This window comes from Pristiophorus japonicus, unplaced genomic scaffold, assembly GCF_044704955.1.
Source record: "Pristiophorus japonicus isolate sPriJap1 unplaced genomic scaffold, sPriJap1.hap1 HAP1_SCAFFOLD_265, whole genome shotgun sequence".
Lineage (NCBI taxonomy): Eukaryota > Metazoa > Chordata > Chondrichthyes > Pristiophoridae > Pristiophorus > Pristiophorus japonicus.
Genome location: NW_027252395.1, coordinates 480,112 through 551,797, shown reverse-complemented (window position 1 = coordinate 551,797; position 71,686 = coordinate 480,112). Strand labels below are relative to the sequence as shown.

The following is a 71,686-nucleotide window of genomic DNA, read 5'->3' as shown; positions in this document are numbered from 1 at the left end:
ACAGACTGTTTATAGAGACAGGACCAGTTGCACAGATTGTTTATAGAGAGAGGACCAGTTATACTGACTGTTTATAGAGATGGGACCAGTCACACAGACGGTCTATAGAGGCAGGACCAGTTACACATACTGTTTATAGAGACAGGACCCGTCACACAAACCTTTTATAGAGACGGGACCAGTTACACAGACTGTTTACAGAGACAGGACCCATCACACCGGCTGTTAATAGAGACAGGACCAGTTAGACAGGCTGTTTATCGACACAGGTCCCGTCACACAGACTGTTTATAGGGACAGGACCAGTTATGCAGGCTGTTTATAGAGACAGGACCAGTTACACAGACTGTTTATATAGACAGGACCCATCACACAGGCTGTTTATAGAGACAGAACCCGTTACGTAGGCTGTTTTCGTGACAGGACCAGTTACACAGACTGTTTATATGGACTTGAGCCATCACACAGGCTGTTTATAGAGACAGGATCCGTTACACAGACTGTTTATGGAGGCAGGACCAGTTACACAGACTGTTTATAGAGACAGGACCAGTCACACAGACAGTTTATAGAGACAGGACCCGTCACACAGATGGTTTATAGAGGCAGGACCAGTTACACAGACTATTTTCGAGACAGGACCAGTCACACAGACAGTTTATAGAGACAGGACCAGGTACACAGTCTGTTTATAGAGACAGGACGAGTTACACAGGCTGTTTATAGAGACAGGACCAGTTAGACAGACTGTTTATAGACACAGGTCCCGTCACACAGAGTGTTTATAGAGACAGGACCAGTTATGCAGGCTGTTTTTAGAGACAGGACCAGTTACACAGACTGGTTACAGAGACAGGACCCATCACACAGGCTGTTTGTAGAGACAGGACCAGTTACACAGACTTTTTGTAGAGACAGGTCCAGATACACAGACTGTTTATAGAGACAGTACCAGTCACACAGACAGTTTATAGAGACAGGACCCGTCACACAGATGGTTTATAGAGGCAGGACCAGTTACACAGACTATTTTCGAGACAGGACCAGTCACACAGACAGTTTATAGAGACAGGACCATGTACACAGTCTGTTTATAGAGACAGGACGAGTTACACAGGCTGTTTATAGAGACAGGACCAGTTAGACAGACTGTTTATAGACACAGGTCCCGTCACACAGACTGTTTATAGAGACAGGACCAGTTATGCAGGCTGTTTATAGAGACACGACCAGTTACACAGACTGGTTATAGAGACAGGACCCATCACACAGGCTGTTTGTAGAGACAGGACCAGTTACACAGACTTTTTATAGAGACAGGTCCAGTTACACAGACTGTTTATATGGACTTGACCCATCACACAGGCTGTATATAGAGACAGGACCCGTTACACAGACTGTTTTCGAGACAGGACCAGTTACACAGGCTGTTTATAGAGATATGACCAGATACACAGACTGTTTATAGAGACAGGACCAGTTACACAGGCTGTTAATAGAGACCGGACCAGTTACACAGTCTATTTATAGATACAGGACCAGATTCACAGACTATTTATAGAGGCAGGACCAGTTACACAGACTGTTTATAGACACAGTACCCGTCACACAGACTGTTTATAGAGACAGGACCAGTTACACAGACTTTTTATAGAGACAGGACCAGTTACACAGCCTGTTTATAAAGACAGGACCAGTTACACAGACTGTTTATAGAGACACGACCCGTCACACAGGCTGTTTATAGAGACAGGACCAGTCACACAGACTGTTTATAGAGACAGGACAAGTCACACAGGCTGTTTATAGAGACAGGACCAGTTACACAGACTTTTTATAGAGACAGGACCAGTTACACAGACTGTTTATAGAGACAGGACCAGTTACACAGACTGTATGTATGGACTTGACCCATCACACAGGCTGTATATAGAGACAGGACCCGTTACACAGACTGTTTTCGAGACAGGACCAGTTACACAGGCTGTTTATACATACATGACCAGTTACACAGACTGTTTATAGGGACAGGACCAGTTAGACAGGCTTTTATAGAGACAGGACCAGTTACACAGTCTATTTATAGATACAGGACCAGATTCACAGACTGTTTATAGAGACAGGACCAGTTACACAGACTGTTTATAGACACAGTACCCGTCACACAGACTGTTTATAGAGACAGGACCAGTCACACAGAGTGTTTATAGAGATAGGACCAGTTCCACAGTCTGTTTATAGAGACAGGACCAGTTACACAGACTGTTTGTAGAGACAGGACCAGTTACACAGACAGTTTATAGAGATAGGACCAGTTACACAGTCTGTTTATAGAGACAGGACCAGTTACACAGACTGTTTGTAGAGACAGGACCAGTTACAGAAACTGTTTATAGTGACAGGACCACTTACACAGATTGTTTTCGAGACAGGACCCGTCAAACGGGCTGTTAATAGAGACAGGCCCAGTTACACAGACTGTTTATAGAGACAGGACCAGTTACACAGATTGTTTATAGAGACAGGACCCGTCACACAGACTGTTTATAGAAACAGGACCCGTCACACAGACTGTTTATGGAGACAGGACAAGTTACACAAGCTGTTTTCGAGACAGGACCAGTTACACAGACAGTTTATCGAGACAGGACCAGTTACACAGACTGTTTATAGAGACACGACGAGTTACACAGGCTGTTTATAGAGACAGGACCAGTTAGACAGACTGTTTATAGACACAGGTCCCGTCACACAGACTGTTTATAGAGACAGGACCAGTTATGCAGGCTGTTTATAGAGACAGGACCAGTTACACAGACTGGTTATAGAGACAGGACCCATCACACAGGCTGTTTGTAGAGACAGGACCAGTTACACAGACTTTTTATAGAGACAGGTCCAGATACACAGACTGTTTATAGAGACAGGACCAGTCACACAGACAGTTTATAGAGACAGGACCCGTCACACAGATGGTTTATAGAGGCAGGACCAGTTACACAGACTATTTTCGAGACAGGACCAGTCACATAGACAGTTTATAGAGACAGGACCAGGTACACAGTCTGTTTATAGAGACAGGACGAGTTACACAGGCTGTTTGTAAAGACAGGACCAGTTACACAGACTTTTTATAGAGACAGGTCCAGTTACACAGACTGTTTATAGAGACAGGACCAGTTACACAGACTGTTTATATGGACTTGACCCATCACACAGGCTGTATATAGAGACAGGACCCGTTACAGAGACTGTTTTCGAGACAGGACCAGTTACACAGGCTGTTTATAGAGACATGACCAGTTACACAGACTGTTTATAGAGACAGGACCAGTTACACAGGCTGTTAATAGAGACCGGACCAGTTACACAGTCTATTTATAAATACAGGACCAGATTCACAGACTATTTATAGAGACAGGACCAGTTACACAGACTGTTTATAGACACAGTACCCGTCACACAGACTGTTTATAGAGACAGGACCAGTTACACAGACTTTTTATAGAGACAGGACCAGTTACACAGCCTGTTTATAAAGACAGGACCAGTTACACAGACTGTTTATAGAGACACGACCCCTCACACAGGCTGTTTATAGAGACAGGACCAGTCACACAGACTGTTTATAGAGACAGGACAAGTCACACAGGCTGTTTATAGAGACAGGACCAGTTACACAGACTTTTTATAGAGACAGGACCAGTTACACAGACTGTTTATAGAGACAGGACCAGTTACACAGACTGTTTATATGGACTTGACCCATCACACAGGCTGTATATTGAGACAGGACCCGTTACACAGACTGTTTTCGAGACAGGACCAGTTACACAGGCTGTTTATACATACATGACCAGTTACACAGACTGTTTATAGGGACAGGACCAGTTAGACAGGCTTTTATAGAGACAGGACCAGTTACACAGTCTATTTATAGATACAGGACCAGATTCACAGACTGTTTATAGAGACAGGACCAGTTACACAGACTGTTTATAGACACAGTACCGTCACACAGACTGTTTATAGAGACAGGACAAGTCACACAGGCTGTTTATAGAGACAGGACCAGTTACACAGACTTTTTATAGAGACAGGACCAGTTACACAGACTGTTTATAGAGACAGGACCAGTTACACAGACTGTTTATATGGACTTGACCCATCACACAGGCTGTATATTGAGACAGGACCCGTTACACAGACTGTTTTCGAGACAGGACCAGTTACACAGGCTGTTTATACATACATGACCAGTTACACAGACTGTTTATAGGGACAGGACCAGTTAGACAGGCTTTTATAGAGACAGGACCAGTTACACAGTCTATTTATAGATACAGGACCAGATTCACAGACTGTTTATAGAGACAGGACCAGTTACACAGACTGTTTATAGACACAGTACCGTCACACAGACTGTTTATAGAGACAGGACCAGTCACACAGAGTGTTTATAGAGATAGGACCAGTTCCACAGTCTGTTTATATAGACAGGACCAGTTACACAGACTGTTTGTCGAGACAGGACCAGTTACACAGACTGTTTATAGAGATAGGACCAGTTACACAGTCTGTTTATAGAGACAGGACCAGTTACACAGACTGTTTATAGAGACAGGACCAGTTACACAGATTGTTTATAGAGACAGGACCCGTCACACAGACTGTTTATAGAAACAGGACCCGTCACACAGACTGTTTATAGAGACAGGACAAGTTACACAATCTGTTTTCGAGACAGGACCAGTTACACAGACAGTTTATCGAGACAGGACCAGTTACACAGACTGTTTATAGAGACACGACCAGTTACACAGACTGTTTATAGAGACAGGACCAGTTACACAGATTGTTTATAGACAGAGGACCAGTTATACTGACTGTTTATAGAGATGGGACCAGTCACACAGACGGTCTATAGAGGCAGGACCAGTTACACAGACTGTTTATAGAGACAGGACCCGTCACACAAACCTTTTATAGAGACGGGACCAGTTACACAGACTGTTTACAGAGACAGGACCAGTTAGACAGACTGTTTAGAGAGAGAGGACACATCACACAGGCTGTTTATAGAGAGAGGACACGTTACACAGACTGTTTCTAGAGACTGGACCAGTTACACAGTCTGTTTATAGAGACAGGACCATCACACAGACTGTTTATAGAGACAGGGCCCGTCACACAGACTGTTTATAGAGACAGGACCCGTCACACTGACTGTTTATAGAGACAGGACCCGTCACACAGACTGTTTATAGACACAGGACCCGTCACACAGACTGATTATAGAGACAGGACTTGTTACACAGTATGTTTATATAGACAGGACCAGTTACACAGACTGTTTCTGGAGACAGGACCCGTCACACAGACTGTATATAGAGACAGGACCAGTCACACAGACTGTTTATAGAGAAAGGCCATTTACACAGTCTGTTTATAGAGACAGGAACCGTCACACAGAACATTTATATAGACAGGACCAGTTACACAGTCTGTTTATAGAGACAGGACCCATCACACAGACCGTTTATCGAGACAGGACGCATCACACAAGCTGTTTACAGAGACAGGACCCGTCACACAGAGCGTTTATAGGGACAGGACCCGTTACACAGAGCGTTTATGGAGATAGGACCAGTTACGCAGACTGTTTATACAGACAGGTCCCGTTACAAAACTGCTTATGGAGACAGGACCCGTCACACAGCCTGTGTATACAGAGAAAGCCTGTCACACAGGCTGTTTATAGCGACATGACCGGGCACATAGGCTGTGTTTTGAGGACCAGTTTCACAGCCTGTTTGTAGAGACAGATCCAGACTCAGGTTTCAAAGAGACCAGACCAGTCCCATATCTTTTAAAAAATAGAACCCGTCAATCACAGGTTTCAGATTGACTGGACATGTCATAACTACGTGTTACAGAGATAGATCCTGTCACACAGGCTGTTTGAGCAGGAAAACGCTTAAATCAGGAGGGCTAGAAATTCCTCTCTATCGGTGGCACAGAACAGATGGCTTCAGAAAGGAAAAATGGGTCCGAAATTCTAAGACCTGATATCTGTCCTACAGGTTCATTTCCATTAATGTTCATTCACAGTTTCTAACCTTGTCCTATTATGACCACTTAGAGCTTGTTTATTTTGCAATGACTTAGTTTTAACATGTGTAATTCCTTAATATTGAAAAATATTTAATCAAGTTATTATAATTATAGGTTATTTCCCACATGTCCTATCTCAGTTTACAGATAGTGTACCATAACACACTTGACTTGTGCTTGTAGGCGTTGGAGCTGTTGTGCCGTGTGAGAAGGTGAGTGTAATGTTTTAAGAACAAAAGAAGATAAGGGATATGAGCAGAGCCTGCTCCACCTTTCAAATAAGATCATAACTTTAATTCAGGTGCTCCTTTTTATGAGGGCACAGAAATCTGCCAATTAAATAATAAACATTAAAGGGAACCTTGACAAATCAAACGAAATTCAAATTTTGTTCCCTGTTAAAATGATGCACTCCAGTCTATCCAGTGCTCAGCTCTCGTGGAAGGCCAGGAAAGGACCGGCATCAAAAGCTCCACAAATTTTGCAGTCGAGTATCCCACATTTGGGGACATCGCAGGAGTCAGCACACCCCAAGTGCAATGGGCTAGCAAGCCTGTGAGCATACTCACAGATTCATACATCACAGTGGGTTATTCACTGCAGAATACCCTGCCTCTGATGATAATGACACCAGAGCTGTGGAATTTCAGCTGTGTATGGAGACGAGATTAGCTGGGATAGTTCTCCTTATAGCAGAGAGGTTTCGGGGGTATGAGTGTCTTCGTACTCTTAGGATCATATTGGGATCTGGAATGCACTGTTTGAATGGACGGTGGAGTCAGAGTCAATTGTGGCTTTTAATGGGAATTAGATAAGTAAAGGAAGTGAAACAAATGCAGAGCTACGGGGAAAGGGCGGGGGAGGGGGGCGGTGTGACTTGCTGAAGTGCTCTTGTAGAGAGTCGGCCTGGGATCGACGGGCCAAATGTCGTCCTTCGATACTTCAAAATTTCTATGATGTACAAAATATTTACTATCCCCTCCTTGGTGTTGCTGCTGCAAGTATCTATGTCCAGTTATTAGTTCTATAAACGATGTTGCACTGTAATAGTATTGTTGCTATTTATCAGATACACAGGTATTAATGGTATTCTATGGTGCAAGTTGTGTCTTTGTTAATGCATGGTTTGTTGTTTACAAATACTGGAGCATGCTCTCTGTTCTTGGTGTCCATGATAAGTCTCTGTATCCAGCTATTCATTCTATAAGTAATGTTTAATTGTGATTCTCACCATATCCCTCCCCATTGCATCTGCCGTGCTGAAGGCTATTGATTCTGAACTTGACACATTGTCACCAAGATTTACATGTTCCATGTTCAACTGAGGAAACGATATTATACGACCCTCTTTATTTAATACATTTCAATCGACTGAATGTTTGTAACACAGCAGAAGAATATTGTCTTGGTTTAGGAGTCTTTTCATCTAATGGCGACAGGTCATCGACCTGAAATGTTAAATCTCTTTCTTGCTCCACAGAAGCTGCCTGACCTGCTGAGAATATCCATTTTCACTTTACATTTCTGATTTCCAGCACCTGCATTATTTTGCTGTTGTATTCCCCTTAGGCTCGGAATGGTTCCTGACAGAGTCACAGGAACAAACCCTGCCAGTTCACATACACAACTTTAAAAGTCTGAAATATTCGCAAATTATTCAGTTACAGTCAGTGTCCCGTTTTGCACCATCTCTATTTCTGCATTAGGGCCACTGCTTCTTATGGTTGGAAAAGGATGATAAGATAATTTATATTCTTACAAAATGTTCATTCAGTCGGCTTTCACTTCATTTATTTCCAATCTATGTCTTTAATTTACAATTGGATCCCATGCCCGTGTTTCACAGTTCAGTGGATCTCTCAGGAACTCCCAGTGTGATTCCCTATCACCTCCTCTTGTATTTCATGATAAACAATCCCAGCTGATTGTAACTGAATTACCAAGGATAAGGAAATCATTTCATATTTTCTCATCTAATGTTCTCTGCGAAGTGGAAACCAACAGGTGAAAAAGTACAAAGATAAACCTCTTCCATTTGTGCTCAAAAATACTTTACAAAAACATTAGGCGGCTCTTTGCCTTTGGGATCAGTCTTCTGATTTTGATGCGAATGAATGCATTTATTGGGACATTCCCTGGTCAATTATAACTATTTATTTTAATTCAGTGGGGTCTATTCTTTGCAATGTTATTCATAATATCTTCCTTTCAATGAGATACAAGATGGGTATTTATACAAAAACACAGACACCTCAATCTATAACACACTTCTTACGGCCCAGTTATCCTTATAACCGCAGTCCATTCTATTTATTATCTGAGCATTGTGATATTACATCCATACATTTTAAATAGATTTACCTGAACTCATTGCATGCCAAGGTTGCAATTTCTGTATTTTGCTGTTAGGTTCAGTTTCAGTTGTAAATATAATGGATATTCTAACCAGGAGCAGGAATCCAAGTGGGATTTCCCGTTCCAACCACAGGGGTGCAGAAGCGAATTGCAACGCTCCAAATGCTGACTGATTCCGGGATAGAAGGCTTCCTGAGAATTTCTGGTCCTTTGCGTCCCTGGTACCTCGGGCAGAGCTTTTATCTGCTGGGATAAAGGTAGATCTATTATTTAATCTCTCACTGATCATACATCTGTTACTGTCCTGTTGCATTTATCCACATTTCATTTGCCGATTCAACAATGTTTTCCCAATTATTCTTTCAATAAGCCATGTATTCAGCTCCACGGGTGATCAAATCATTTAATGACGGTGATAAGTTGCAGATTTCATCCCGAATTCCATCAAGTTGCTTCTCTTGCTCCCAGCATGATGTATAATTTCCCTGTTTATTTTCCTTCCTCACAGTGAACTTAGTGACGATTGTGATCCTGTCCCGCGGCAATTGCGGTCTCTCCAAATGTGTGACTCGCTACCTGATCGCCATGGCAGCAGCGGATCTCCTGGTCGTTATCCTGGACGTGATATTGAAGCAGCTTCCGATTTGTTACAGGAAAGCATTTGACTTTCTTCAGTCCATGTGCATGTGTAATATCCACGCTGGCCTGCTTCATGCAGCCACAGACTGTTCTGTCTGGTTCACTGTCACTTTCACATTTGATCGATTTGTGGCCATTTGTTGCCAGAAGCTGAAAACCAAATATTGCACCGAGAGAACCGCAGCTGTGGTCCTGGGAACAGTGACTGCGTTGACTGGCTTAAAGAACATGTTCTGGTGTTTTATGTTCAGAGGTTATTATACATTCTCGAACTTCCACTGGTTTTGTATGAGACGCTATTACCGTGATACAGCAGTCTTTACAGTACTGGAGATCCTTCATTTTATTTTCACCCCGTGTATCGCATTTGTTCTGATCCTGCTGCTCAATACGCTCACCGTCAGACACATTTTGGTGGCCAGCAAATCCCGCAGGAGACTCCGGGGTCCCAGCACTGCGGAGAGTCCCAGAGACCCCGAGATGGATAGCCGCAGGAAATGTATCATTTCAATGTTCGTTATCTCGGGGAATTTCATCCTGTTATGGGCGTTGTATATGGTGCATTCCGTATATCTACGAGTGTTTTATTCCATTGGAGATGTATCTGTATATCTACATAAATACGTCACGGTACTGGCTGCAATGCTGCAGCTCCTGAGTTGCTGCACAAACACGGGTATTTATGCTGTGACGCAGACTAAGTTCAGAGGGCAGTTGCAGGATGCGGGGAACTATACATTTACCCAGTTTGTGAAATTCATTAAACCATGAGAAAAAGCAAAGACTTTGCAGCCTCAGACTCCTTACATTAAGATGGCGAAGCTGGATCCCTGCACAAACATGCAGGCCCAGGGTCACTGCACTAAGATGAAGGCTCTGCATCCCTGCACAAAGATGGTGGCGTGGGGATAACGCAGTCTTTTATTAGTACACTAGCAGTGATGGGGGTGTGGGTTATATCAGTTTTACATTGAGGGGTGTGGGATATATTAGTGTTACAGTGAGGGGTGTGGGGTATATCAGTGCTACATTGAGGGGTGTGGGGTATATCAGCGTTAAAGTGAGGGGTGTGGGCCATATCAGTGTAACAGTGAAGGGTGTGAGGTATATCAGTTTTACAGTGAGGGGTGTGGGGTATATCAGTGTTACAGTGAGGGGTGTGGGGTATATTAGTGTTACAGTGAGGGGCGTGGGGTTTATCAGTGTTCCAGTGAGGTGTGTGGGGTTTATCAGTGTTACAGTGAGGGGTGTGGGGTATATCATTGTGTTACAGTGAGGGGTGTGGTGTATATCAGTGTGACACTGAGGTGTGTCGGGTATATCAGTGTTACAGTGAGGTGTGTGGGGTATATAAATGTTATTGTGAGGGCTGTGGGGTATATCAGTGTTACAGTGAGGGGTGTGGGGTTTATCGGTGTTACAGTGAGGGGTGTGGGGGATATCAGTGTTACAGTGAGGGGTGTGGGTTTATCAGTGTTACAGTGAGGGGTGTGGGGTATGTCAGTGCGATAAGGTGAGGTTTGTGGGGTAGATCAGTGTTACAGTGAGTGGTGCGGGGTATATCAGTGTTACAGTGAGGGTTGTGGAGTATATCAGTGTTACAGTGAGGGGTGTGATGTATATCTGTGTTACAGTGAGGTGTGTGGGTTATATCAGTATCGCCTTGCGGATTGTGGGGTATATCAGTGTTACAGTGAGCCGTGTGGGGTATATCAGTGTTACAGTGAGAGCTGCGGGGTATCTCAGTGTTACAGTAAGGTTTGGGCGGTATATCAGTGTTACAGTGAGAGGTGCGGGGAATATCAGTGTTACAGTGAGGGGTGTGTGGTATGTTAGTGTTACAGTGAGGGTTGTGGGGTATATCGGTGTTACAGTGAGTCGTGTGGGGAATATCAGTGTTACTGTGAGGGGTGGGGGATATATCAATGTTACAGTGAGGGGTGTGGGGTATATAAATGTGTTACAGTGAGGGGTGTGGGGTATATCAGGGTTACAATGAGGGGTGTGTGGTATATCAGTGTTAAAGAAAGTTGTGCGGGGTTTATCAGTGTTACAGTGAGGTTTGTGGTGTATATCAGTGTTACAGTGAGGGGTGTGGGGTATATCAATATTGCCTTGTGGGGGGTGGGGTATATCAGTGTTACAGTGAGGGCTGTGGGGTTTATCAGTGTTAAAGTGAAGGGTGATGGGTATATCAGTGTTACAGTGAGGGGTGTGGGGTATATCAGTGTTACAGTGAGCCGTGTGGGGTATATCAGTGTTACAGTGAGCCATGTGGGGTATATCAGTGTTACAGTGAGGGGTGCGGGGTATATCAGTGATACATTGAGGGTTGCGGTGTATATCAGTGTTAAAGTGAGGGGTGCGCGGTAAATCAGTGTTACAGTGAGGGATTTGGGGCATATCGTTGTTACAGTGAGGGGGGCGGGGCATATCAGTGTTACAGTGAGGGGTGTGGGGTATATCAGTGTGTTACAGTGAGGGGTGCGGGGCATATTAGTGTTACAGTGAGGGGTGTGGGATATAGCGGTGTTACATGAAGGGTGTGAGGTATATCATTGTTACTGTGAGGTGTGTGGGGTATATCAATGTTACAGTGAGGGGTGTGGGTTGCATCAGTGTTACAGTGAGGGATGTGGTATATATCAGTGTTACTTAGAGAGGTGTGGGGTATATCAGTGTTACAGTGAGGGGTGTGGGGTATATCAGTGTTACAGTGAGGGGTGAGGGCTATATCAGTGTTACAGTGAGGGCTGTGTGGTATATCAGCGTTACAGATAGGTGTGTGGGGTATATCAGTATTACACTGAGGGGTGTGGGGTATATCAGTGCAACAGTGAGGGGTATGGGGTATATCATTGTTACGGTGAGGGGTGTGGGGTGTATCAGCGTGTTACAGTGAGGGTTGTGGTGTATATCAGTATTACAGTGAGGGGTGTGGGGTATATCAGTGATACAGTGAGTGGTGTGGGGTATATCAGTGTTGCAGTGAGGAGTGTGGCGTATATCAGTGTTACATTAAGGGGTGTGGTGTATATCTGTGTTACATTGAGGGGTTTGGAGTAGATAAGTGTTACTGTGAGGGGTGTGGGGTATATCAGTGTGTTACAGTGAGGGGTGCGGGGTATATCAGTTTTACAGTGAGGGGTGTGGGATATATCAGTGTTACAGTGAGGGATGTGAATTATATCAGTGTTACTATGAGAGGGTGGGGTATATCAATGTTTCATTGCCGGGTGTAGGGTATATCAGTGTTACAGTGAGTGGTATGGGGTATATCAGTTTTACAATGATGGGTGTTGGGTATATCAGTGTTACAGTGAGGGGTATATTCGTGTTACAGTGAGGGGTGTGGGGTATATCGGTGTTACAGTGAAGGGTGTGAGGTATATCAGGGTTACTGTGAGGTGTGTGGGGTATATCAGTGTTGCAGTGAGGGGTGTGAGGTATATCAGTGTTACAGTGAAGGGTGTGAGGTACATCAGTGTTACAGTGAGGGGTGTGGGGTGCATCAGTGTTACAGTGAGAGGTGTGCGATATATCAGTATTACAGTGAGGTGTGTGGGATATATTAGTGTTACAGATAGAGTTGTGGTGTATATCGGTGTTAAACTGAGGGGTGTGTGGTATATCAGTGTTACAGTGAGGGTTGTAGGGCATATCGGTGTTACAGAGAGGGATGTGGGGAATATCAGTTTTACAGTGAAGGGTGCGGGTTTATCAGTGTTACAGTGAGGGGTGTGGGGTATATCATTGTGTTACAGTGAGGGGTGTGGTGTATATCAGTGTGACACTGAGGTGTGTCGGGTATATCAGTGTTACAGTGAGGGGTGTGGGGTATATCAATGTTATTGTGAGGGCTGTGGGGTATATCAGTGTTACAGTGAGGGGTGTGGGGTTTATCGGTGTTACAGTGAGGGGTGTGGGGATTATCAGTGTTACAGTGAGGGGTGCGGGTTTATCAGTGTTACAGTGAGGGGTGTGGGGTATGTCAGTGCGATAAGGTGAGGTTTGTGGGGTATATCAGTGTTACAGTGAGTGGTGCGTGGTATATCAGTGCTACAGTGAGGGATGTGAATTATATCAGTGTTACTATGAGAGGGTGGGGTATAACAGTGTTACAGTGAGTGGTATGGGGTATATCAGTTTTACAATGATGGGTGTGGGGTATATCAGTGTTAAAGTGAGGGGTGTGGGGTATATCGGTGTTACAGTGAGGGGTGTGGGGTATATCGGTGTTACAGTGAAGGGTGTGAGGTATATCAGGGTTACTGTGAGGTGTGTGGGGTATATCAGTGTTGCAGTGAGGGGTGTGAGGTATATCAGTGTTACAGTGAAGGGTGTGAGGTACATCAGTGTTACAGTGAGGGGTGTGGGGTGCATCAGTGTTACAGTGAGAGGTGTGCGATATATCAGTATTACAGTGAGGGGTGTGGGATATATTAGTGTTCAATGAGAGGTGTGAGGTATATTAGTGTTGCAGAGATGGGTGTGGGATATATCAGTTTTACATTGAGAGGTGCAGGGTATATCAGTGTTACAGAGAGTGGTGTCGGGTATATCTGTGTTAAATTGAAGTGAGTGGGGTACATCAGTGTTACCGTGAGGGGTGTGGGATATATCAGTGTTACATTGAGAGGCGTCGGGTATATCAGTGTTACAGTGAGGGGTGTGGGGTATATCAGTATTACTATGACAGGGTAGAGTATAACAGTGTTACAGTGAGGGGTGTGGGGTGTATCAGTGTTACTATGAGAGGGTGTAGTATAACAGTGTTACTGTGAGGTTTGTGGGGAAAATCAGTGTTCAAGTGAGGGGTGTGAGGTATATCGGTGTTACAGTGAGAGGTGTGAGGTATATCAGTGTTACAGTGAGACGTGTGAGGTATATCAGTGTTACAGTGAGAGGTGTGGGGTATATCAGTGTTACTATGAGAGGCTGGAGTATAACAGTGTTACAGTGAGGGGTGTGGGGTATATCAGTGTTACTATGAGAGGGTGGAGTATAACAGTGTTACTGTGAGGTTTGTGGGGAAAATCAGTGTTCAAGTGAGGGGTGTGAGGTATATCGGTGTTAAGGTGAGAGGTGTGAGGTATATCAGTATTACAGTGAGAGGTGTGAGGTATATCAGTGTTACAGTGAGAGGTGTGGGGTATATCAGTGTTACTATGAGAGGGTGGATTATAACAGTGTTACAGTGAGGGGTGTGGGGTATATCAGTGTTACAGTGAGGAGTATGGGGTATATCAGTTTTACAATGAGAGGTGTGGGGTATATCAGTGTTACATCAGGGGTGTGGGTGTATCAATGTTACAGTGAAGGGATGGGGTATATCGGTGTTACAGTGAAAGGTGTGAGGTATATCAGTGTTACAGTGAGGGGTGTGAGGTATATCATGTGTTACGTTTAGGGGTGTGGGGTGCATCAGTGTTGCAGTGAGAGGTGTCGAATATATCAGTGTTACAGTGAGAGGTGTTGGGTATATCAGTGTTATAGTCAGTGTTGTGGGGTATATCCGTGTTAAAGTGAGATGAGTAGGGTATATCAGTGTTACCGTGAGGGGTGTGGCGTATATCAGTGTTACAGTTAGAGGCGTGGGGTATATCAGTGTTACAGTGAGGGATGTGTGGTCTATCAGTGTTACAGTGAGGGGTGTGGGGTAAATCAGTGTTAAAGTGAGGGGTGTGGGGTATATCAGTGTTACAGTGAGGGTTGTGGTGTATATCAGCTTTACAGAGAAGGGTTTGGGCTATATCAGTATTACAGTGAGGGCTGTGAGGTATATCTGTGTGTTACATTGAGAGGTGTGGGGTATATCAGTATTACAGTGAGGGGTGTGGAGTATAGCAGTTTCACAATGAGGCGTGTGGGGTATATCAGTGTTACAGTGAGGGGTGTGGGGTATATCAGTGTTGCAGTGACGGGTGTGGGATATATCGGTGTTACAGTGAAGGGTGTGAGTTATATCAGTGTTACTGTGAGGTGTGTGGGGAAAATCAGTGTTGCAGTGAGGGGTGGGCGGTGTATCGGTGTTACAGTGAGAGGTGTGAGGTATATCAGTGTTACAATGAGAGGTGTGGGTTATATCAGTGTTACAGTGAGGGGTATGGGGTATAACAGTTTAACAATGAGAGGTGTGGGGTATATCAGTGTTCCATCAGGGGTGTGGGTTATATCGGTGTTACAGTGAATTATGTGAGGTATATCAGTGTTATAGTGAGGGGTGTGAGGTATATCAGTGTTACAGTGAGGGGTGTGGGGTGATTCAGTGTTACAGTGAGAGGTGTGGGATATATCAGTGTTAGAGTGAGAGGTGTAGGGTACATCAGTGCTACAGTGAGTGTTGGGGGGTATATCGGTGTTAAAGTGAGAGATGTGGGGTACATCAGTGCTACAGTGAGTGTTGGGGGGTATATCGGTGTTAAAGTGAGAGATGTGGGGTTAATCGGTATTACCCTGAAGGGTTGAGTTATATCAGTGTTACAGTGAGGGGTGTGGGGTATATCAGTGTTACTATGAGAGGGTGAAGTATAACAGTGTTACTGTGAGGTGTGTGGGGAAAATCAGTGTTGCAGTGAGGGGTGTGAGGTATATCGGTGTTACAGTGAGAGGTGTGAGGTATATCAGTGTTACAGTGAGAGGTGTGGCGTATATCAGTGTTACAGTGAGAGTTATGGGGTATATCAGTGTTACATTGAGGGGTGTGCGGTATATCAGTGTTACAGTGAGAGGTGTGAGGAAAATCAGTGTTACACTGAGAGGTGTGGGGTATATCACTCTTAAAGTGAGTGGTGTGGGGTATATCAGTGTTACAGTGGGGGGTGAGTGGTATATCAGTGTTACAGTGAGAGGTGTGGGGTATATCAGTGTTACAGTGAGGTGTGTGTGGTCTATCATTGTTAAAGTGAGTGGTGTGCGATATATCAGTGTTACAGTGAGGGGTGTGAGGTGGATCAGTATTATAGTGAGGGGTGTGGGGTATATCAGTGTTATAGTGAGGGGTGTGGGGTATATCAGTGTTAAAGTGAGGGCTGTGGGTTGTACCAGTGTTATAGTGACGGTGTGGGATATATCATTGTTTAAGTGAGGTGTGTGAGCTATATCAGTGTTGCAGTGAGGGGTGTGGGGTATATCAGTATTACAGTAAGTGGTGTGGGGTATATCAGTGTTACAGTTTGCGGTGTGGGGTATATCAGTATTACAGTGAGGTGTGTGGGTTATATCAGTGTAAAATTGATAGGTGTGGGGGTTAATCGATGTAACCCTGAAGGGTGTGAGTTATATCCGTGTTACAGTGAGGGGTGTGGGGTATATCAGTGTTACTATGAGAGGATGGAGTATAACAGTGTTACTGTGAGGTGTGTGGGGAAAATCAGTGTTGCAGTGAGGGGTGGGCGGTGTATCGGTGTTCCAGTGAAAGGTGTGAGGTATATCAGTGTTACAATGAGAGGTGTGGGGTATATCAGTGTTATTATGAGAGGGTGGAGCATAACAGTGTTACAGTGAGGGGTGTGGGGTATATCAGTGTTACAGTGATGGGTATGGGGTATAACAGTTTACAATGAGAGGTGTGGGATATCTCAGTGTTACATCAGGGGTGTGGGTTATATCGGTGTTACAGTGAATTATGTGAGGTATATTAGTGTTAGAGTGAGGGGTGTGAGGTGATTCAGTGTTACAGTGAGAGGTGTAGGGTATATCAGTGTTACAGTGAGTGTTATGGGGTATATCCGTGTTAAAGTGAGAGGAGTGGTGTATATCAGTGTTACCATGATGGGTGTGGCGTATATCAGTGTTACAGTGAGAGGTGTGGGGTATATCAGTGTTACAGTGAGGGATGTGTAGTATATCATTGTTACAGTGAGGGGTGTGGGATGTATCAGTGTTAAAGTGGGTGTGTGGTGTATATCAGTTTTACAGTGAGGGTTGTGTGTGTATATCAGTTTTACAGAGAGGGGTGTGGGGCATATCAGTATTACAGTGAGGGGTGTGAGGTATATCTGTGTGTTACAGTGAGCGGTGTGGGGTATATCAGTATTACAGTAAGGGGTGTGGGGTATATCAGTGTTACATTGAGCGGTGTGGGTTATATCAGTATTATAGTGAGGGGTGTAGGGTATAGCAGTGTTACAATGTGGGGTGTGGGGTATATCAGTGTTACAGTGAGGGGTTTGCGGTATATCAGTGTTACAGTGACGGGTGTGGGATATATCGGTGTTACAGTGAGGGATGTGCGGTATATCGGTGTTACAGTGAGAGGTGTGAGGAAAATCAGTGTTACACTGAGAGGTGTGGGGTATATCACTCTTAAAGTGAGTGGTGTGGGGTATATCAGTGTTACAGTGAGGGGTGAGTGGTATATCAGTGTTACAGTGAGAGGTGTGGGGTATATCAGTGTTACAGTGAATTGTGTGTGGTCTATCATTGTTAAAGTGAGTGGTGTGCGATATATCAGTGTTACAGTGAGGGGTGTGAGGTGGATCAGTATTATAGTGAGGGGTGTGGGGTATATCAGTGTTATAGTGAGGGGTGTGGGGTATATCAGTGTTAAAGTGAGGGCTGTGGGTTGTACCAGTGTTATAGTGACGGTGTGAGATATATCAGTGTTTAAGTGAGGTGTGTGAGCTATATCAGTGTTGCAGTGAGGGGTGTGGGGTATATCAGTATTACAGTAAGGGGTGTGGGGTATATCAGTGTTACAGTTTGCGGTGTGGGGTATATCAGTATTACAGTGAGGTGTGTGGGTTATATCAGTGTAAAATTGATAGGTGTGGGGGTTAATCGGTGTAACCCTGAAGGGTGTGAGTTATATCTGTGTTACAGTGAGGGGTGTGGGGTATATCAGTGTTACTATGAGAGGATGGAGTATAACAGTGTTACTGTGAGGTGTGTGGGGAAAATCAGTGTTGCAGTGAGGGGTGGGTGGTGTATCGGTGTTACAGTGAAAGGTGTGAGGTATATCAGTGTTACAATGAGAGGTGTGGGGTATATCTGTGTTATTATGAGAGGGTGGAGCATAACAGTGTTACAGTGAGGGGTGTGGGGTATATCAGTGTTACAGTGATGGGTATGGGGTATAACAGTTTTACAATGAGAGGTGTGGGGTATCTCAGTGTTACATCAGGGGTGTGGGTTATATCGGTGTTACAGTGAATTATGTGAGGTATATCAGTGTTAGAGTGAGGGGTGTGAGGTGATTCAGTGTTACAGTGAGAGGTGTAGGGTATATCAGTGTTACAGTGAGTGTTATGGGGTATATCCGTGTTAAAGTGAGAGGAGTGGTGTATATCAGTGTTACCATGATGGGTGTGGCGTATATCAGTGTTACAGTGAGAGGTGTGGGGTATATCAGTGTTACAGTGAGGGATGTGTAGTATATCATTGTTACAGTGAGGGGTGTGGGATGTATCAGTGTTAAAGTGGGTGTGTGGTGTATATCAGTTTTACAGTGAGGGTTGTGTGTGTATATCAGTTTTACAGAGAGGGGTGTGGGGCATATCAGTATTACAGTGAGGGGTGTGAGGTATATCTGTGTGTTACAGTGAGCGGTGTGGGGTATATCAGTATTACAGTAAGGAGTGTGGGGTATATCAGTGTTACATTGAGCGGTGTGGGTTATATCAGTATTATAGTGAGGGGTGTAGGGTATAGCAGTGTTACAATGTGGGGTGTGGGGTATATCAGTGTTACAGTGAGGGGTTTGCGGTATATCAGTGTTACAGTGACGGGTGTGGGATATATCGGTGTTACAGTGAGGGGTGTGCGGTATATCGGTGTTACAGTGAGGGGTGTGAGGTATATCAGTGTTACATAGAGGGGTGTGGGGTATTTCAGTGTTACTTTGAGAGGCTGGAGTATAACAGTGTTACATTGCGGGGTGTGGGTTATATCAGTGTTACAGTGAGGGGTGTGGGTTATATCAGTTTTACAATGAGGGGTGTGGGGTATATCAGTGTTACAGTGAGGGTTGTGGGGTATATCAGTGTTACAGTGAGACGTGTGGTGTATATCGGTGTTACAGTGAAGGGTGTGATGTATATCATTGTTACTGTGAGGTGTGTGGGGTATATCAATGTTACAGTTAGGGGTGTGAGGTATATCAGTGTTACAGTGAGGGGTGTGAGGTATATCAGTGTTACAGTGAGGGGTGTGGGTTGCATCAGTGTTACAGTGAGTGGTGTGGCGTTTATCAGTGTTACAGTGAGAGGTGTGGGGTATATCAGTGTTACAGTGAGGGGTGTGTGGCATATCAGTGTTACATTGATGTGTATGGGGTACATCAGTGTTACAGTGAGAGTTGTGGGGTATATCACTGTTACAGTGAGGGGTGAGTGGTATATCAGTGTTACAGTGAGAAGTGTGGGGTATATCAGTGTTACATCAGGAGTGTGGGTATATCAGTATTACAGTGAGGGGTGTGGGGTATATCGGTGTTAAAGTGAAAGGTGTGAGGTATATCAGTGTTACAGTTAGAGGTGTGAGTTATATCAGTGTTACAGAGGGGTGTGGCGTGCATCAGTGTAACAGTGAGAGGTGTGGGTTATATCAGTGTTACAGTGAGAGGTGTAGGGTACATCAGTGTTACAGTGAGTGTTGTGTGGTATATCCGTGTTAAAGTGAGAGGTGTGGGGTTAATCGTTGTTACCCTGAAGGGTGTGAGTTATATTAGTGTTACAGTGAGGGGTGTGGGGTATATCAGTGTTACAATGAGGGGTGTGGCGTATATCAGTGTTACAGTGAGAGGTGTGGGGTATATCATTGTTACAGTGAAGGATGTGTAGTATATCAGTGTTACAGTGAGGGGTGTGGGTTGTATCAGTGTTAAAGTGGGGGGCTGGTGTATATCAGTTTTACAGTGAGGGTTGTGGTGTATATCAGTTTTACAGAGAGGGGTGTGGGGTATATCAGTATTACAGTGAGGGGTGTGAGGTATATCTGTGTGTTACAGTGAACGGTGTGGGGTATATCAGTATTATAGTGAGGGGTGTGGGGTATAGCAGTGTTACAATGTGGGGTGTGGGATATATCAGTGTTACAGTGAGGGGTATGCGGTATACCAGTGTTACAGTGACGGGTGTGGGATATATCGGTGTTACAGTGAGGGGAGTGCGGTATATCGGTGTTACAGTGACGGGTGTGAGGTATATCAGTGTTACAGAGAGGGGTGTGGGGTATTTCAGTGTTACTTTGAGAGGCTGGAGTATAACAGTGTTACATTGCGGGGTGTGGGGTATATCAGTGTTACAGTGAGGGGTGTGAGGTATATCAGTGTTACAGTGAGGGGTGTGGGTTGCATCAGTGTTACAGTGAGGGGTGTGGCGGATATCAGTGTTAAAGTGAGAGGTGTGGGGTATATCAGTGTTACAGTGAGGGGTGTGTAGCATATCAGTGTTACATTGATGTGTATGGGGTACATCAGTGTTACAGTGAGAGTTGTGGGGTATATCACTGTTACAGTGAGGGGTGAGTGGTATATCAGTGTTACAGTGAGAGGTGTGGGGTATATCAGTGTTACATCAGGAGTGTGGGTATATCAGTATTACAGTGAGGGGTGTGGGGTATATCGGTGTTAAAGTGAAAGTGTGAGGTGTATCAGTGTTACAATTAGAGGTGTGAGTTATATCAGTGTTACAGTGAGGGGTGTGGGGTGCATCAGTGTAACAGTGAGAGGTGTGGGATATATCAGTGTTACAGTGAGAGGTGTAGGGTACATCTGTGTTACAGTGAGTGTTGTGGGGTATATCCGTGTTAAAGTGAGAGGTGTGGGGTTAATCGTTGTTACCCTGAAGGGTGTGAGTTATATTAGTGTTACAGTGAGGGGTGTGGGGTATATCAGTGTTACCTTGATGGGTGTGGCGTATATCAGTGTTCCAGTGAGGGGTGTGGGGTGTATCAGTGTTAAAGTGGGGGTGTGGTGTATATCAGTTTTACAGTGAGGGTTGTGGTGTATATCAGTTTTACAGAGAGGGGTGTGGGGTATATCAGTATTACAGTGAGGGGTGTGAGGTATATCTGTGTGTTACAGTGAGCGGTGTGGGGTATATCAGTATTACAGTAAGGGGTGTGGGATATATCAGTGTTACATTGAGCGGTGTGGGGTATATCAGTATTATAGTGAGGGGTGTGGGGTATAGCAGTGTAACAATGTGGGGTGTGGGGTATATCAGTGTTATAGTGAGGGGTGTGCGGTATATCAGTGTTACAGTGATGGGTGTGGGATATATCGGTGTTACAGTGAGGGGTGTGCGGTATATCGGTGTTACAGTGAGGGGTGTGAGGTATATCAGTGTTACAGAGAGGGGTGTGGGGTACTTCAGTGTTACTTTGAGAGGCTGGAGTATAACAGTGTTACATTGCGGGGTGTGGGGTATATCAGTGTTACAGTGAGGGGTGTGGGTCATATCAGTTTTACAATGAGGGGTCTGGGGTATATCAGTGTTACAGTGAGTGGTGTGCGGTATATCAGTGGTACAGTGAGTGGTGTCGTGTATATCGGTGTTACAGTGAAGGGTGTGATGTATATCATTGTTACTGTGAGGTGTGTGGGGTATATCAATGTTACAGTTAGGGGTGTGAGGTATATCAGTGTTACAATGAGGGGTGTGAGGTATATCAGTGTTACATTGAGGGGTGTGGGTTGCGTCAGTGTTTCAGTGAGGGGTGTGGCGTATATCAGTGTTACCGTGAGGTTGTGGGGTATATCAGTGTTACAGTGAGGGGTGTGTGGCATATCAATGTCACATTGATGTGTATGGGGTACATCAATGTTACAGTGAGAGTTGTGGGGTATATCACTGTTACAGTGAGGGGTGAGTGTTATATCAGTGTTACAGTGAGAGGTGTGGGGTATATCAGTGTTACATCAGGAGTGTGGGTATATCAGTATTACAGTGAGGGGTGTGGGGTATATCGGTGTTAAAGTGAAAGGTGTAAGGTATATCAGTGTTACAGTTAGAGGTGTGAGTTATATCAGTGTTACAGTGAGGGGTGTGGGGTGCATCAGTGTAACAGTGAGAGGTGTGGGATATAACAGTGTTACAGTGAGAGGTGTAGAGTACATCAGTGTTGCAGTGAGTGTTGTGGGGTATATCCGTGTTAAAGTGAGAGGTGTGGGGTTAATCGTTGTTACCCTGAAGGGTGTGAGTTATTTTAGTGTTACAGTGAGGGGTGTGGGGTATATCAGTGTTACCATGATGGGTGTGGCGTATATCAGTGTTACAGTGAGAGGTGTGGGGTATATCATTGTTACAGTGAAGGATGTGTAGTATATCAGTGTTACAGTGAGGGGTGTGGGTTGTATCAGTGTTAAAGTGGGGGGTGTGAGGTATATCTGTGTGTTACAGTGAACGGTGTGGGGTATATCAGTATTATAGTGAGGGGTGTGGGGTATAGCAGTGTTACAATGTGGGGTGTGGGGTATATCAGTGTTACAGTGAGGGGTGTGCGGTATATCAGTGTTACAGTGACGGGTGTGGGATATATCGGTGTTACAGTGAGGGGAGTGCGGTATGTCGGTGTTACAGTGACGGGTGTGAGGTATATCAGTGTTACAGAGAGGGCTGTGGGGTATTTCAGTGTTACTTTGAGAGGCTGGAGTATAACAGTGTTACATTGCGGGGTGTGGGGTATATCAGTGTTACAGTGAGGGGTGTGAGGTATATCAGTGTGACAGTGAGGGGTGTGGGTTGCATCAGTGTTACAGTGAGGGGTGTGGCGTATATCAGTGTTAAAGTGAGAGGTGTGGGGTATATCAGTGTTACAGTGAGGGGTGTGTAGCATATCAGTGTTACATTGATGTGTATGGGGTACATCAGTGTTACAGTGAGAGTTGTGGGGTATATCACTGTTACAGTGAGGGGTGAGTGGTATATCAGTGTTACAGTGAGCGGTGTGGGGTATATCAGTGTTACATCAGGAGTGTGGGTATATCAGTATTACAGTGAGGGGTGTGGGGTATATCGGTGTTAAAGTGAAAGTGTGAGGTGTATCAGTGTTACAATTAGAGGTGTGAGTTATATCAGTGTTACAGTGAGGGGTGTGGGGTGCATCAGTGTAACAGTGAGAGGTGTGGGATATATCAGTGTTACAGTGAGAGGTGTAGGGTACATCTGTGTTACAGTGAGTGTTGTGGGGTATATCCGTGTTAAAGTGAGAGGTGTGGGGTTAATCGTTGTTACCCTGAAGGGTGTGAGTTATATTAGTGTTACAGTGAGGGGTGTGGGGTATATCAGTGTTACCTTGATGGGTGTGGCGTATATCAGTGTTACAGTGAGAGGTGTGGGGTATATCAGTGTTACAGTGAGGCATGTGTAGTATATCAGTGTTACAGTGAGGGGTGTGGGGCGTATCAGTGTTAAAGTGGGGGTGTGGTGTATATCAGTTTTACAGTGAGGGTTGTGGTGTATATCAGTTTTACAGAGAGGGGTGTGGGGTATATCAGTATTACAGTGAGGGGTGTGAGGTATATCTGTGTGATACAGTGAGCGGTGTGGGGTATATCAGTATTACAGTAAGGGGTGTGGGGTATATCAGTGTTACATTGAGCGGTGTGGGGTATATCAGTATTATAGTGAGGGGTGTGGGGTATAGCAGTGTAACAATGTGGGGTGTGGGGTATATCAGTGTTACAGTGAGGGGTGTGCGGTATATCAGTGTTACAGTGATGGGTGTGGGATATATCGGTGTTACAGTGAGGGGTGTGCGGTATATCGGTGTTACAGTGAGGGGTGTGAGGTATATCAGTGTTACAGAGAGGGGTGTGGGGTATTTCAGTGTTACTTTGAGAGGCTGGAGTATAACAGTGTTACATTGCGGGGTGTGGGGTATATCAGTGTTACAGTGAGGGGTGTGGGTCATATCAGTTTTACAATGAGGGGTGTGGGGTATATCAGTGTTACAGTGAGGGGTGTGCGGTATATCAGTGGTACAGTGAGTGGTGTGGTGTATATCGGTGTTACTGTGAAGGGTGTGATGTATATCATTGTTACTGTGAGGTGTGTGGGGTATATCAATATTACAGTTAGGGGTGTGAGGTATATCAGTGTTACAGTGAGGGGTGTGAGGTATATCAGTTTTGCAGTGAGGGGTGTGGGTTGCCTCAGTGTTACAGTGAGGGGTGTGGCGTATATCAGTGTTACAGTGAGAGGTGTGGGTTATATCAGTGTTACAGTGAGGGGTGTGTGGCATATCAATGTCACATTGATGTGTATGGGGTACATCAATGTTACAGTGAGAGTTGTGGGGTATATCACTGTTACAGTGAGGGTTGAGTGTTATATCAGTGTTACAGTGAGAGGTGTGGGGTATATCAGTGTTACATCAGGAGTGTGGGTATATCAGTATTACAGTGAGGGGTGTGGGGTATATCGGTGTTAAAGTGAAAGGTGTGAGGTATATCAGTGTTACAGTTAGAGGTGTGAGTTATATCAGTGTTAAAGTGAGGGGTGTGGGGTGCATCAGTGTAACAGTGAGAGGTGTGGCTATACCAGTGTTCGAGTGAGGCGTGTGGGATATATCAGTGTTACAGTGAGGGGTGTGAACTATATCAGTGTTACAGTGAGGGATGTGGGGTATATCAGTATTACAGTAAGGGGTGTGGGGTATATCAGTGTTACAGTGAGGGTGTGGGGTATATCAGTATTACAGTGAGGTGTGTGGGGTTAATCGGTGTTACCCTGAAGGGTGTGAGTTATAACAGTGTTACAGTGAGGGGTGTGCGGTATATCAGTGTTACTATCAGAGGGTGGAGTATAACAGTGTTACAGTGAGGGGTGTGGGGTATATCAGTGTTACTATGAGAGGGTGGAGTATAAGATTGTTACTGTGAGGTGTGTGGGGAAAATCAGTGTTACAGTGAGGGGTGTGAGGTATATCGGTGTTGCAGTTAGAGGTGTGAGGTAAATCAGTGTTACAGTGAGAGGTGTGGGGTATATCAGTGTTACTATGAGAGGGTGGAGTATAACAGTGTTAAAGTGATGGCTGTGGAGTATATCAGTGTTACATCAGGGGTGTGGGGTATATCAGTGTTACAGTGAGGGATGTGTGTTATATCAGTGTTACAGTGAGGGGTGTGGGGTGTTTCAGTGTTAAAGTGAGAGATGTGGTGTATATCAGTGTTACAGTGAGGGTTGTGGTGTATATCAGTTTTACAGAAAGGGGTGTGGATTATATCAGCATTACAGTGAGAGGTGTGAGGTATATCTGTGTGTTACAGTGAGGGGTGTGGGGAATATCAGTATTACAGTAAGGGGTGGTGGGTATTTCAGTGTTACATTGAGGGGTGTGGGGTATATCAGTATTATAGTGAGTGGTGTGGGGTATAGCAGTGTTACAATGTGGGGTGTGGGGTATATCAGTGTTACAGTGAGGGGTGTGGGGTATATCAGTGTTACAGTGAGGGGTGTGGGGTATATCAGTGTTACAATGACGGGTGTGGGATATATCAGTGTTAAAGTGAGAGGTGTAGGGTACATCAGTGTTACAGTGAGTGTTGTGGGGTATATCCGTGTTAAAGTGAGAGGTGTGGGGTTAATCGGTGTTACCCTTAAGGGTGTGAGTTATATCAGTGTTACAGTGAGGGGTGTGGGGTATATCAGTGTTACTATGAGAGGGTGGAGTATAACAGTGTTACTGTGAGGTGTGTGGGGAAAATCTGTGTTGCACTGAGGGGTGTGCGGTATATCGGTGTTCCAGTGAGAGGTGTGAGGTCTATCAGTGTTAAAGTGAGAGGTGTGGGATATATCAGTGTTACTATGAGAGGTTGGAGCATAACAGTGTTACAGTGAGGGGTGTGTGGTATATCAGTGTGTTATAGTGAGGGGTGTGGGGTATATCAGTGTTATAGTGAGGGGTGTGGGGTATATCACTGTTAAAGTGAGGGCTGTGGGCTGTACCATTGTTACAGTGATGGTGTGGGATATATCAGTGTTACAGTAAGGGTTGTGGGCAATATCAGTGTTACAGTGAGCTGTGTGTGGTATCTCAGTGTTACAGTGAGGGGTGTGGCTATACCAGTCTAACAGTGAGGGATGTGGGGTATATCAGTATTCCAGTAAGGGATGTGGGGTATATCAGTGTTGCAGTGAGGGGTGTGGGGTATATCAGTATTACAGTGAGGTGTGTGGGGTTAATCGGTGTTACCCTGAAGGGTGTGAGTTATATCAGTGTTACAGTGAGGGGTGTGGGGTATATCAGTGTTACTATCAGAGGGTGGAGTATAACAGTGTTACAGTGAGGGGTGTGGGGTATTTCAGTGTTACTATGAGAGGGTGGAGTATAAGAGTGTTACTGTGAGGTGTGTGGGGTGATTCAGTGTTACAGTGAGAGGTGTGGCATATATAACTGTTACAGTGAGAGGTGTAGGGTATGTCAGTGTTACAGTGAGGGGTGTGGCGTATATCAGACAGTGAGAGCTGTGGGGTATATCAGTGTTACAGTGAGGAGTGTGGAGTGTATCAGTGTTGCAGTGAGGGGTTTGGGGTATATCAGTGTTACAGTGAGGGATGTGTGGTATATCAGTGTTACAGTGAGGAGTGTGTGGTGTATCAGTGTTAAAGTGAGGGGTGTGTGTATATCAGTGTTACATTGAGGGGTGTGGGGTATATCAGTGTTATAATGAGTGGTGTCGGGTATAGCATAGTTAAAATGACGGGTGTGGGGTATATCGGTGTTACAGTGAGGGGTTTGGGGTATAACAGTGTTACAGTGAGGGGTGTGGGTATATCAGTGTTGAAGTGAGGGGTGCGGGTGTTATCATTGTTACAGTGAGGGGAGTGGGGTATATCAGTGTTTCAGTGAGGGGTGTGGGGTATATCAGTGTTATAGTGAGGGGTGTGGGGTATATCAGTGTTACAGTGAGGGTTGTGGGATATGTCAGTATTACAGTGAGGGATGTGAGGTATATCAGTGTTACGGTGAGGGGTGTGGGGTATATCAGTGTTATAATGAGTGGTGTCGGGTAGTTAATTGTTACAATGAGGGGTGTGGATTATAGCAGTGTTACAGTGAGTGGTGTGTTGTATATCAGTCTTATCGTGAGGGGTGTGGGGTATATCAGACTTAATGTGTGGGGTGTGGGGTGTATCAGTGTTACAGTGAGGGGTATCAGGTATATCAGTGGTGTATGAGTTGTGTGGGGTATCTCAGTGTTAAAGTGAGATGTGTGGGGTATATCGATGTTACAGTGAGGGGTGTGGGGTATATCAGTGTTACAGTGATGGGTGTGGGGTATATCAGTGTTACAGTAAGGGGTGCGAGGTATATCAGTATTACAGTGAGGGGTGCGGGGTATATCATTGTTAAAGAGATGGGTGCGGGGACAATCAGTGTTACAGTGAGGGGTGTGGGGTATATCATTGTTACAGTGAGGGGTGTGGTGTATATCAGTGTTCCAGTGAGGGGTGTGGGTTATATCACTGTTTCAGTGAGGAGTGTGGTGTACATCAGTGTTACAGTGAGGGGTGTGGGGTATAACGGCGTTACAGTGAGGGGTGTGGGGATAATCAGTGTTACAGTGAGGGGTGTGGGGTATATCAGTGTTACAGTGAGGGGTGCGGGGTATTTCAGTGTCACAGTGAGGGGTGTGAGGTATATAAGTGTTTCAGTGAGGGGTGTGGGGTATATCAGTGTTAATATGAGGGGTGTGTGGTATATCAGTGTTAATGTGAGGGGTGTGGGGTAGATCAGTGTTACAGTGAAGGGTGTGGGGGAGATCAGTGTTACAGTGAGGGGTATCGGGTATATCAGTGTTATATGAGTTGTTTGGGGTATATCAGTGTTACAGTGAGGGGTGTGGGGTCTATCAGTGTTACAGTGAGGGGTGTGGGGTATGTCAGTGTTACAGTGAGGGGTGTGAGGTATATAAGTGTTACAGTGAGTGGTGTGGTGTATATCAGTATTACAGTGAGGGATGTGAGGCATATCTGTGTGAGGGGCTGGTCCCTCACACACTGAGCCTCACATTCATACACACTTCAGCTGGGTCTGGATCACTGGACCCTGAGACTGGTCCCTCACACACTGAGCCTCACATTCACGCACACTTCAGCTCGGTCTGGATCACTGGACCCTGAGACTGGTCCCTCACACACTGATCCTCACATTCACACACTCTTCAACTGGGTCCGGATCACTAGACCCTGATGCTGGTCCCTCACTCACTGAACCCTTACATTCACACACACTTCAGCTGGGTCTGGATCACTGGACCCTGAGGCTGCTGGTCCCTCACACACTGAGCCCTTACATTCACACACACTTCAGCTGGGTCTGGATCACTGGACCCTGAGACTGGTCCCTCACACACTGATCCTCACATTCACACACTCTTCAACTGGGTCTGGATCACTGGACCCTGAGGCTGGTCCCTCACACACTGAACCCTTACATTCACACACACTTCAGCTGGGTCTGGATCACTGGACCCTGAGACTGGTCCCTCACACACTGAGCCTCACATTCACACACACTTCAACTGGGTCTGGATCACTGGACCCTGACGCTGGTCCCTCACACACTGAGCATCACATTCACACACACTTCAGCTGGGTCTGGATCACTGGACCCTGAGGCTGGTCCCTCACACACTGAGCCCTTACATTCACACACACACTTCAGCTGGGTCTGGATCACTGGACCCTGAGGCTGGTCCCTCAAACACTGAGCCTCACATTCACACACTCTTCAGCTGGGTCTGGATCACTGGACCCTGAGGCTGGTCCCTCACACAGTGAGCCTTACATTCACACACACTTCAGCTGGGTCTGGATCACTGGACCCTGATACCGGATATGCAGTGCATGAGTTAGGACAATGGCGGGGTTTTCCTGCAGAAAGTGAGCCTCAGTATGTTTTCGGTGAAGGAGAGCTCGATGAAAGCGACACTATTTTACTGTTCACAAGGTTAGAATCACATTGCTGTCACGGTGCCCAATCTGACTTGTGGTCACAGATGTCTGACAGCAGGTAATGGCCACCTGGGTCATTTCTTCCTGAGAAGAGTCTGCAGCTGTTCACACACCGTGCTACTGGTTCTCATTGCCAGTGGTGTTGCTACTCTGCAAACACCATTGTACATAGACAGTGGGAAAGGGGACTCACTGCTGGAAACACCACCGTTCACAGACACCAGGACAATGGAATCAGGTCCACAATGAACATCACTTCAGTTCCAATAAATTCCACAGAGCCGCAGGTGATGGAGAAGCTGTTCGTGAACTGGAGAATGTAAACTTTCAAAGACAATTCATGCTGATTGATATAATGATCTGTTTATTATTCTCCAGGTATTTCCACACACAAAAACCAACACAGTTATCATTCACTTCCTGATATTCTTCAGCTATTAAATCGAAAGGTGTATTCTCCTTTTACACTACCCTGGGATAACCCACGTGTTCTGATGTTCATCCGGCAATAAACATTCCATGGTCACAACATCCGAAACCTCAATGCTGGGACTTGTATCTCTTTGTGTCCAGGAGCATGATTTAATCCAATTAAACTGCTACTGCTATTATAAACCACTGTCTACATAATGGTCTTCTACCTTGTTCACAGACACTTACATAGGAAACCGTAGGCCTTGTCAGATATTGCCCAGTGTTATGTCTGAAGAAGCCTGGGCCTGAGTTGTAGCCTGCTGAGGTTCAGGTAAAATATAACTCAGGATACGATATGTGATGTAATGCAGATCTAATGTTGGGAATTGCTCTGAACTTTTCTTTCCTGAACTAAATTAAATATTATTCTCAGAGGATACTTCAACCCATTTTTCAGCTCATCTCTGAATTTACTCTGGGTTACTGCATAAATACACGTGTTTGTACAGCAGCTCAAAAGCAGCAGCATATAGCTGGTATAGTCTGCAATAAGCATCGGATCATTGTAACCTGTATAATAATACTGGTTTGTAATTCGCATTAATAAGAAAAATATCACATAGGTTGCCCAGAGCAGTATGAAGTTACCGGATATAGTGAAGAGTAAGATGATGGATTTCCTTCGGTTCTCCATCTCCGGATCATTGTGATTCTCATCTTTCTTGCTGCCCCTCAGCCTCCTGCGGACTCTGTTGGCCGCCAAAATGTATTCTACAGTCAGAGCATTGAGCAGCAATATCAGGAATATTGGGAGCAGTGGGGTTAAACAACGGTTAATCCAGCCAAATGTTACCCAAGCAGTTACAGTGTAATACTCGGGTTTTACATTACACAACCAGGGTACATTGTCGATTGTATAGTTGGGTTCAAAAGTAAAGAACCAGGGGATGTTTTTTATACAGAACAGCAGGCACACGGTTCCTATAACCAGGGATGCAGTTTTTTCGATGCAATATTTAGTCCTCAGCTTCTGGCAACAAATGGTAACAAAACGATCGAAAGTGAAAGCGATTGTGAACCAGACAGAAATATCGGTGACTGCACGAATCAGCGCTATGAGGAAAGAACACACAGGTGTGATGTACAGGAAGGTAGTCGGGAAATAATAATCATTAATCCGAACCAGTATCACATCAGTGATAATGATCAGTAGATCCGCCGCTGACATGGCCACCAGGTAGCGAGTGATACATCTGGAGAGACCGCACTTTCCCCGGGACAGGATCACAATCGTCACCACATTAGCTGTAAAAGTGAAACAAACAGAACCAGGGAATCAGGCGTCAGGTTACAGCAAGGGAGCCAGTTACACAGGATTTGGTGTGAAATGTACTTTACTGCAGGATCTGGGGACTGGAACTGAACTCTTTACCGCTGCTAGAATTGTCTAGCAGAACAGGATTTTAACATACAATTGCAATGTTAAATATCTATGAGTGTGCGTTAAATACCCGAAAATAAACGATTCACAAAGAGTATAGAATAGACATATAGACTCTGGAAATTTCCTCGGAGCTGTTACCCTTCTGCCACTGCAACTTCGTAGAAAGTGGTGTAGAAATCCACCGGAGATCCGAGTAAACTACTGGCCATTTAAATGTATAAATAAATGGACAGTGTGAGAAGGAGTTATGGATAATTGCGAAAAGTAGCAGTTCAGTGACGGAAGAAGAAATTAACAGAAAACTAATTGAAAATAAGTCGTGAATGGTCAATTCTCAATTGGGAGATGTTTGGGCAGAGCTGAGAATGCCCCCAGACCGAAATGCAGTGAATGCTAAAGGGGAACAACCGAGGGTGAGACAAAGTGCGGGATTTGGTTCCGTGGGCAGGAAAGGGGAGCGGATACAAGGTGTGGGCACGAAATGGCTCAGAGTTCTCATGTTGTATTCGCAGACTGTTTCTTGGATTAAAGACCTTTGGACAAACTACTGTCAAACACCACGATAATAGGGGAGTTGATATGTTTCAACTCAACCAAGTTACAACAGTTACGTTTATAATCCACCAGATAAACATTTAATCTGATCAACTGACTTCTTGGCCGGAAGTCGCAGGTCTTTGCATTGGTGCCTTGAACAGTGCAACCCCCATCTGGACAAATTCTAACAATAACCACAAGGGGGAGAAGTTCAGATGTGATCATGAACAAACAACCTTATCTTGCACCTTCTTCTGTAATCCTAGGAAAAATATACATTCCAAAGTACACAATGGCACAAGGGGCATAATCTTCTCCTCGCTTTTGACGCCTCTAATAATGGAGCAAACTTCAGAGGGAGCTGTGGGTGGCGATCTCCAGACCGAAGCAAAGATACAGTACAAGTGACAATAGAGGCTGTAGTCCAGCCCAGGAGATACCTGCCGAGATTGAGCTTCAGAAAAGCTCCGTGGTGAAGTCTAAACTCTGAATTGGCAGAATCCATCTTTAATATTAATCCGGCACATAGCAATATGGAGAATCTGTCTCTGGTGAGAAAGACTGGCGGAAAATACATCCCAGCGGATGTGGGACATTATATATACCTGAGCTTCCAGCGCAATCTATCAACAATGTAAGATATGCTCAGAAGTGTTTGTTTCGGATTCCTTTGCTGTGCAGGATAGTGTGATACAAAGCAGTTGTTCCAACTTGATATAGGTAAAGAGCTCCATGTGTTCATTTGTAAAAAAATAGAGACAGACAGAGAGCGAGAGAAAGACTACATATACAAAAGAAACATCGGCACTGAAAAGATGTCCTGAAAAAGATAACGCGGCTGGAGTAGAAATAATTAACTGCATTCCCGTTCAACTGTGTTTAGACAATACAGTCTTAGCTGGAAATTAAATCACATGGGTATATAATATTAATATAGTTAAGTATGAGTGTGTGGTATGTGGGGTGGGGGGGTGTGGTTACCATGGATACAGAAGTATAATAGAAATCTACAGAGAAAAATGGACACAGTAACTCTGAATCAAACACAAGAAATGGGCCGTCCTGTGCTGTTTACAAGACGGAGGTGGGCCTTCTTGAACCGCTGCAGTCCGTGTGGTGACGGTGCTCCACAGAGTTGTTAGCTGGTGAGCTGCATGAAATAATGGCGAAGATATGAGGAGATAATATTTCCGACTGGACATTGCAAACGGCCAAATCTGTCAGTAATTTATGTATCTGAACTATACAACCTCATAAAAGTTGGTAAAATCATGTCTCCTGTTCAGTATTTGTCAAATCACTTAATTAATTCAACAATTGGAATATTATTACAACAACAACAATAATTTCTACTTATATAGCGCCTTTATAAAACTTCCCGAGGTGCTTCACAGGAGTGTTATAAGACATAACAAATAAATTTGGCACCGAGCCACATAAGAATAAATTAGGACCGATTACCAAAAGTTTGGTCAGAGGTAGGTTATAAGCACTGTCTTCAAGGAAGAAAGGGAGGTATAGAGGCGGTGAGGATTTAGGGAGGCTGTTCAAGAGCTCAGGGCTCGGACAGCTGAAGGCACGGCCACCAATGGTTGAGCAGTTATAATCAGGGATGCACAAGAGGGTAGAATTTGAGGAGCGCAGACATCTTGGGAGGTTGCGATGCTAAAGCAGATTACAGAGATAGCGAGGGACGAGGCCATGGAGGGATTTGTACAAAGAAGGATAATTTTGGAATCGAGGTATTGTTGAACCGGGATCAATGTGGCTCAGCGAGCACAGGTGGGATTTCGTGCGAGATTGGACATGCACTGGCGAGTTTTGAATGACCTCAAGTTTACATAGGGTAGAATGTAGAAGGTCAGCCAGGAGTGTGTTGGAGCTGTACAAACTAGAGGTAATTAAGGCATGGATGGAGGTTTCAGCAGCAGAGGAACTGAGGCAGGGGCGGAGACGGGCAATGTTATGGAGGTGGAAACAGGTGGATTTATATATGCTGCAGATATATGGCCAGAATATTATTTCCCGTTCTAATATGATAGCTAGATTGTGAACTGTCTGGTTCAGTCACAGACAGAACACGGGAGAGGGATCGAGTCTTTGGTTAGTGAACACAGTTTGTGGCGGGACCCAAAGAAAATTCCATCGGTATTCCCAATATTTAATTGGACAACATTTCTGCTCAACAAGTACTGAATGTCGGACAAGCAGTCTGCCAATTTAGAGAGTTTGGAGGCCTCGAGAGAAGTGGGGGTGAGGTAGAGCTAGGTATCAGCAGTCTACATGTGGAAACTGAAGCTGTGTTTTCGGATGATGTCGGCAAGGGGCATCATATCGTGGAGAACATGTGGGGGCCAATGATAAATTCCTGGGGAACACGATATGCAACGATTTATCGTGAGAGTAGAAGCGAATGCAAGTGATGTTCTGGCTACGATTAGGGAGATACGGATGGAACCAGGCATGTGCACTCCCACCCAGTTGGAGAGCCATTGGTGGAAAATGGAGCACTCAACCATATCAAAGGCTGCGGACTGGTCGAGAATGATGAGGAGGGAAAGTTTATCTTTGTCAATGTCACAAAGGATGCCATTTGTGACTTTGATAAGAGCAGTTTCGGTAGTGTGGCATGGTCAATACCAGACTGAAGGGTTTCAAACATGGAGTTCCGGGAGGTGACAACATGTTCAAGGACTTTGGAGTGGAAATTAAGGTTGGAGAGAGAGCGGTAGCTTGCAAGGCCAGTGTGGTGAAGGGTTGTTTTTTGAGCAGAGGAGTGATGACGGTAGATTTGAAGGAGAGGAGCTTGGTGGGAATAGGGTCAAGATCAAGTGAGCAGGAAGTGGGTCTCATGGATAAGATGAGCATGGAGAGGTCAAGAGGGGCAGATCAGGGAGAGACTAGAGAGAGATGCGACTTCATGGCTCGGGCAGGGTGGAAAGTTAGATGATGTTTGACCTGTTGGGCTAGAGGAAGGAAGAGAAGTGGCAGAGGCAGCTGATTGGGTGTTCTCAATCTTTGAGATAAATAATTCCATGAGCTACTCACACTTGTTGATGGAGGTGAGTGTGTAGGTGACTGGGGAGAGGAGTTTAACAAGATGGTTAACAGTCGAGAATAGTAGCCGGGGGTTATATTTCCATTCTAGAATGATGTTGGAATAGTGAGCAGTTTTAGCAGACACGTGTAGGGCCCGATAATACTTTATGCAGTCTAGCCAAATCTGGCGTAGAATGGTTAAATCAGTTGTCCGACACATCCGTACAAGTCTGCGGCCCTTGTACTTGAGTGAGCGAGAATGAGGGCTGTACCAGGGGAAAGGCCAGGGTGAGAGAGATTGATTGTTTTAATATGAAATAGGGCATCAAAGGTTATGGTGAGGGGATATTGGGGGAGATTGGTGGCTGCAGAAATGTCATTGTCAATTCATTCATTATCTCCTCTGCTTAAACAGGGTCACAGTTTAAATATTGGTGATACCTGATTAACAAATATTCTCGTAACAAAACGATTTGACAATTATTCTTGTTTCTAATAGAAGCTGCTATATAATGAGAGGACAAAAATGGAAACAATGTCCTTCTCTCACTGAATCCAACCACCACTGTTGCCAGTTACAAATCAATATATCATTATTACTGTGTCTTAATATTTCTATTTTCCAAGCCCTCCATCCCTTCAGTCACCGGTTCCACTGCCAGTGCAATGTCACAAATATAATCATTACATGTGTGTACAACTGATTGCAAATATTTAAAAATGAAATTTGTGGCTACGGACCATAACTGTGCTTGGTGCACGAATTCAGCTCTGAATAAATACATCACCACTATGGTTTCAGGATTTCCTTAAAACACAACCGTATTTGTCCGAAATGGCGTGAAATAAAACACGTGTATTTTACACTCCAGCAAAGTTAATGTGGCCTTTCACTGTTTGTCAGAAGATGGTTTCTGCAACGTCGTAACATACCTTGTAATGTAACTGAATGTATATATATACTACATCAAGGTCCACAAACACAACATCTGGTTGGTAAAGTTGGCTAAGGTTTGCGTTATTCGGAAAAACTGCCATGGGAATGCCATGCGAATGTCAGACTAGATTTTCGACAGGGTATCAAACCCAAAAACTTCTGATTCAGATGGGAGCCCCGGCTGTTACATTTAAAGGCCAGGTAGATAAGTTACCCAGAGCATGCAAAGAGGAGAACATTAGCGAGGGGTTCCTGACGCTGCTAACGATTAATTGAAACAATTCCACACTCTAACGACATCCCACTGTGTGAATACTGGGCTCATTCTCACTTAGAACCGCATTGCTCCGAGACATTCCATGAAAAACAATGTTAGATTTTGAGTCGGAGATTCAAAAACATTGTAATATCAATAAACATCTCGCAAAGATTGGAGGGAATGGAGGACAGATATTCTCGGAATTTCCGATAGTGACCCAAACCTGACAAATAATCACCTCAGGACCGACAGAGCAATGACCAGGCCCTCCAGGTAATACAGCGAGACACGGATTTATACAATCGGTAACCTGTTAAAATGAGTGCTGGAATCTCTATGGGCTGCAATAATATCATCGGACATTTTTTCCTGTAGAACATTCAGATACACTGAAATTGGACCTGCGATTACCGGAAATCTCATTGCAGAAATGACTCTGGTGCTTGACGTATAGGAACGCAGGATTAGATCATTCTGCCCCACAAGCCTTTTCCACCATTCCAGTAGACCATGGGTGATCGGCACCCTCACTCCAATTACCGTCTTGGTTCCATATCCCTTGATACCCTGACCTTAACAAATCTATCGATCAGAGTCTGTAAAATTTACAACTGACCATTAATTGACAGGATTTTGGGAGAACGAGTGTAAATTTCGACTAAACTTTGTGTGAGAAAGTGTTTACTGATGTCACTCCTAAATGGCCGAGCTCCAATTTTAAGATAATGCCTTCTGGTTTAGATTACACCGCCATAGGAAGCAGTTTCTGTGCCTACACTATCGAACACCTTTATCTATTTAAATAGCTCGGTTATATCACGCTTCACCCTTCTAAACACAATGGAATACAAGGCAAGGTTATGCAGCCTTTTCTCATATTTGAATACTTTAAACCGTGGTATCAGTCTGGTTAACTTGCGCTGAAACCCCTCGAAGGCCAATCCATATATCATGCGATATGCTGCACAAAACTCAACGTATATATTCGAAATGAGATCTGACCAAATCTCTGTACAGCGAGAAAAGCACTTCCTCAGTTGTAAATATCTTCCCCCTTGTGTAAAAGCCAAAATTCGGTCAACATTTAACTCTATTCTGTGGTTCCTTCCGTGCAACCAACTATCGAACCAAGTCGTAAGATTACCGCCAATTACGTGGGTTCCCATTTTTACGAATAATAACTGAAAAACATAATCAAAGCAGGGCCTTAACTGACACTGTAATACAATTTGAGACGATGGGAACAGACATTCCAATGCACCGAGTACTGATCATATTTATTGTTAAAATTACCGCAGCTGACACAATATTGAATGGAAATAATAATTTGGCGCTTTTGCTTCACAAACTAAGCACGTTACGGAACACCAATTACCACGCCGAGAACTGGAACACCACAAATGGTAATACAATCTATCAAACTGTACTGATCTCTGAGAAATGATGGGGACTCTTGGTGCGGCACATGTTACAACGGACCATGTGAGCTCATATAGTCAGAGATACTCTTAGTAATACAGGGGTGAATCTTGCAGTAGGAGCATTAGGCTGCATTGATCCTGAGATTTGTGAGAGTCTGCGGGACAGTGAGACAACTCACTTCAATCTGTTCTCATTGAGTAACCTCTTCAAACAGCCTCTGCAGAGTGTTAAAAAGAAAACAGCCGTAATATTGGACTTTAATGCTGACCATATTTCTTCAAACATAAACATGCAATGCAATTTATTAGTACAAGGTGATGGGAACACAGGAGACGGAATGTGAGATTTCAGTCTCCCAACTGAAGTGGGAAAGTTAGTCAGTGGTACAATGGGTGATAAAACACACTGGTTCGATACCCTGGGCTCTGCCACATAACCTGGAAATGTGAGGTAGAGGAATGTAATACAGACACAGATTACAGGGCGATATGACAGATGTGTTCAAAATTATTGACAGGATGGAAGAAGGTAGATAGAAGCAGACTGATTCCAGTAGATGTGTGTTGCAGAATGAGGAGCTGCAGAAAGTAGATGAAATAGAAGACAATGGAACAGAGAGAAGAGAGAGCGGGAGAAGCTTTTTTTTACAGGGATTGGGGAGGCGGTGGAGTTCAGTCACATGGATAGAGGTTGAGGCAGAAACTGTCAGATTTGAAAGTAGATTGGGTCCGTGGCTGGAGGAAGAGACGATAAAGGGATATGGAGACCGGGTGGTTAAAGGTGACTAGAAATTCCTCTATCTCTCAGTATCTGAAGCGAAATTAAAGTGAATGTGTGTGGATCACGAGCGGACAGACTTACTGAGGGGACAGTCGATGTTATATCACCCTGCAAGCGTTTGGTCTGAACAATAAATGTGTGCGATTAGTATAAAGGAACCTGACCCGGCATGGAGACGGTGCTTTGGTTAAAATGCAGGTATTGAATCTAAAGCGGGTTTTTAAATGTGGACAAACCCAGGACAGCTGTATGGAGCGCCGCTGCCTTGTTTCAATCGCTCTCTCACAGCACGGATTCCCGGTCTGACCTGTACCGCTGCAGGAATGAGTGTGACAGAAACCAGCTGCCTCCCACCGGCTGAAGGTAGAACAATCTCCGCCGGGAGGGTGAAGGCGAGTCTGAGAACAGGCTGGTGACCGGTCAATGGCGAGGATGAGGGAGAGAGTCTGTGTTCCTGCATGGAGCACAATCCCACACTCGGCATGGATTGTGATCACCAGGAATAATATCCGGCACTAAACTGGAACCAGACCGAGAACAGCGGGTAGATTCTGATTAACGGGACAGAACAAATCCCGGTCCTGACTGTCCGAATTCCCAGGTACATGTCCATGATCGGCTGTCAGTGTCTGTCTCCACAGCAGGAGTAAATGGAGCATTTTACAACACGCGGAATGTTCAGTGAAATATAATCTGTCAGATATTACCGAGTGTTACGGGAAAGGAGAGCAGGCACGGAAAAATGGGATTAAAATAATCCATTGTATCACACATCTCAGATAAAACGGAACCAGTTTGAAAGACATGACATGGGGAAATAATGTGAAGATTTTATGAGGGTTAATGAAAATTAAAAAGGCATCAAATGATCAGTCACTTAAAAAGGTAGAGCGGGAAATACAGTCACTGACTTTCAGCCTTTTAATTGAATTGAGAAGAATAGTTTAAAAATATAATTACTGACATAAGATCAGGAATAAAGTTAATCCCAACTTTATTCACGACGTTAGTAACGGAATTTAATCACTTACCGGGGATTCCCACGGCTGCTATAATCGGATAGTAAATCATTACCGCCTGTATAACTGGCGGTAACCAGGAAAATGGATAGGCAACAAACTGAACTCTCATTCTGTCCGAGAAGTGATGATGACTCTTGGCACTGAACACAGGGCTCCAACTGACTGTGAGATGAGAGCTGATGAGAAAAATGTAATTATAATTGCGGGAGATTTCCCGTGGGACCATGAAAGTTCAGGAGCATTGATATTACTTCCAGTCATTTGGCAGCACGTCAACACCCTTCACAGTAATGTTTGTGCTGCACTGATTATATCCAAACTAATAATACAAGTGTTTGTCGTGAAACCACCCAAAGATTGGAGTGATATTTTGCTCACATTGCTAACTAACAATGTACAGAAAGCCGGGCTCTGCCGGCAATGCTGCACCACATTTAACAGAAGCAGCTCCAGTTTTCCTCCTGGTATGTGAGACGGTTAAATCCTGTCGATGCACCAACTGAATTCCCCGAATTCTGAAAGATGTTTCAATGTTTACACCACTCCGGGCGTTCGTCACTCCTCCGTCTCACTGTGGGAGTTCTGGTTGGCAATTGAATCAGAAATATATGTCTTTAGCACGGAAGGGGTCGGGCATTGCACCAGCACCTTGCAGAAAAATGAATGTAAATGATAGTGTAAAAAGTTGCTGAATTAATAGCGCAGAAAATGCAGTCTCATACTACAGCTCATTCACTTATTTTGCCTGCATATCGTAAAATTGTCAAAATAAAGCTTGGTGATGAAGTGGAACAAGAAATTGCAACAATTCCGCTGTCTGACCATACAATTTGGAGAAGGATAAATGATATGTCATCTAACATTGAAGAAAATGTAGCCCAGAAACTTACAAACTCGAATTTTGCTTTGCAAATCGACCAGTCGGTCGACATTATTGCTTAAGCACAATTATTATCATTTGTTCACTTCATTAATGAAAACGAGATATTGCACCAATTTCTGTGCTGGAGAGAACTTCCAGAACATACTAGAGGTCAAGACATGTTTGATTCTGTGAATTCATATTTAGAAGACTTCAAAATTTCCTGGGACTCATGTGTTGGAATCTGCACGGACGGTCTCCATCTATGGTGGGACATGTCAAAGGATTCATTACCCTCGCAAAAAAAATAATACCAAGCATTCCCTTGGCAATTAGTAACCAGTCTCGAGGCCCTTAGCAGCCGGTCCCCTGGCCCTCAACCACCAGTCCCATGGCCCTTGACAACCGGTCCCAAAGCCCTCGGTAACCGGTCCCATGGCCCTTAGCAACCGGTCTCTTAGCACCTTCACAACCGGTCTCTTGGTCCTTCACAACCGCTCTCTTGGCCCTTCGCAACCAGTCTCTTGGCCCTTAGCAACAGGTCTCTTGGCCCTTAGCAACAGGTCTCTTGGCCCTTAGCAATTGGCCCCTTGTACCTTAGCAGCATGTCTCTTGGCCTTAGTAACAGGTCTCTTGGCCGTCAGCCATCAATCACTTGGCCCTTCGCAAACCGTCACATGGCCCTTAGCAACCGGTCTCTTAGCACCTTCACAACCGGTCTCTTGGTCCTTCACAACCGGTCTCTTGACCTTTCACAACCGGTCTCTTGGCCCTTAGTAACCGGTCTCTTGGCCCTTAGCAACAGGTCTCTTGGACGTCAGCCATCAGTCACTTGGCCCTTCGCAAACCGTCACATGGCCCTTAGCAAACGGTCTCTTGACCTTAAGCAACCTGTCCTGTGGCCCTTAGCAGATGCTCCCTTGGCCCACAGCAACCAACACTTGGCCCTTAGCAACTGGTGCTTCGGCCCTCAGCCACCAGTCCCTTGGCCCTAAGTACCCGGTCATTTGGCCCTCAACAACCAGTCTCTTGGCCCTCAACAACCGGTCCCTTGTTCTTTAACAACCGGTCCCTTGTTCTTTAACAACCAGTCCCTTGGCCCTTGGCAAGTTGTTCCAAGGCCCTCGGCAACCAGTCTCTTGACCTCGGCAACCGGTCCCTTGGCTCAAAGCAACTGGTCTCGTGACCCTCTACCACCATCACTTTGCCCTCAGCCACCAGTAACTTGGCCCTCTGTAACCGGTCCTTTGGTCCTTAGCAACCGGTCCCGTGGACCTTAGCAGACAATCCCATGGCCCTTAGCCACCAGTCCCATGTCCTCGGCAACAAGTCGCTTAGCCCTCAGCAGCTGGTCCATTGCTGCTCAACAACTGGACTCTTGCCACTTAGCAGCCAACCCTTGGCCCTCAGCAACCGGTTCCTTAGTCACAGGTCCGTTGGCCCTCAGCAACTTGGTCCTCAGCAATCGACCCCTTGGCCCTCAGCAACCAGCCCCTTGGCGGTTAGCACCCAACACTTGCCACTTAGCACCAGGTCCCATCGCCCTGAGCAACAGGCCCTTAGCCCTCAGCCACTGGGCGTTTCGCTCTTAGCAACAAGGAACTTAGCCCTTCGCAACCTGTCCCTTGGCCCTTAGCAACCGATGCCCTAACCTTAGCGACAAGTCGCTTGACACTCAGCCGCCCGATCCTTAGCCCTCAGTCACTGGTTCCTTGGCCCTTAGCACCCAGTTCCTTGGCCCTGAGCAACCAGTTCCTTGGCCCTTAGCAATCAGTCCCATGGCCCTTAGCAAACAGTCTTTAGGCCCTTCGCAGCCGGTTCCTTGGCCCTTAAGCAGTATAATATGGCTAAATGTAAGGTTATCCACTTTGGTAGCAAAAACAGGATGGCAGATAATTATCTGAATGGTGACAGATTAGTAAAAGGGGAGGTGCAAAGAGACCTGGGTGTCATGGTACTTCAGTCGTTGAAGGTTGGCATGCAGGTACAGCAGGCAGTAAAGAAACCAAATGGCATGCTGGCCTTCATAGCGAGGGGATTTGAGTACAGGGGCAGGGAGGTGTTGCTACAGTTGTACAGGGCCTTGGTGAGACCACACGGTGAGTATTGTGTGCAGTTTTGGTCTCCTAATCTGAGGAAGGACATTCTTGCTATTGAGGGAGTGCAGTGAAGGTTCACTGGGATGGCAGGACTGACATATGAGGAAAGACTGGATCGGCTAGGCTTATACTCACTGAACTTAAGAAGAATGACAGGGGATCTCATAGAAACTTTTTACATTTTGATGGGACTGGACAGGTTAGATGCAGGAAGAATGTTCACGATGTTGGGGAAGTCCAGAACCAAGGGTCACAGTCTAAAGATAAGGGGTAAGCCATATAGGACTGAGCTGAGGAGAATCTTTTTCACCCAGAGAGTTGTGAATCTGTGGAATTCTCTACCATCGAAAGTTGTTAAGTCCAGTTCATTGGGCATATTCAAAAGGGAGATAGATGTCACCCTTGCAGCTAAAAGATCAGGGGATATGGAGACAAGGCAGGGGTGGGGTACTGAGGTTGCATGATCAGCCATGATCATGTTGAATGGTAGTGCAGGCTCGATGGGCCGAATGGCCTATTTTCCATGTTTCTTTGTTTAGCCACTGGTCCCTTGGCCCTCAGCAACTGGTCCCTTGGCTCTGAGCAACAGATCCCTTGGTCCATAGCAACCGGTCTCTTGATGCTAAGAAAACGGTTCCTTGGCCCTTAGCAACTGATCTCTTGGCCGTTAGCAGCCAACACTTGCCACTTAGCCCTCAGCCACTGGTCGTTTCGCTCTGAGCAGCAAGGTACTTGGCCTTTAGCAACCAGTCCGTTGCCCATAGCAACTGGTCCCTTGCTGGATAGCAACCAACACTTGGCTCTTCGCAACCGGTGCCTTGGCCCTCAGCCACCAGAAACTTCATGCTCAGCCACCCGATCCCTAGCCCTCAGCCACCGGTCGTTTCGCTCCTAGCAGCAAGGCACTTGGGCCTTACGAACCAGTCCTTGTCCCTTAGCAACTGGTCCCTTGTTCCTTAGCAACAGGTCCCTTGTCCCTTAGCAGCTAGGCCATTGGCCTTTAGCAACTGGTCCCTTGTCCCTTAGCAACAGGTCCCTTGTCCCTTAGCAACTAGGCCATTGCCCCTTAGCAACTGGTCCCTTGTCCCTGAGCAACTAGTCCCCTGTCCCTTAGAAACTAGGCCCTTGGCCCTTAGCAACTGGTCCCTTGTCCCTTAGCAACTGGTCCCTTGGCCCTTAGCAACTGGTCCCTTGGCCCTTAGCAACTGGTCCCTTGTCCCTTAGCAACTAGGCCCTTGGCCCTTAGCAACTGGTCCCTTGGCCCTTAGCAACTGGTCCCTTGTCCCTTAGCAACTAGGCCCTTGGCCCTTAGCAACTGGTCCCTTGGCCTTTAGCAACTGGTCCCTTGTCCCTTAGCAACTAGGCCCTTGGCCCTTAGCAACTAGTCCCTTGTCCCTTAGCAACTGGTCCCTTGTCCCTTAGCAACTAGGCCCTTGGCCCTTAGCAACTGGTCCCTTGGCCCTTAGCAACTGGTCCCTTGTCCCTTAGCAACTAGGCCCTTGGCCCTTAGCAACTGGTCCCTTGGCGCTTCGCAAAAAGTCTCTCGTCCCTTAGCAACTGGTCTCCTGACCCTCTGCCACCAAGTGCCAAGGCCCTCAGCAACCAGTCACTTGGGCCTTGGCACCCAATCATTGCCTCTAAGCAAACAGTCCCTTGGCCTGAACCACCATGGCTTTTCCCTCAGCAACTGCCATGTTTGTCCTCAGCAACCAGTCCCTTGGCGCTCAGGATCCGGTCCCTTGGCACTCAACAACCGGTCCATTGGCTCCCAGCATCTGTACCTTGGTGCTCAGCAACTGGACCCTAGGCCCTCAGCAACTGGGCCCTTGGCCTTCAGCAGTCAATCTTTTGGCCCTCAGGAGCCAGTCCCTTGACCTTCAACCACCAGTCCCATAGCCCTTAGAAACCGTTCCCCTGGCCCTCAGCAACCAGTCCCTTGGCCCTTAGCAACCAGTCCCCTGGCCCTTAGCAACCAGTCCCTTGCCAGTCATCAACCAGTCAATTGGCCCTCAGCCACTGGTCCCTTGGCCTTCAGCCATCGGTCATTTGACGCTCAGCCACTGGTCATTTGGCACTCAGCCACCAGTCATTTAACCCTCAGCCACCGGTCATTTGGCCCTTAGCAACCGGTCCCTTGGCCCTTAGCAACCGTTCCCTTGGCCATTAGCAGACAATCTCTTGCCATTTAGCAACCAGTCTCTTTGCCCTCAGCCACTGTTCTCTTCACCCTGAGCAACCGGACTTCAGCTCTCAGCCACCGGTCGTTTCGCTCTTAGCAGCAAGGCACTTGGGGCTCAGCTACCAGTCCCTTCACGCTCAGCCTCCCAATCTTTAGCCCTCAGCCACCGGTCGTTTCGCTCATCGCAGCAAGGCACTTGCCCCTGAACGAAAAGTCCCTTGGGCCTTACCAACCGGCCCCTTGGCCCTTAGCAACTGTTTTATTGGCCCTTAGCAACCAGTCTGCAGGCCCTTGGCAACCCGTTATTTGGCTCTCTGTCACCAGTGCCAAGGCTCGCGGCAACCGGTCACTTGGCCCTGAATCACCATTGCTTTGCCCTCAGCAACCGTCTGTTCTTCCCTCAGCCACCAGTCCCTTGGACCTCAGCCACTGTAACTTGGGCCTTACCAACAGGTCCATTGGCCCTTAGCAACTGGTCCCTTGGCCCTTAGCAACCAGTCCCTTGGCCCTAAGCAGGCAATCCCTTGGCCCTTAGCAACTGGTCCCTTGGTGCAAAGCAAGCAGTCCCTTTGCCCGAAGGAACATGTCTCTTGGGCCTAAGCAACAGGTCCCTTTGTCCTGAGCAACCGGTCCCTTGGCCCTCAGCAACTGGTCCCTTGGTGCATAATAAGCAGTCCCTTTGCCCGAAGGAACACGTCTCTTGGGCCTAAGCAACAGGTTCCTTTGTCCTGAGCAACCGGTCCCTTGGCCCTCAGCAACTGGTCCCTTCTCCCTGAGCAACAAGCCCATTTGCCCTTAGCAACTGGTTCCTTGGCCTCCAGCAACCAAAACTTGGCCCTTAGCAACCGGTGTTTTGGCCCTCAGCGACAAAACCCTTGACACTCAGCCGCCCGATCCTCAGCCCTCAGTCATCGGTTGTTTTGCTCTAAGCATCCAGTCCCTTGGCCCTCAGCAACCAATCCCTTGGCCTCAGGAACCGCTCACTTGGCCCTGAACAACCTATCCCTTGACACGAAGCAGCTGGTCCCTTGGGCATTAGCAGCCAACTCTTGCCACGTAGCAACCGGTCCATCTCCCTGAGCAACCAGCCCTTAGCCCTCAGCAACTGGTCCCTTGGCCCTCAACAGCCGGTCCTTTGGTTCTCAGAAACCGGTCCCTTGGCCCGAAGGAACCGGTCCATTGGCCCTAAGGAACTAGTCCCTTGCGCGAAGGAAATGGTCCCTCGCCCTAAGGAACCGGTCCCTTGCCTGAAGCATCCAGTCGCTTGGCCTTAAGCAACATGTCCCGTCTCTCTGAGCAACGGGTGCTTTGGCCCTCAGTCACCAGTCCCTTAGCCTTTAATAACCAGTCCCTTGGCCCTTAGTAACCAGTCCCTTGGCCCTTAGTAACCAATCCCTTGGAAATTAGCACCGAATCCCTTAGCCCTCAGCAACCAGTCCCTCAGCACTAAGCAACCAGTCCTTTGGCCCTTAGCAACCGGTCCCTTGGACCTTACCAACAGGTCCTTTGGCACTTTGCTACTAGTCCCTTGTCCATTAGCAAACAGGGCTTTGGCCTTTAGCAACCAGTCCCTTAGCTCTCAGCAAACAGTCCCTTAGCAGTTAGCGACCAGTCCTTTAGCCCTTTGCAACATGTCCCTTGGCACTTAGCATCCGATCCTTTGGCACTTCGGAAATGGTCCCTTGGCCATTAGCAACAAGTCTCTTGGCCATTGGAAAAGGTCCTTTGGCCATTAGCACCGGTCCATTGACCATTAGGAACAAGTCCCTTGCCGCTAATCAACCGGTCCCTTGGCCCTTAGCAACCGGTCCCTTGCCATTAATCAACCGGTCCCTTGGCCCTTAGCAGTCAACACTTGCCACTTAGCAACAATTCTCTTCGCCCTCAGCCACTGTTCTCTTCGCCCTGAGCATCCGGACCTCAGCTCTCAGCCATCGGTTGTTTTGCTCTTAGCAGCAAGGCACTTGGCCCTCAGCCACCGGTCACTTTGACCTCAGCCACTGATCACTTGGCCCTCAGCCACCGGTCCCTTGGCCCTCAGCCACCGGTCCATTGGCCCTAAGCAACTAGTCCCTTGGTCCTCAGCCACCAGTCCCTTGGCCCTCAGCCACCGGTCCCTTGGCCCTCAGCCACCAGCCCCTTGGCCCTCAGCCACCGATCCCTTGGCCCTCAGCCACCGGTCCATTGGCCCTAAGCAACTAGAACCTTGGCCCTCAGCCACAAGCCCCTTGGCCCTCAGCCACCGGACCCTTGGCCCTCAGCCACCGGGTCCTTGACCCTCAGCCATTGGTCCCTTGACTCACAGCAACCATTCCTTTGGCCATCACAACTGGTCCCTTGGCCCTCAGCAACCGGTCATTTAGCACTTAGCACCTGGTGATTTAGCCCTCAGCAATTGTTCTTTAGGCACTTCGCAATTGGTCCCTTGGCCCTCAGCCACCGGACCCTTGGCTCTCAGCCACCGAGTCTTTCGCCATCAGCCACCGGTCCCTTGGCCCTCAGCGACCGGACCCTTGGCCCTCAGCCACCGGACCCTTGGCTCTCAGACACCGGTCCCTTGGCCCTCAGCGACTGGTCCCTTGGCTCTCAGCCACCGGACCCTTGGCCCTCAGCCACCGGACCCTTGGCCCTCAGCCACCGGAACCTTGGATCTCAGCGACTGGACCCTTGGCCCTCAGCAACTGGTCCCTTGGCTCTCAGCCACCGGACCCTTGGCCCTCAGCCACCTGACCCTTGGCCCTCAGCGACCGGACCCTTGGCTCTCAGCGACTGGTTCCTTGTCCATCAGCCACGGGTCCCTTGGCCCTCAGCCACCGGTCCCTTGGCACTGAGCAACCGGTCACTTGGCGCTCAGCCACCGGTCCATTGACCCATAGCCACCAGTCCCTTGGCCCTCAGCCACCGGATCCTTGGCCCTCAGCCACCAGTCACTTGGCACTGAGCAACCAGTCACTTGGCCCTCAGCCACCGGTCCATTTACCCTTAGCCACCAGTCCCTTGGCCCTCAGCCACCGGTCCCGTTGACCCTCCGCCACCGGACCCTTGGCCCTCAGCCAACAGTCTCTTGGCCCTCAGCCACCTGTCCCTTGGCCCTTAGCCACTGGTCCCTTCGCCCTCAGCCACCAGTCTCTTGGCCCTCAGCCACAGGTCGCTTGATGCTCAGCCACCGGTCCCTTGTATCCTCAGCCACCAGTCTCTTGGCACTAAGCAACCAGTCACTTGGCAGTGAGCAACCGGTCACTTGGCCTTCAGCCACCGGTCCCTTGGCCCTCAGCCACCGGTCCCTTGGCCCTCAGCCACCAGTCCATTTGCCCTCAGCCACCAGTCCCTTGGCACTGAGCAACCGGTCACTTGTTCTTCAGCCACCGGTCCCTTGGCCCTCAGCCACCGGTCCCTTGGCCCTCAGCCACCGGTCCCTTGGCCCTCAGCCACCGGTCCCGTGGTCCTCAGCCACCGGTCCCTTGGCCCTCAGCCACAGGTCGCTTGACGCTCAGCCACCGGTCCCTTGTCCCTCAGGCACCAGTCCCTTTGCCCTCAGCCACCAGTCCCTTGGTCCTCAGCCACCAGTCCCTTGACCCTCAGCCACCGGTCACTGGGCTCTCAGCCACCGGGTCCTTGACCCTCAGCCACCAGCCCCTTGGCCCTCAACCACCGGTCCCTTGGCCCTCAGCCACCAGCCCCTTGGCCCTCAACCACCGGTCCCTTGGCCCTCAGCCACCAGTCCCTTTGCCCTCAGTCACCGGGTCCTTGACCCTCAGCCACAAGTCACTTGGCCCTCAGCCACCGGTCCCTTGACCCTCAGCCACCAGTTCCTTGGCTCTCAGCGACTGGACTCTTGGCCCTCAGCCACCAGTCCCTTGGACCTCAGCCACCGGTCCCTTGGCCCTCAGCCGCCGGTCACTAGGCTCTCAGCCACCGGGTCCTTGACCCTCAGCCACCGGGTCCTTGACCCTCAGCCACCAGTCCCTTGGACCTCAGCCACCGGTCACTTGGCTCTCAGCCACCGGGTCCTTGACCCTCAGCCACCAGTCCCTTGGCCCTCAGCCACCGGTCCCTTGACCCTCAGCCACCAGTTCCTTGGCTCTCAGCGACTGGACTCTTGGCCCTCAGCCACCAGTCCCTTGGACCTCAGCCACCGGTCACTTGGCTCTCAGCCACCGCGTCCTTGACCCTCAGCCACCAGTCCATTGGCCCTCAGCCACTGGGTCCTTGACCGTCAGGCACCAGTCCCTTGGCCCTCAGCCACCGGGTCCTTGACCCTCAGCCATCGGTCCCTTGACTCTCGGCAACCATTCCTTTGGCCATCACAACTTGTCCCTGGTGATTTAGCGCTTAGCAATTGTTCTTTAGGCACTTCGCAATTGGTCCCTTGGTGCTCAGCCACCGGACCCTTGGCCCTCATCCACCGGTCGCTTGGCCCTCAGCCACCAGTCCCTTGGTTCTCAGCCACCAGTCCCTTGGCTCTCAGTCACCGGGTCCTTGACCCTCAGCCACCAGTCCCTTTGTCCTCAGCCACCGGTCCCTTGACCCTCAGCCACCGGTCACTTGGATCTCAGCCACCGGGTCCTTGACCCTCAACCACCAGTCCCTTGGCCCTCAGCCACCGGGTCCTTGACCCTCAGCCACCAGTCCCTTTGTCTTCAGCCACCGGTCCCTTGGCCCTCAGCCACCGGTCCCTTGGCCCTCAGACACTGGTCCCTTGGTCCTCAGCCACCAGTCCCTTGGCCCTCAGCGACCGGACCCTTGGCCCTCAGCCACCGGTCCCTTGGCCCTCAGCCACCGGTCACTTGGCTCTCAACCACCGCGTCCTTGACCCTCAGCCACCAGTCCCTTGGCCCTCAGCCACCGGGTCCTTGACCCTCAGCCACCAGTCCCTTGGCCCTCAGCCACCGGGTCCTTGACCCTCAGCCACCAGTCCCTTAGCCCTCCGCCACCGGTCCTTGACCCTCAGCCATCGGTCCATTGACTGTCAGCAACCATTCCTTTGGCCATCACAACAGGTCCATTGCCCCTCAGTAACCGGTCCCTTGGCCCTCAGACACCGGACCCTTGTCCTCAGACAACGGTCCCTTGGCCCTCAGACACCGGTTCCTTGGCCCTCAGCGATCGGACCCTTGGCCCTCAGCGACTGGTCCCTTCTCCCTCAGCCACCGGTCCCTTGGCCCTCAGACACCGGTCCCTTGGCCCTCAGCCACTGGTCCTTTGGCAAACAGCCACCGGTCCCTTTGGCCCTCAGACACTGGTCCCTTGGCCCTCAGACACCGGTCCCTTGGCCCTCAGCCACCGGTGCCTTGGCCCTCAGCCACCGGTCCCTTTGTCCCTCAGCCACCGGTCCCTTTGGCCCTCAGACACCGGTCCCTTGGCCCTCAGCCACCAGTCCCTTGGCCCTCAGCCACCGGTCCCTTTGTCCCTCAGCCACCGTTCCCTTTGGCCCTCAACCACCGGTCCCTTTGGCCCTCAGCCACCGGTCCCTTGGCCCTCAGACACCGGACCCTTGGCCCTTAGCCACCAGTCCCTTGGCCCTCAGCCACCGGTCCCTTGGCCATCAGCCACCAGTCCCTTGGCCCTCAACAACTGGACCCTTGGTCCTCAGCCACCGGTCCCTTGGCCCTCAGCCACCGGTCCCTTAGCCCTCAGCCAACAGCCCCTTGGCCCTCAGCCACCGGTCCCTTGGCCCTCAGCCACCAGCCACTTGGCCCTCAGCCACCGGTCCCTTGGCCCTCAGCCACCGGTCCCTTTGCCCTCAGCCACCAGCCCCTTGGCTCTCAGCGACTGGACTCTTGGCCCTCAGCCACCAGTCCCTTGGACCTCAGCCACCGGTCACTTGGCTCTCAGCCACCGCGTCCTTGACCCTCAGCCACCAGTCCATTGGCCCTCAGCCACTGGGTCCTTGACCGTCAGCCACCAGTCCCTTGGCCCTCAGCCACCGGGTCCTTGACCCTCAGCCATCGGTCCCTTGACTCTCGGCAACCATTCCTTTGGCCATCACAACTTGTCCCTTGGCCCTCAGCAAGTGGTCATTTAGCACTTAGCACCTGGTGATTTAGCGCTTAGCAATTGTTCTTTAGGCACTTCGCAATTGGTCCCTTGGTGCTCAGCCACCGGTCCCTTGGCTCTCAGCGACCGGACCCTTGGCCCTCATCCACCGGTCGCTTGGCCCTCAGCCACCAGTCCCTTGATTCTCAGCCACCAGTCCCTTGGCCCTCATCCACCGGTCGCTTTGCCCTCAGCCACCAGTCCCTTGATTCTCAGCCGCCAGTCCCTTGGCTCTCAGTCACCGGGTCCTTGACCCTCAGCCACCGGTCCCTTGATTATCAGCCACCAGTCCCTTGGCCCTCATCCACCGGTCGCTTGGCCCTCAGCCACCGGTCCCTTGGCTCTCAGTCACCGGGTCCTTGACCCTCAGCCACCAGTCCCTTGATTATCAGCCACCAGTCCCTTGATTATCAGCCACCAGTCCCTTGGCCCTCATCCACCAGTCCCTTGGCCCTCAGCCACCATTCCCTTGGCCCTCAGCCACCGGTCCCTTGGCTCTCAGTCACCGGGTCCTTGACCCTCAGCCACCAGTCCCTTGGTCCTCAGCCACCAGTCCCTTGGACCTCAGCCACCAGTCACTTGGCTCTCAGCCACCGGGTCCTTGACCCGCAACCACCAGTCCCTTGGCCCTCAGCCACCGGGTCCTTGACCCTCAGCCACCAGTCCCTTTGTCCTCAGCCACCGGTCCCTTGACCCTCAGCCACCAGTCCCTTGGCCCCCTGCCACTGGTTCCTTGGCCCTCAGCCACTGGTCCCTTGACCCTCAGCCACCAGTCCCTTGGTCCTCAGCCACCGGTCCCTTTGTCCTCAGCCACCGGTCCCTTGACCCTCAGCCACCAGTCCCTTGGCCCCCTGCCACTGGTTCCTTGGCCCTCAGCCACTGGTCCCTTGACCCTCAGCCACCAGTCCCTTGGCCCCCTGCCACTGGTTCCTTGGCCCTCAGCCACTGGTCCCTTGACCCTCAGCCACCAGTCCCTTGGTCCTCAGCCACCGGTCTCTTTGTCCTCAGCCACCGGCCCCTTGACCCTCAGCCACCGGTCCCTTGACCCTCAGCCACCAGTCCCTTTGTCCTCAGCCACCGGTCCCTTGGCCCTCAGCCACCAGTCCCTTTGTCCTCAGCCACCGGTCCCTTGACCCTCAGCCACCGGTCCCTTGACCCTCAGCCACCAGTCCCTTGGTCCTCAGCCACCAGTCCCTTGACTCTCAGCGACCGGACCCTTGGCCCTCAGCCACCGGTCCCTTGGCCCTCAGCCACCGGTCACTTGGCTCTCAACCACCGCGTCCTTGACCCTCAGACACCAGTCCCTTGGCCCTCAGCCACCGGGTCATTGACCCTCAGCCACCAGTCCCTTGGCCCTCCGCCACCGGTCCTTGACCCTCAGCCATCGGTCCCTTGACTGTCAGCAACCATTCCTTTGGCCATCACAACAGGTCCATTGCCCCTCAGTAACCGGTCCCTTGGCCCTCAGACACCGGACCCTTGGCCCTCAGCGACCGGACCCTTGGCCCTCAGCGACTGGTCCCTTGTCCCTCAGCCACCGGTCCCTTGGCCCTCAGACACCGGTCCCTTGGCCCTCAGCCACCGGTCCTTTGGCAATCAGCCACCGGTCCCTTTGGCCCTCAGACACCGGTCCCTTGGCCCTCAGCCACCGGTCCCTTGGCCCTCAGCCACCGGTCCTTTGGCAATCAGCCACCGGTCCCTTTGGCCCTCAGACACTGGTCCCTTGGCCCTCAGACACCGGTCCCTTGGCCCTCAGACACCGGTCCCTTGGCCCTCAGCCACCGGTCCCTTTGTCGCTCAGCCACCGGCCCTTTGGCCCTCAGCCACCGGTCCCTTTGGCCCTCAGCCACCGGTCCCTTGGCCCTCAGACACTGGACCCTTGGCCCTTAGCCACCAGTCCCTTGGCCCTCAGCCACCGGTCCCTTGGCCATCAGCCACCAGTCCCTTGGCCCTCAGCAACTGGACCCTTGGTCCTCAGCCACCGGTCCCTTGGCCCTCAGCCACCAGTCCCTTGGCTCTCATCGACCGAACGCTTGGCCCTCAGCCACCAGTCCCTTGGCCCTCAGCCGCCGGTCACTAGGCTCTCAGCCACCGGGTCCATGACCCTCAGCCACCAGTCCCTTGGCCCTCAGCCACCGGTCACTTGACCCTCAGCCACCGGGTCCTTGACCCTCAGCCACCAGTCCCTTGGCCCTCAGCCACCGGTCACTTGACCCTCAGCCACCGGGTCCTTGACCCTCAGCCACCAGTCCCTTTCCCCTCAGCCACCGGTACCTTGATCCTCAGCCACCAGTCCCTTGGCTCTCAGCGAACGGACCCTTGGCCCTCAGCCACCGGTCCCTTGGCCCTCAGCCACCGGTCACTTGGCTCTCAACCACCGCGTCCTTGACCCTCAGCCACCAGTCCCTTGGACCTCAGCCACCAGTCCCTTGGCTCTCAGCCACCGGGTCCTTGACCCTCACCCATCGGTCCGATGACTCTCAACAACCATTCCTTTGGCAATCACAACTGGTCCCTTGGCCCTCAGCAACCGTTCATTTAGCACTTAGCACCTGGTGATTTAGCCCTCAGCAATTGTTTTTTAGGCACTTCGCAATTGGTCCCTTGGCCCTCAGCCACCGGTCCCTTGACTCTCAGCCACCGCAACCTTCACCCTCAGCCACCGGTCCCTTGGCCCTCAGCGACCGGACCCTTGGCCCTCAGCCACCGGTCCCTTTGGCCCTCAGACACTGGTCCCTTGGCCCTCAGCGACCGGTCCCTTGGCCCTCAGCCAACAGTCCCTTGGCCCTCAGCCACCGGTCCCTTGGCCATCAGCAACCGGTCCCTTGGCCCTCAGCCACCAGTCCCTTGGCCATCAGCCACCGGTCCCTTGGCCCTCAGCCAGCGGTCCGTTGACCCTCAGCCACCGGTCCCTTGACTGTCAGCAACCATTCCTTTGGCCATCACAACAGGTCCATTGCCCCTCAGTAACCGGTCCCTTGGCCCTCAGACAGCGGACACTTGGCCCTCAGCGACCGGACCCTTGGCCCTCAGCGACTGGTCCCTTGTCCCTCAGCCACCGGTCCCTTGGCCCTCAGACACCGGTCCCTTGGCCCTCAGCCACCGGTCCTTTGGCAATCAGCCACCGGTGCCTTTGGCCCTCAGACACCGGTCCCTTGGCCCTCAGCCACCGGTCCCTTGGCCCTCAGCCACCGGTCCTTTGGCAATCAGCCACCGGTCCCTTTGGCCCTCAGACACTGGTCCCTTGGCCCTCAGACACCGGTCCCTTGGCCCTCAGACACCGGTCCCTTGGCCCTCAGCCACCGGTCCCTTTGTCCCTCAGCCACCGGTCCCTTTGGCCCTCAGCCACCGGTCCCTTTGGCCCTCAGCCACCGGTCCCTTGGCCCTCAGACACTGGACCCTTGGCCCTTAGCCACCAGTCCCTTGGCCCTCAGCCACCGGTCCCTTGGCCATCAGACAGCAGTCCCTTGGCCCTCAGCAACTGGACCCTTGGTCCTCAGCCACCGGTCCCTTGGCCCTCAGCCACCAGTCCCTTGGCTCTCATCGACCGGACGCTTGGCCCTCAGCCACCAGTCCCTTGGCCCTCAGCCGCCGGTCACTAGGCTCTCAGCCACCGGGTCCTTGACCCTCAGCCACCAGTCCCTTGGCCCTCAGCCACCGGTCACTTGACCCTCAGCCACCGTGTCCTTGACCCTCAGCCACCAGTCCCTTGGCCCTCAGCCACCGGTCACTTGACCCTCAGCCACCGGGTCCTTGACCCTCAGCCACCAGTCCCTTTCCCCTCAGCCACCGGTACCTTGATCCTCAGCCACCAGTCCCTTGGCTCTCAGCGACCGGACCCTTGGCCCTCAGCCACCGGTCCCTTGGCCCTCAGCCACCGGTCACTTGGCTCTCAACCACCGCGTCCTTGACCCTCAGCCACCAGTCCCTTGGACCTCAGCCACCAGTCCCTTGGCTCTCAGCCACCGGGTCCTTGACCCTCACCCATCCGTCCGATGACTCTCAACAACCATTCCTTTGGCAATCACGACTGGTCCCTTGGCCCTCAGCAACCGGTCATTTAGCACTTAGCACCTGGTGATTTAGCCCTCAGCAATTGTTTTTTAGGCACTTCGCAATTGGTCCCTTGGCCCTCAGCCACCGGTCCCTTGACTCTCAGCCACCGGAACCTTCACCCTCAGCCACCGGTCCCTTGGCCCTCAGCGACCGGACCCTTGGCCCTCAGCCACCGGTCCCTTTGGCCCTCAGACACTGGTCCCTTGGCCCTCAGACACTGGTCCCTTGGCCCTCAGCGACCGATCCCTTGGCCCTCAGCGACCGGACCCTTGGCCCTCAGCGACCGGTCCCTTGGCCCTCAGCCACCGGTCCCTTTGGCCCTCAGACACTGGTCCCTTGGCCCTCAGCGACCGGTCCCTTGGCCCTCAGCCAACAGTCCCTTGGCCCTCAGCCACCGGTCCCTTGAACCTCAGCCACCGGTCTCTTGGCCATCAGCAACCAGTCCCTTGGCCCTCAGCCACCGGTCCCTTGGCCATCAGCAACCGGTCCCTTGGCCCTCAGCCACCAGTCCCTTGGCCATCAGCCACCGGTCCCTTGGCCCTCAGCCAGCGGTCCGTTGACCCTCAGCCACCGGCCCCTTGGCCCTCAGCCAACAGTCCCTTGGCCCTCAGCTACCGGTCCCTTGTCCCTCAGCCACCGGCCCCTTGGCCCTCAGCCAACAGTCCCTTGTCCCTCAGCCACCAGCCCCTTGTCCCTCAGCCACCGGTCCCTTGGCCCTCAGCCACTTGTCCCTTGTCCCTCAGCCACCAGCCCCTTGTCCCTCAGATACCGGCCCCTTGGCCCCCAGCCACCGGTCCCTTGGCCCTCAGCGACCGGACCCTTGGCCCTCAGCCAGCGGTCCGTTGACCCTCAGCCACTGGTCTCTTGGCCCTCAGCCAACAGTCCCTTTGTCCTCAGCTACCGGTCCCTTGTCCCTCAGCCACCGGTCCCTTGTCCCTCAGCTACCGGTCCCTTGTCCCTCAGCCACCGGTCCCTTGGCCCTCAGCCACTTGTCCCTTGTCCCTCAGCCACCAGCCCCTTGGCTCTCAGCCACCGGCCCCTTGGCCCTCAGCCACTTGTCCCTTGTCCCTCAGCCACCAGCCCCTTGGCTCTCAGCCACCAGCCCCTTGGCCCTCAGCCATCGGTCCCTTGGCCCTCAGCCACCGGTCCCTTGGCCCTCAGCCCCCTGTCCCTTGGCCCTCAGCCACCGGCCCCTTGGCCCCCAGCCACCGGTCCCTTGGCCCTCAGACACCGGTCCCTTGGCCCTCGGCAACTAGTCCCTTGGTCCTCAGCCACCACTCCCTTGGCCCTCAGCCCCCTGTCCCTTGGCCCTCAGACACCGTTCCCTTGGCCCTCAGCCACCGGTCCCTTGGCCCTCAGCCACCGGTCCATTGGCCCTCAGCAACATGACCATTGGCCCTCAGCCAGTCCCTTGGCCTTCAGCCACCGGTCCCTTGGCCCTCAGCCACCAACCCCTTGACGCTCAGCCACCGGTCCATTGGCCCTCAGCAACTAGACCCTTGGCCCTCAGCCACCGGTCCCTTGGCCCTCAGCCACCAGCCCCTTGGCCCTCAGCCACCGGTCAGTTGGCCCTCAGCCACCGGTCCCTTGGCCCTCAGCAACTAGTCTCTTGGTCCTCAGCCACCAGTCCCTTGGCTCTCAGCGACTGGACCCTTGGCCCTCAGCAACTGGTCCCTTGGCTCTCAGCGACCGGACCCTTGGCCCTCAGCCACCGGTCCCTTGGCCATCAGCCACCGGTCCCTTGTCCCTCAGCCACCGTTCCCTTGGCCCTCAGCGACCAGTCCCTTGGTCCTCAGCCACCAGTCCCTTGGCACTCAGCGACCGGACCCTTGGCCCTCAGCCACCGGGTCCTTGACCCTCAGCCATTGGTCCCTTGACTCTCAGCAACCATTCCTTTGGCCATTATAACTGGTCCTTTGGCCCTCAGCAACCGGTCATTTAGCACTTAGCACCTGGTGATTTAGCCCTCAGCAATTGTTCTTTAGGCACTTCGCAATTGGTCTCTTGGCCCTCAGCCAACGGTCCCTTGGCTCTCAGCCACCGGATCCTTGACCCTCAGCCAACGAGTCCCTTGGCCCTCAGCCACCAGGTCCTTGACCCTCAGCGACCGGACCCTTGGCTCTCAGCCACCGAGTCCTTCGCCCTCAGCCACCGGTCCCTTGGCTCTCAGCCATCGGACCCTTGGCCCTCAGCGACCGGACCCTTGGCCCTCAGCGACTGGTCCCTTGGCTCTCAGCCACCAGTCCCTTGGCCCTCAGCCACCGGACCCTTGGCCCTCAGCGACTGGACCCTTGGCTCTCAGTGACTGGTTCCTTGTCCATCAGCCACGAGTCCCTTGGCCCTCAGCCACTGGTCCCTTGGTACTGAGCAACCGGTCACTTCGCCCTCAGCCACCGGTCCGTTAACCCTTAGCCACCAGTCCCTTGGCCCTCAGCCACCGGGTCCTTGGCCCTCAGCCACCAGTCCCTTGGCACTGAGCAACCGGTCACTTGGCCCTCAGCCACTGGTCCGTTGACCCTTAGCCACCAGTCCCTTGGCCCTCAGCCACCGGGTCATTGGCCCTCAGCCACCGGCCCCTTGGCACTGAGCAACCGGTCCCTTGGCCCTTAACCACCGGTCCGTTGACCCTCAGCCACCGGTCGCTTGGCCCTCAGCCAACAATCCCTTGGTCCTCAGCCCCCAGTCTCTTGGCCCTCAGCCACAGGTCGCTTGACCCTCAGCCACCGGTCCCTTGTCCTTCAGCCACAAGTCCCTTGGCCCTCAGCCACCAGTCCCTTGGCACTGAGCAACCGGTCCCTTGGCCCTCAGCCACCAGTCTCTTTGCCCTCAGCCACCAGTCCCTTGGCACTGAGCAACCGGTCCCTTGGCCCTCAGCCACCAGTCTCTTGGCCCTCAACCAACAGTCTCTTGGCCCTCAGCCACCGGTCCCTTGACCCTCAGCCACCTGTCCCTTGGCCCTCAGCCACCCGTCCTTGGCCCTCAGCCACCGGTCCCTTGGCCCTCAGCCACCGGACACTTGGCCCTCAGCCACCGCTCCCTTGGCCCTCAGCCACCGGTCCCTTGGCCCTCAGCCACCGGTCCCTTGGCCCTCAGCCACCGGTCCCTTGGCCCTCAGCCACCGATCCCTTGGCCCTCAGCCAACAGTCTCTTGGCCCTCAGCCACCTGTCCCTTGGCCCACAGCACACTGGTCCCTTGGCCCTCAGCCACCGGTCCCTTGACCCTCAGCCACCGATCCCTTGTCCCTCAGCCACCGATCCCTTGTCCCTCAGCCACCAGTCCCTTTGCTCTCAGCCACCAGTCCCTTGGCACTGAGCAACCAGTCACTTGGCCCTCAGCCACCAGTCCCTTGGCCCTTAGCAACTATGTCTCTAGGCCGTTAGCAACTGGCCTCTTGGCCCTCTGCCACCAGTGCCAAGGCTCTCGGCAACCATTCACTTGGCCATTAGCACCCAACAATTGGCTCCACGCAACATTTCCCTTGGCCCTTAACCACCATGGCTTTATCCTCAGCAACCATTACTTTTGCCCTCAGCCACCGGTCCCTTTGGCCCTCAGCCACCGGTCCCTTCACCCTGACCAACAAGTGCATTTTCTGTTAGCAACCGGTTCCTTGGCCTCCAACAACTAACACTTGGCCCTTAGCAACCGGTGCTTTGGCCCTCAGCAACAAAACCCTTGACACTCAGCCGCCCGATCCTTAGCCCTCAGTCATCGGTTGTTTTGCTCTGAGCATCCAGTCCATTGGCCCTCAGCAACCAATCCCTTGGCCTCAGGAACCGCTCACTTGGCCCTGAACAACCTGTCCCTTGGGCATTAGCAGCCAACTCTTGCCACGTAGCAACCGGTCCATCTCCCTGAGCAACCGGCCCTTAGTCCTCAGCAACTGGGCCCTTGGCCCTCAACAGCCGGTCCTTTGGTTCTCAGAAACCGATCCCTTGGCCCTAAGGAACCAGTCCCTTGGCCCTCAGCAACCAGTCTTTTGGCCGTTAGCAACCAGTCTTTTGGCCCTTAGCAACCAGTCTCTCGGCCCTTTCAACCAGTCCCTCGGCCCTTTCAACCAGTCCCTTGGCCCTTAGCAGGCGGTCATTCGCCCTTAGCAACCGGTTTCTTGGTGCAAAGCAACCAGACCCTTGGCCCTTACCAACTGTACCCTTGGCCCTGACCAAAAGCTCCTTTGCACTTAGAAACTGGTCACATGGCCCTTAACAACCAGGCCGTTGGCCTTTAGCAACTGCTCTCTTGACCCTTAGCAACTTTTCTCTAGGCCCTTAGCAACTGGTCTCTTGGCCCTCTGCCGCCAGTGCCAAGGCCTTCGGCAACCATTCACTTGGCCATTAGAACCCAACGCTTAGCTCTAAGCAACCGATCCCTTGGCCCTGACCCACCATGGCTTTGCCCTCAGCAAAGAGCAGTTTTGCCCTCAGTAACCAGTCCTTGGCCCTCAGCCACTGATCCCCTTGGCCCTCAGCCACTGATCCCCTTGGCCCTGAGCCACTGATCCCCTTGGCCCTCAGTCCCTGATCCCCTTGGCCCTCAGCCACTGATCCCCTTGGCCCTCAGCCACTGATCCCCTTGGCCCTCAGCCACTGATCCCCTTGGCCCTCAGCCACTGATCCCCTTGGCCCTCAGCCACTGATCCCCTTGGCCCTCAGCCACTGATCCCCTTGGCCCTCAGCCACTGATCCACTTGGCCCTCAGCCACTGATCCCTTTGGCTCTCAGCCACTGATCCCCTTGGCCCTCAGCCACTGATCCACTTGGCCCTCAGCCACTGATCCCCTTGGCCCTCAGCCACTGATCCCCTTGGCCCTCAGCCACTGATCCCCTTGGCCCTCAGCCACTGATCCCCTTGGCCCTCAGCCACTGATCCACTTGGCCCTCAGCCACTGATCCCTTTGGCTCTCAGCCACTGATCCCCTTGGCCCTCAGCCACTGATCCACTTGGCCCTCAGCCACTGATCCCCTTGGCCCTCAGCCACTGATCCCCTTGGCCCTCAGCCACTGATCCCCTTGGCCCTCAGCCACTGATCCCCTTGGCCCTCAGCCACTGATCCCCTTGGCCCTCAGCCACTGATCCCCTTGGCCCTCAGCCACTGATCCTTGGCCCTCAGCCACTGATCCCCTTGGCCCTCAGCCACTGATCCCCTTGGCCCTCAGCCACTGATCCCCTTGGCCCTCAGCCACTGATCCCCTTGGCCCTCAGCCACTGATCCCCTTGGCCCTCAGCCACTGATCCCCTTGGCCCTCAGCCACTGATCCCCTTGGCCCTCAGCCACTGATCCACTTGGCCCTCAGCCACTGATCCCTTTGGCTCTCAGCCACTGATCCCCTTGGCCCTCAGCCACTGATCCACTTGGCCCTCAGCCACTGATCCCCTTGGCCCTCAGCCACTGATCCCCTTGGCCCTCAGCCACTGATCCCCTTGGCCCTCAGCCACTGATCCCCTTGGCCCTCAGCCACTGATCCCCTTGGCCCTCAGCCACTGATCCCCTTGGCCCTCAGCCACTGATCCTTGGCCCTCAGCCACTGATCCCCTTGGCCCTCAGCCACTGATCCCCTTGGCCCTCAGCCACTGATCCCCTTGGCCCTCAGCCACTGATCCCCTTGGCCCTCAGCCACTGATCCCCTTGGCCCTCAGCCACTGATCCCCTTGGCCCTCAGCCACTTATCCCCTTGGCCCTCAGCCACTGATCCCCTTGGCACTCAGCCACAGATCCCCTTGGCACTTAGCAACTGGTCATTTGGCCCGTAGCAACTGGTCATTTAGCACTTAGCAATCAGTCTCTTGGGCCTTAGCAACGGGTCCCTTCGCCCTTAGCAACGGGTCCCTTGGCCCTAAGGTACCGGTCCCTTGGCCTTCAGGAACCGGTCCCTTGGCCCTCAGGAACCAGTCCCTTGGCCCTCAGGATCCGGTCCCTTGGCCTTCAGGAACCGGTCCCTTGGCCCTCAGGAACCAGTCCCTTGGCCCTCAGGATCCGGTCCCTTGGCCCTCAGGAACCGTTCCCTTGGCCCTCAGGAACCTGTCCCTTGGCCCTCAGGAACCGGTCCCTTGGCCCTAAGGAACCGGTCCCTTGGCCCTCAGGAACCTGTCCCTTGGCCCTCAGGAACCAGTCCCTTGGCCCTCAGGAACCAGTCCCTTGGCCCTCAAGAACCTGTCCCTTGGCCCTCAGGAACCGGTCCCTTGGCCTTCAGGAACCTGTCCCTTGGCCCTCAGGAACCAGTCCCTTGGCCCTCAGGATCCGGTCCCTTGGCCCTCAGGAACCGGTCCCTTGGCCCTCAGGAACCTGTCCCTTGGCCCTCAGGAACCGGTCCCTTGGCCCTAAGGAACCGGTCCCTTGGTTCTAAGGAACCGGTCCCTTGGCCCTCAGGAACCTGTCCCTTGGCCCTCAGGAACCGGTCCCTTGGCCCTAAGGAACCGGTCCGTTGGTTCTAAGGAACCGGTCCCTTGGCCCTAAGGGACCCGTCCCTTGGCCCTCAGGAACCGGTGCTTTGGCCTTCACCCACCAGTTCCCTTAGCCCTTATCAACCAGTCGCTTAGCCCTTAGCAACCAGTCCCTTAACCCCTAGCAACGGTTCCCTCGGCCCTCAGCAACGGGTCCCTCGGCCCTCAGCCACCGGTCATTTGGCACTTAGCATCCTGTCCCTTAGCCGTCAGCCACCGAACCCTCAGCCATCAGCCACTTGTCTCATGGTCATTAGCCGTCATGTTTTGGCCTTTCGGTGCCTGTCCCTGACCAACCAGCAGTCCCTTGGCCCGTAGCAATCGGTCCCTTGGCCCTTAGCAATCGGTCCCTTGGCCCTTAGCAATCAGTCCCGTGGCCCTTAGCAATCGGTCCCATGGCCCTTAGCAATCGGTCCCTTGGCCCGTAGCAATCGGTCCCTTGGCCCTTAACAATCGGTCCCTTGGCCCTTAGCAATCGGTCCCTTGGCCCGTAGCAATCGGTCCCTTGGCGCGTAGCAATCGGTCCCGTGGACCTTAGCAATCGGTCCCTTGGCCCTTAATAATCGGTCCCTTGGCCCTTAGCAATCAGTCCCTTGGCCCGTAGCAATCGGTCCCTTGGCCCTTAGCAATCGGTCCCTTGGCCCGTAGCAATCGGTCCCTTGGTCCTTAGCAATCGGTCCCTTGGACATTAGCAATCGGTCCCTTGGCCCTTAGCAATCGGTCCCTTGGCCGTTAGCAATCGGTCCCATGGCCCTTAGCAATCGGTCCCATGGCCCTTAGCAATCGGTCCCATGGCCCTTAGCAATCGGTCTCTTGGCCCGTAGCAATCGGTCCCTTGGCCCTTAGCAATCGGTCCCATGGCCCTTAGCAATCGGTCCCATGGCCCTTAGCAATCGGTCCCATGGCCCTTAGCAATCGGTCTCTTGGCGCGTAGCAATCGGTCTCTTGGTCCTTAGCATTCGGTCCCTTGGCCCTTAGCAATCGGTCCCATGGCCCTTAGCAATCGGTCCCTTGGCCCTTAGCAATCGGTCCCATGGCCCTTAGCAATCGGTCCCTTGGCGCGTAGCAATCGGTCTCTTGGCCCTTAGCATTCGGTCTCTTGGCCCTTAGCAATCGGTCTCTTGGCCCTTAGCAATCGGTCCCTTGGCCCGTAGCAATCGGTCTCTTGGCCCTTAGCAATCGGTCTCTTGGCCCTTAGCAATCGGTCCCTTGGCCCTTAGCAATCGGTCCCTTGGCCCTTAGCAATCGGTCCCTTGGCCCATAGCAATCGGTCCCTTGGCCCTTAGCAATCGGTCTCTTGGCCCGTAGCAATCGGTCCCTTGGCCCTTAGCAATCGGTCCCTTGGCCCGTAGCAATCGGTCTCTTGGCCCTTAGCAATCGGTCCCTTGGCCCTTAGCAATCGGTCTCTTGGCCCTTAGCAATCGGTCCCTTGGCCCGTAGCAATCGGTCCCTTGGACCTTAGCAATCAGTCCCTTGGCCCTTAGCATTCGGTCCCTTGGCCCTTAGCAATCGGTCCCTTGGCCCGTAGCAATCGGTCTCTTGGCCCTTAGCAATCGGTCCCTTGGCCCGTAGCAATCGGTCCCTTGGACCTTAGCAATCAGTCCCTTGGCCCTTAGCATTCGGTCCCTTGGCCCTTAGCAATCGGTCCCTTGGCCCTTAGCAATCGGTCCCTTGGACATTAGCAATCGGTCCCTTGGCCCATAGCAATCGGTCCCTTGGCCCTTAGCATTCGGCCCCTTGGCCCTTAGCAATCGGTCCCTTGGCCCTTAGCAATCGGTCCCTTGGACATTAGCAATCGTTCCCTTGGCCCTTAGCAATCGGTCCCTTGGCCCTTAGCATTCGGTCCCTTGGCCCTTAGCAATCGGTCCCTTGGCCCTTAGCAATCGGTCCCTTGGCCCTTAGCAATCGGTCCCTTGGCCCTTAGCAATCGGTCCCTTGGCCCTTAGCAATCGGTCCCTTGGCCCTTAGCAATCGGTCCCTTGGCCCTTAGCAATCGGTCCCTTGACCCTTAGCAATCGGTCCCTTGGCCCTTAGCATTCGGTCCCTTGGCCCTTAGCAATCGGTCCCTTGGCCCTTAGCAATCGGTCCCTTGGACCTTAGCAATCGGTCCCTTGGACCTTAGCAATCGGTCCCTTGGCCCTTAGCAATCGGTCCTTTGGCCCTTAGCAATCGTTCCCTTGGCCCTTAGCAATCGGTCCCTTGGCCCTTAGCAATCGGTCCCTTGGACATTAGCAATCGGTCCCATGGCCCTTAGCAATCGGTCCCTTGGCCCTTAGCAATCGGTCCCTTGGCCCTTAGCAATCGGTCCCTTGGCCCTTAGCAATCGGTCCCTTGGCCCTTAGCAATCGGTCCCTTCGACATTAGCAATCGGTCCCATGGCCCTTAGCAATCGGTCCCTTGGCCCTTAGCAATCGGTCCCTTGGACATTAGCAATCGGTCCCTTGGCCCTTAGCAATCGGTCTCTTGGCCCTTAGCAATCGGTCCCATGGCCCTTAGCAATCGGTCCCATGGCCCTTAGCAATCGGTCTCTTGGCCCTTAGCAATCGGTCCCATGGCCCTTAGCAATCGGTCCCTTGGCCCTTAGCAATCGGTCCCTTGGCCCTTAGCAATCGGTCCCTTGGCCCTTAGCAATCGGTCCCTTGGCCCTTAACAATCGGTCCCTTGGCCCTTAGCAATCGGTCCCTTGGCCCTTAACAATCGGTCCCTTGGCCCTTAGCAATCGGTCCCATGGCCCTTAGCATTCGGTCCCTTGGCCCTTAGCAATCGGTCCCTTGGCCCTTAGCAATCTGTCCCGTGGACCTTAGCAATCGGTCCCATGGCCCTTAGCAATCAGTCCCTTGGACCTTAGCAATCGGTCCCATGGCCCTTAGCATTCGGTCCCTTGGCCCTTAGCAATCGGTCCCATGGCCCTTAGCAATCGGTCCCTTGGACATTAGCAATCGGTCCCTTGGCCCTTAGCAATCAGTCCCTTGGCCCTTAGCAATCGGTCCCATGGCCCTTAGCAATCGGTCCCTTGGACATTAGCAATCGGTCCCTTGGCCCTTAGCAATCGGTCCGTTGGCCCTTAGCAATCGGTCCCATGGCCCTTAGCAATCGGTCCCTTGGCCCTTAGCAATCGGTCCCATGGCCCTTAGCAATCGGTCCCTTGGCCCTTAGCAATCGGTCCCTTGGCCCTTAGCAATCGGTCCCATGGACCTTAGCAATCGGTCCCTTGGCCCTTAGCAATCGGTCCCTTGGACATTAGCAATCGGTCCCTTGGCCCTTAGCAATCGGTCCCATGGCCCTTAGCAATCGGTCCCATGGCCCTTAGCATTCGGTCCCTTGGCCCTTAGCAATCGGTCCCATGGCCCTTAGCATTCGGTCCCTTGGCCCTTAGCAATCGGTCCCATGGCCCTTAGCATTCGGTCCCTTGGCCCGTAGCAATCGGTCCCATGGCCCTTAGCATTCGGTCCCTTGGCCCTTAGCAATCGGTCCCTTGGCCCTTAGCAATCTGTCCCGTGGACCTTAGCAATCGGTCCCATGGCCCTTAGCAATCGGTCCCTTGGACCTTAGCAATCGGTCCCTTGGCCCTTAGCAATCAGTCCCTTGGACCTTAGCAATCGGACCCTTGGCTCTTAGCAATCGGTCCCTTGGCCCTTAGCAATCGGTCCCTTGGCCCTTAGCAATCAGTCCCTTGGACCTTAGCAATCGGTCCCTTGGCCCTTAGCAATTGGTCCCTTGGCCCTTAGCAATCAGTCCCTTGGCCCTTAGCAATCGGTCCCTTGGCCCTTAGCAATCGGTCCCTTGGCCCTTAGCAATCGGTCCCATGGCCCTTAGCAATCGGTCCCATGGCCCTTAGCAATCGGTCCCATGGCCCTTAGCATTCGGTCCCTTCGGCCCTTAGCAATCGGTCCCTTGGCCCTTAGCAATCGGTCCCTTGGCCCTTAGCAATCGGTCCCTTGGCCCTTAGCAATCGGTCCCTTGGCCCTTAACAATCGGTCCCTTGGCCCTTAGCAATCGGTCCCTTGGCCCTTAGCAATCGGTCCCTTGGCCCTTAACAATCGGTCCCTTGGCCCTTAGCAACAGGTCTCTTGGCCCTCTGCCACCAGTGCGAAGGCCCTCGGCTACTGGTCCTTTGGCCCTTAGCCTGCAGCCACCGGACGTTTCGCTCTTAGCAGCAGGGCACTTGGCCCTTACAAACTGATCCCTTGTCCCTGAGCAACTGGTCCCTTGGCCCTTACCAACCAGTTACTAGGCCCTCTGCCAACTGTACCATAGCCCTCAGTAACTGGTCATGTGGCCATTTGTACCCAACCGTTGGACCTATGTACCCCGTCCCTTAGCCCAGAACCACCATTGCTTTGCCCTCGGCAACTGGCAGCACTGCACTCAGCAACCAGCAGTTTTTCACTCAGCAACCAGTCCTTTGGCCCTCAGCGACCGGTCCCTTGGCCCTTAGCGACCGGTCCCTTTGGCCCTCAGCGACCGGTCCCTTGGCCCTCAGCGACCGGTCCCTTGGCCCTCAATGACTGATCCCTTGGCCCTCAGCCACCGGTCACTTGGCCACCGGCCCCTCGGCCCCTCGGGCACCGGCCCCTTGGCCCTTAACAGCCGGACACTTGGCCCATAGCAACCGGTCTCTTAGCCCTTAAATAACGGCCTCTTCCGCTAAGCAACCAGTCCCTTGGCCCTTCACAAATGGTGGCTTGGCCCACAGCAATCAACACTTGGCCCACAGCAACGGGTCCCTTGGCCTTTAGCAACTGGTATCTTGGCCATCAGCAACCGGTCCCAAAACCCTTAGCAACCAGTACCTTGGCTGTTAGCAATAAACAATTGATCGTTTGCAACATGACCCTTCGCCTAGCAACGGGCCCCTTGGCCCGAAGCAACCGGTCCCATGGTGCTCAATCTCTGGTCCCTTGGTCCTAAGCAACCACTCTCTTCGCCTTAGCAACTGGTCCCTTGGCCCTCAGCAACCAGTAAGTTGGCCATTGACAACTGGTCACCTGGCCATCGGCAACCGGTCTCTTGGCCCTTGGTGTTAATCATCAATGCAGGGTCTGACTAGATACTGTGAGCTCAAAGTAAAGTGTGACCTTAGTCTTTTATTACAGGTCCCCAGAGTGCCTCTCCAGCCTGTGAGGCCTGCTTAATACAGGTGCTCCCAAGGGATTGTGGAATCCCTTGGGACTCCATGGGATGTGCCCTCTGGTGGCTAGACAAGGTATTTAAAGGTTTACATATATAACAAAACTCCCCCCAAAGTCAATGGTGTAACTATTTAGAAGTTAAGTCGATCTGTGGCCTCTCTTTCCCTGGTTGATCGACTCGGTGTAAATGCTGGTTTTGTTGCGTCATTTGTTAAGCCCTCGCTGGGCTACTGTGCAGCTGGCCTTGCTGGGCTGCCTGGTGTGGTGAGTCCTGCTGGGCTGCTGCTGGTGATGGGTTCTGCTTCGTGGCCATCCGTGGTGTCTGTTCCCACCGGTGTGTATGTTGTGGGGTCACAGTAGGTGGGGTCCAATATGGGTTGTTGAGGAGAATCTGAGTTTCATTTGGTCCAAGTGTTTCCGGTGAATGAGTCCATTTGAAAGTTTGACGCGACACACCCTGCTCCCCTCTTTGGCCGCGACAGTACCGGGAAGCCACTTGGCACCTTGTCCATAGATCAACACAAATACAGGATCATTGATTTCAATTTCGCGTGACACATTTGCGCTATCATCATATGTACTTTGTTGAAGCCGCCTGCTCTCTACCTGTTCAAGTAGACCAGGATAGACTAACAAGAGCCTTGTGTTCAGTGCACTTTTCATGAGCCTTTCAGCGGGTGGAATCCCAGCGAGAGAATGTGCTCTCGTGTGGTAGCAAATCATGATATGGGATAGGCGAGTCTGCAGTGAGCCTTCAGTTACCCTCTTCAAGCTCTGCTTGATAGTTTGCACTGCTCTCTCTGCCCATTGGATGCTGTTTTGAACGGATGTAACATGTTTGATCCCATTACGGATCATGAACTCTTTGAACTCGGCACGGGTGAAACACGGCCAATTGTCACTCACAAGGACATCAGGCAGGCCGTGCCTGGCAAACATGGCCCGCAGGCGTTCAGTGGTGGCAGCGGACGACATTATCTCACATTCAATCCATTTGGAGTATGCATCAACAACCACTGGGAGCATTTTACCCAAAAACGGGCCTGCATAGTCGACATGGACCCTGGAACACGGCTTGGAGAGCTAAGATCATACACTTAGTGGCTCCTCCCTGGGTGCATTGCTCAACTGCGAGCATGTGTTACATTTGTGCACGCAGGCCTCTAAGTTCACCTCGATACCGGGCCACCACACGTGGGATCTGGCTGTCGCTTTCATCATTACAGTGCCTGGGTGAATACTGTGGAGATCACTGATGAAGGACCACTACCTGATTACCCCACAGAAGGCAGTCTGCCTGTAGAGACATTTCATCCATGCGCCGCTGGTACGGCTTTAACTCTTCCTGCATTTACAATGGGACACGAGACCAGCTCCCGTGAAGCACACAATTTTTTCCTAGGACAGTAAGGGGTCCTGGCTCATCCTGGTTCTAATCTGTTGGGCTGTGACAGGTGATTGCTCACTCTCAAATGCTTCCATCACCATGGCTAAATCTGCGGGCTGCGCCATTTCCACCCCCTCGGCACGATTTTCCCAGCCTAGCCTGTGGCGGATGGCATAGTTGTATGCGGACAATGTGAGCGCCCATCTCTGAATGCGGGCCGATGCATTCGTATTTATCCCCTTACTTTAGGAAAAAAGGGTTATCAGTGGCTTATTGTCAGTTTCCAATTCAAATTTGAGCCCAAACAGATATTATTGCATTTTCTTTACTCCATAAACACACGCTAACGATTCTTTTTCAAGCATGCTGTCGGCTCCCTCGGCCTTAGACAGACTCCTGGATGCATCAGCAACCGGTTGCAATTTCCCAAAATCATTAGCTTGTTGTAATACACACCCAACGCCATACGATGACACATCACATGCTCTTACCAAACGTTTACATGGATCATACAACACAAGCAATTTGTTTGAGCATAACAATTTTCTAGCTTCTCCAAAGGCATTTTCTTGGCTTTTGCCCCAAACCCATTCATCTCCTTTACGCAGTAAGGCGTGCAGTGGTTCGAACAGTGTGCTGAGACCCGGTAAGAATTTGGAAAAGTCGTTCAGGAGTCTTCGAAACGACAGCAACTCCATCACGTTCTGTGGCCTCGGTGTGTTCTCGATTGCCTCAATCTTCGAATCGCTGGGCCTGATAACATCCACCGCGATTCTTCTCCCCAGGAACTACACTTCAGGCACCAGGAAATCGCACTTCGAGCGTTTTAACCTGAGCCCCACGCAGTTGAGTCGATTAAGAACCTCCTCCATGTTCTGCAGATGCTCGACTGTGTCCCGACCTGTAAACAATATGCCGTCCTGGAAGACCACCGTGCGCGGTACTGACTTCAGTAAGCTTTCAATGTTTCTTTGTAATATCGCAGTGGCTGATCGAATCCCAAATGGGCATCTGTTGTAAATGAAATGACTTTTGTGCGTGTTGATGCAGGTTCGATGATTCCTCCAACTCCTGCATCATGTAGTCCGAGGTCAAGTCCAGATTCGTGAATGTCTTCCCTCCCACCAGTGTCGCAAAAAGGTCGTCAGCTTTTGGTAGTGGGTATTGATCCTGTAGGGAGAAGCGATTTATAATTACTTTGTAATCGCCACAAATTCTGATGGTGCCATCTCCCTTGAGGACTGGAACAATCGGACTCGTTGTATTCGATTGGCGAAATGATGCCCTCTCATTGCAGCAGTCCAGCTTGATCTCTATTCTTTCTCTCATCAAGTACGATACTGCTCTCGCCTCGTGATGGATGGGTCGCGCCCCCGGACTTAGATGGATCTATACTTTTGCTCCTTGGAACTTCCCGATGCCTAGTTCGAACAGCGAAGGGAACTTGTTTAAGACCTGGACACACGAAGTATCGTCAGTGGATGAGAGCGCTCGGACAGGATCCCAGTTCCAGTGTATCTTTGCCAGCCAGCTCCTGCCGAACAGTGTGGGGCGATCGCCCAGTAACACACAGAGAGTAGCTTGTGCACCGCTCCACCATAGGATACCTTTACAGGAGCACTGCGAATTACGGGAATCAGTTCATTTGTGTAAGTTCTCAGTTTCGTACGAATGGGAGGCAAGACTGTCCTTGAGGCCTTGCTGCACCACAATTTATTTAAAGTCATTTTGCTCATAATGGACTGGCTCGCGCCCGTGTCCAGCTCCATTGACAGCGCGAATCCATTTGATTCAAATTTAAGCATTATCGGGGGACACTTTGTGGTAAATGTGTGCACCCCATATACCTCTGCCTCCTCGGTCTGAGGCTCTGGTTCGTCGTGATTTGCCGTGAATTTGTGGCGATTACAAAGTAACTATCAATCGTTTCTCCCTGCAGGATCAATACCCACTGAGCTGGACATTTCCTCCAGAGGAAAAATGTTCTCTCCATCGTACATTGATGTGTTTGCAGCTCTGACCGATGTCCATGCCCCAGAACATTAACTGTCCCACTGATCCTGTCCCTCTAGTTTAGTTTTTGAGCCCATGCAGCTCTCCCTGATGATTCTTTGCGCCCAATCTCTGCAATTGAATTATTTCTAGATCACTGGCAACAGGCTGCAGAAGCAAGCGGGTTATGGGCGCTGATAGGAAATGCTGCTACTCATGGCTGCCTCAAACCCCACGGAAGCTGGAGAGGGTTTGAAAGCCGTCACATAAAATAAATCATGTGGTATCACACGATTCCACCATCTAAAGGAACAGTTTTTTATTGGTGTATTTATGACGCAACCGGATTTAATTCGGAGGAAGTGTGAGGTAATGCACTTGGGGAGGGCTAATAAGGAAATGTATGCACATTAAACGATAGGCAACGTAGAAGTGCAGATTAACAAAGGGAACTTGGAGTGTTTGGCCACAGATCCCTGAATGTAGCAGGCCAGGTGGATAAGATAGTTAAGAAGGTATACACAACACTTGCCTTTATTGGCCAAGGCATAGGATACAGGAGCAGGGAGAGTATGCTTAAATTGTATAATACACTGCTTAGGCCTCAGCTGGAGTACTGCGTGCACTTCTGGTCGCCGTATTCCAGGAAGGACATGATTGCACAAGAGAAGGTGCAGAGGAGAATTACGAGGATACTGCCTGGAATGGAGACTCTTAGCTATGAGGACAGAATGGACAGTTGGGTTTGCTTTCCTTGGAACAGAGGAGGTTGAGGGGAGATCTCAATATGGTGTATAAAATTTTGAGGGGACTGGATGTTGGTAGAAATCAAGGGGTCAATTACGAGGTGGCTAAGGGACCGGTCGCTGAGGGCCAAGGGACTGGTCAGTGAGGGCCAAGAGACCGGTGGCTGAGGGCCAAGGACCTGGTTGTGAGTGCCAAGAGACCGGTGGCTGAGGGCAAAGGGACTGGTGGCTGAGGGCCAAGGGACCGGTGACTGAGGGCCAAGGGACTGGTGGCTGAGGGCCAAGAGACCGGTCGCTGAGGGCCAAGGGACCGGTGGCTGAGGGCCAAGCGACCGGTGGCTGAGGGCCAAGGGACCGGTGTCTGAGGGCCAAGGGACCGGTTTCTGAGGGACAAGGGACCGTTGTCTGAGGGCCAAGGGTCCGGTGTCTGAATGCCAAGGGACCAGTGGCTGAGGGCCAAAGGGACCGGTGTTTGAGGTCCAAAGGGACTGGTGGCTGAGGGCCAAAGGGACCTGTCGCTGTGGGCCAAGGGACCGGTGTCTGATGGCCAAGGGACCGGTGTCTGAGGGCCAAAGGACCGGTGTCTGAGGGGCAAAGGCACCGGTGGCTGAGGGCCAAGGGACCGGTGGCTGAGGGCCAAGGGACCGGTGTCTGAGGGCCAAGGGACCAGTGGCTGAGGGACAAGGGACCAGTCGCTGAGGGCCAAGGGTCCAGTCGCTGAGGGCCAAGAGTCCGGTCGCTGAGAGCCAAGGGACCGGTGGCTGAGGTCCAATGGGACCGGTGTCTGAGAGCCAAGGGACCGGTGGCTGAGGGCCAAGGGACCAATTGCGAAGTTCCTAAAGAACAATAGCTGAGGGCTAAATCACCAGGTGCTAAGGGCTAAATGACTAGTTGCTGAGGGCCAAGGGACAAGTTGTGATGGCCAAAGGAATGGTTGCTGAGAGTCAAGGGACCGATGGCTGAGGGTCAAGGACCTGGTGGCTGAGGGCCAAGGGACTGGTGGCTTAGGGTCAAGGATCCGGTGGCTGTGGGCCAAGGGACTGGTGGCTGAGGGTCAAGGACGCGGTGGCTGAGAGCCAAGTGACCGGTGGCTGAGGGCTAAGGGACTGGTGGCTGAGGGCCAAGGGACCGGTGGCTGAGGGCCAAGGGACTGGTGGCTGAGGGCCAAGGGACTGGTGGCTTAGGGTCAAGGATCCGGTGGCTGAGAGCTAAGTGACTGGTGGCTGAGGGCCAAGGGACCGGTGGCTGAGGGCCAAGGGTCCGGTCGCTGAGAGCCAAGGGACTGGTGGCTGAGGACCAAGGGACTGGTGGCCGAGGGTCAAGGGACCGGTGGCTGAGGGCCAAAGGACCAGTGGCTGAGGGTCAAGGGACTGGTGGCTGAGGTTCAAGGGACCGGTGGCTGAGGGCCAAGGGACAGGTGGCTGAGGGTCAAGGACCCGGTGGCTGAGGGCCAAGTGACCGGTTGCTCAGTGCCAAGGGACTGGTGGCTGAGGGCCAAGGACCCGGTGGCTGAGGGCCAAGGGACCAGTCGCTGAGAGCCATGGGTCCGCTCGCTGAGAGCCAAGGGACTGGTGGCTGAGGACCAAGGGACTAGTTGCTGAGGGCCAAGGGACCGGTGGCTGGGGGCCAAGGGACCGGTGGCTGCGGGCCAAGGGGCTGGTGGCTGAGGGCCAAGGATCTAGTTGCTGAGGGCCAATGGACCGGTGGCGGAAGCTCAAGTGACCAGTGTCTGAGGGCCAAGGGTCTAGTCGCTGAGGGCCAAGCGTCCGGTGGCTGAGAGCCAAGCGACCGGTGGCTGAGGGCAAAGAGACCAGTGGCTGAGGGCAAAGTGACCGGTGGCTGAGGGCCAAGTGCCTTGCTGCTAAGAGCAAAACAACCGATGGCTGAGA

General features: G+C 51.0%; 1 protein-coding gene across 1 annotated transcript; it reads right to left on the bottom strand.

Annotated features, from left to right (window-relative positions):
- Positions 1–29,223: 29,223 nt before the first annotated feature.
- On the bottom strand, positions 29,224–38,915 carry LOC139247235 (probable G-protein coupled receptor 139). The gene is made up of 3 exons (XM_070871572.1): positions 38,876–38,915; positions 29,839–30,731; positions 29,224–29,322 (listed from the first exon to the last, which is right to left on the bottom strand). Exons 1-3 carry the CDS (start codon positions 38,913–38,915, stop codon positions 29,224–29,226), a joined length of 1,032 nt encoding a protein of 343 aa, XP_070727673.1.
- Positions 38,916–71,686: the final 32,771 nt, after the last annotated feature.

Bases quoted from the DNA above. Each gene is read 5' to 3' on its own strand.
- LOC139247235 (XM_070871572.1), bottom strand. From the start codon at position 38,915: ATGATTTACTATCCGATTATAGCAGCCGTGGGAATCCCCG. The intron at 30,732-38,875 runs GTAAGTGATTAA...TCACTTTTACAG, and splicing joins AGCAGCCGTGGGAATCCCCG to CTAATGTGGTGACGATTGTG. The intron at 29,323-29,838 runs GTTCAGGAAAGA...TACATTCTCCAG, and splicing joins TGAGAATAATATTTAATTTA to TTCACGAACAGCTTCTCCAT.